Here is a 72089-nt window from a genome sequence, read left to right on the forward strand (position 1 = left end):
CATCCATTTTCCAACCCGCTGAATCCGAACACAGGGTCACGGGGGTCTGCTGGAGCCAATCCCAGCCAACACAGGGCACAAGGCAGGAACCTATCCCGGGCAGGGTGCCAACTCTCCGCAGGACACACACAAACACACCCACACACCAAGCACACACTAGGGCCAATTTAGAATCGCCAATCCACCTAACCTGCATGTCTTTGAACTGTGGGAGGAAACCCATGTAGACACGGGGAGAGCATGCAAACTCCATGCAGGGAGGACCCGGGAAGCGAACCCAGGTGCCCTGATCTCCCAACTGCGAGGCAGTGTTTTCTTTAAATTATATTTTTCTCAAACAATAAAAAAAAAAAAACACGTTATTTTCCTCCCAGGCAATGCCGGGTATTTCAACTATGGTAGTACATAAATATAAAGTAATATTTAAAACAACAATATTCACAAACATTGCATAATAGCAAGTAAACAAAATGAAAAATAATCATTTTAAACAGCAGATAATACAATAAAAAAGGAAAATAAACTTAATTCAGGGAACAAACCCTGGTGAAAACATGCAACAGCCTTTATAGCAAATGCCCGCTCTGTAAAGCCCAAAAAAGACTGAGGGAAGCCCACAAAACACAAGGAATTCAGCAGAAGATACTTTAAAGATAAGATAAAAACTAAATGAACAACAATATTACCATAAAAAATTAGATTTTTGAACTCCAGCCAGGAAGGGAAAACCGGCTGAAACATGCTACATGTTACCCGAAGGAGACTTTACCTGACCAATTAAATTATGCAGGCAGAAATTTACACATATTGAGAAACAATAGGAAGAAGACCACCACATAACAGCCACACCACTTGCTACAACATTTACATCTAAACTAGTCAGTGATGTCTCCAAATGCAGAAAGACACAAAGACAAAATTTAAACAGTCTGTTTTAGGTGGAAGTGTATGGTTAGTTGTCCTCTGTCTGTGGGTTGTATATGTGACTAAGGCAAATTATTTTTATAGTGAGTGTGTAGACAAGGGAAATGACACTGTTCACCGGTCATAGAGCATTTGATTTGTCAGACTTTGTTTGTTTTGAATAAAACTAATATACAGTATGTGATGATTAAACATAATTAAATGATGTTGTGATGCCCATGACACCATGACAATGACTCAGACTCTGGGCATCTGGGGTCATAGACGAAAAACCAGTTGATGAGAATTTGAGAGTCACAGACACAGAGGATAAAGAAACCAAAAACTTTATTCCATTAAGTTCCCAAAAATCATACTGTCATGTCAAGGAATTAATTATCATTAAAACAGTTTCAATGCAATGACAAATATATATATATAGTATATATATATATATATTTATATATATATATATATATATATGAATCCAATCTCATTTTGCTATGATGACCATCTAACTCACAGCATAAGGCGACTGGATTCAAATCCTAAATAATTTATGGTCCTGAGTAGTATTTGAGTAATCTCCCCATGCCCTGGGTGTCACCGTTTCTATATTGTGGCGAGCGGCTTGGGGCGGTACCCAGCCGGGACGTCCGGAAGGACCAGAGGTGGGATTACACCTCTTCCAGACCATGAGGAGGCGACCACCCTGGTGGTTATGGGGACCACGGGAAAGGAGCATGGAAGCTCAACCCTATAGGGGCCCTTGGTCACCGCCAGGGGGCACCCCCATGCCTGAAGAGCCCTGGCCCTCAGTGCTTCCGGGTGCACAGCTCATTGGGAGGCACCTGGAGCACGTCCGGGTGAATATAAAAGGGGCCGTCTCCCTCCATTCGATGGCTGGAGTCGGGTGGAAGAAGGTCAGAGCTCGGAGGAGAGGAGTGGAGACAGACCAGAGGAGGAAGGCATTGGAAAGAGAGGCTTGGACTTAAGGGTGAATAGTACGGGAGTACTGGGTTGTGTGCATCACTGTAAATAATAATGTTCAATAAATGTGTGTGTGGTTTCAAACCTTCGGTGTCTGCCTGTCTGTGTCCGGGCCGGTTTCCACTATATATATATATATATATATATATATATATATATATATATATAATAAATAAAGTGAAAGAAAGACTAAAATGGAAAGAAGAAAAAAAATGAAAGACAGTATGATTCTTTTCCTGCTTTTTTACTAAAAGTTGTTCAAGAAAAAGTGATCTTGAAAAGAGAAAACACACTGAAAAATAAACGTAAGCTGGTAGCTAGCCCACCACACCAGCCCAGATTCTGCTCTCCACTTTATAGACTATAATTAGAGTCTTAACTGCAGACGCTTCTGTCCAACAGAGAAATCAGAAGGTTACTAGAAGACAGAAAGATGAAACAACAACCTCTAGTGACTGCAGCACTGTTTTATATGCATTTTAGACTTAAATCCCAGCCAACATTTGTGTTGTTCCCCACCAATATTTTCATGCATTGCCATGCTTGTGATGCCCCACGCGTCATACAGGAATGGAACTCTTATGTGAGGCAGTTCATACTCAGTGGCATCCATGTACACATGCAAACACACAAGTGAATGATCCACTTGGGTAACTCTCCTAAAATTCCTCAGTTTACTTTCCAGAACTCTCTCACAGCTCTTTCCTTGCTGGTAACTAATCTGACACTCTTTTAACAGAGATGGGGTAACACCATATTTTTAGCACTTACAACTTTGGCCACATGTGTAGCTCAGGAGGCCTCCTGATCATTCATGGTTGTCCGAGCGTTCTTCCACCCAGGCACACAACTGTAAAGCTGCTTGTCCATTTTTTACCGGTGCCTTATTCTGAACCACCTCCTGCTGACAATGTATGTGCCACCAAGAAAAGTAAAGCTAGAAATAATTCTCTTACACAGATGTATCTACCATAGCAAGATGCTGTCTGCATCAATGTGAACTGTGCAACATATGGATAAGTTACTGAAATAAGAACTCAGTTACATCTAAAATCTGGGACAAATCAAGATTTTTTTTTTTTTAATTAAATTGAGAGATAATATGGAAGATATTTGAGACATAGGTGTTGTCTTGTTATCCTATCAAAAAGACAAATCAGTCAGGTTAGTGTTACATCCACATGATCAACCTCAATTTAAAAAAGAAAAAATAATTCTGTGCCAGCTAAATCTGGAATTTTGGATGGTTACCAGCTATCATGTGATATTCTCTCACTAATTCATATCATCAGAAATAAAACCCTGTTGATCAGTGAATTTGTTCTTTTGTAGCACCTTTCACATGCCATTCCAAATCAACATTCTTTGCAAAGCAATCAAGAAACATTTCAAAATATTAAGTGTGAGACTTCTGCACTCTTTTGACACTCTCCCCAGCAGGACGACATGCAGAAGCACGACTGCCATGTTGCTTGTCTGTCACTGAGGCAATCACAGATTCACAGTGCCACAGAAACAGCTACAAGCTGACCGCTGCCACACGCAAAGCACCAATCACCCAATGGGTGATGCAGGGGACATTATAACTTGGTTATCTGATTGCTGTGGCTGTGTAATGGGAATTGCAGATTCCACTACAATAAATAACCGTGTTGTTCCTGTTTCAAATGAAAATGAAGCTGGTTTTGCTAAAGTATTGAGACATCTTTGGAGTGCAAGACAACAACTTACGCATCACATGGTACCAAGAGTGGGGTGCTCCACTAAAGGAACCCCAAGACGCACGTAACATCCCAATACCTGCGGAGAAAAATGAGGCTCCTGTAGGTGCTCCTGTCTTCACCTTCCCCAGGGATGTGCTGGTGAAGATGGCTCCCTTGGATGATCCAGAGTGCTTCCTATTCTGCATTGATGCTCTGGGACAGGGGGGCCTTTGTGCAGCTATTTTGGCTCATTAATATGTACTTTTGAGGGACCTTTCACAGGCCATTTTCAAATCAATATTCTTTGCAAAGCAATCAAAACATTTGAAAATATTAAGGTAATATGAGGGATCATTCTATACACGATCATGTGTAAGAAAAGTACTGTAAATGGGAGATGGCTGTTTCTTTCGGTCTGAGCTCTGTTTCTATTCATTCAGAAATTATGGATCTTGTTTTGCATTGTAGACTGACTTACAGTACAGTCAATTCTGATTTACCAAGTAAAGGCCCAAGCCTTGTCAGTACAGTTTCAAGTTTGCCCTTGCTTTTTCAAGACTGATTAGTGTTGAACACTGCAATAGTTCAATACATGTGTATAAACATCCTGGGGAATCTTAGACCTGAGATCTCAAATCAATGTGCAGATAATTGCCAAAGGCAGAAGATCCATGCTTAGTGGCATTTGGATGACCTGGCTGTTTAAGGCAGTACAGCCATTGCCTGTTAATCTAGAAATTATTGATGGCTTTTGTCCAATACATTTGTGTCCTGGAGACCATTATTAGAATTTTGCTTAAAATGTATTTAAAGTGTTCATGTTAATAGATAATTTCAAGACAATAACACAGAAGCACCATGGACTCACCGGCAAATAAACAAGGTGAATGATCAGCTCTGCAGTTGATCACCTTTATTATTTATGTGTACAGCGTGGGTGATGTTAAAAATGGTATTGCTTGTTAGTTTGTCCATAAGTCAGCAAGACAAAAAGATTAAAGCAAAACTCCACTGAGGCAGACGACCATAGTTCCCAGGTGTGAAGACTTTCTCTCTCAATCAAAGCTTTCAAGCGTCCAAGCAAATCTTTTAATCCCAGTCCTACTGCGCACTTGGTTGTGTGCATTCACCCAGTCAACATTCCCTCCCCCATCCAGCTCCCTAATGAACTAAAAGGTCAAACCGCTAATAAAACTATTAGCAGAAATTAATCTTTTGGATGTGTTAATGCACTTTTAATTCCTGTTAGCAAATTTCATCCCCCAGCAGTTTTCTGCCACTAATGAGAAATAAAACTGTGAGTGTTCAGTTTGGGCACGCCGGGAGGCTATTGAGGCCATTCTCATTCCCAGTCAGTGGCAATGTTATTCGCGGGCGAAATTTAATTTCCAGCCGCGTGGTTCTGATGGGTTAATTAGGAAGTGAACTTCCATCTGTTCTCCAGGGTGGCAGCGGAAACAATATTTCATCTAATTTGTTCTTTTTTTATGTGTGTGTATGCTTGCATTCTCTTATTTAATTCACAACAGTAAAAGGTGGCACAACCTACATGGAAATAAACGACAATGAAATAAGAGAAAGGACTTGAGCTGGAATTACCTGGCCCTCTGGGGTGTGGTTACTGCTAAAGGACTAATCCATTCACTTCCTCTTCTGACCCTAAAGCTTTGGGCCACACAGCACACACTCAGCTAGATGAACTCCACAGACAAGCACGTGTTAGAGTTCAGTGATACGCCACATATTGTAAAAAGTATAAGCCTGAGACAGGATCGACAGTCCTGGCAGGGATTTCAGATTTTTCTTGTGCCCACTTTTCAGCAATAAATTGGACAATGAGGGTGAGGGTTTTTTGTGATGTGGTTTGAAATGTATAAAACACACTCCTCTCCTTTGTGAAAACCAATTAATAGGAATTCCTTACCCTTTAAAATGTATGTAATGATTGAATAGTAGGTTAACCCAGAATCAGATCAGAAGTTTACTTTCTTGAGAATTTAAATCTTGGATGTTTTGGGCTGTCGGTGGAGCACTACCCTAAAGCACAGTGTGTGTTCCAGCAACCTCTCTGAGCATGATGTCAGTCCATTGTAGCTTACTTTTACTCATACCCACACTAACTTCCATTGGACCATCCTGCATGTCTTGTTAATCTCACCTCATTTTTTATGTTGATTTTCCTGGTGAAAATCGGAGTGGTAGGAGGCCAAGCAGGTCAGTTCAAAATTCCCCAGCTCCAGCTACAGATTTCAGCTTTTCATGGGGAATTCCAGGGTGTTCCCAGACAAGCTGAAGGATATAATCCATCCAGCATATCCTGGGTCTGCTTAGTGGGACGTGTCTACAGCAGCTCAGTGGGTGCAGCTTGGGACTATCCTTATGACATGCTCAAACTACCTCAACTGGCTCCACTTGATCAGAGGAGCAGCAACACTACTCTGATGCTTTTCTGAATTGCTAGGCTTCTCACCCTGTCATGGAGTGTCAGCATCATTTCTATACAGTGTAACCACCAAACCACAGACACAGTAATACCTAACACACTTATAAAAGGTATTTATTAAACCTCAGTCTGAAATCAACAATGATCCTTCCAAAAAGCAGTTGCACAACCACAATAAAAAACAATTCTTCCTCCTCTTGTCCTCCCGTTGAGTGTCGTCTGCTGTCTCCCGACTCTAAATCAACTGATGTGAGAAAGCTGGCTCCCTTTTAAACCGAAATTCGGGAATGCTTCCAGGGCTATGCTGTGTCTTCCTGGAAGCACTTCAGGGTGTGGACGAAAAAGGCACACTGAAAACAGGCAGATAATATTTCTCAATTCTCTTTATTTATTTCATTCGGAGTCACAGTAAGTAGAGATTCAAAAGAGCATAACTTATTGCCGCAAAGCTCAATTGAACCCTGATCAAAAGCCAGGAGGGGTTTTTTATACTTCAGCATCTCATGATTAATAAGACAGAAAGAACATCCTTATCAAAACAGTAAAGTTAAACAATATGTCTGTTGAGCTAAGCATTATGTGTTCTCAAAGCTAAGCACAGGAGAGACGCCTTTGCATAAACTACATGTACTTTCTGCAGCCTTGTGACCTTGTCCCTGAAACATTCACTCTGAGAAAGGGAAAACAAGAAACAGCTTAGATTTTATTCATGTAGACACTATTTCTCCTGAACCCTGGAATAACATATTTTTGTTAGTTCATAAGCCAAAGCGTCTCTCACTGGCAAGTTACAAAATAGTTATTATAAAAATTCTAATTTACTAAACACACAAAATACATGGTGCTGAGGAGAACATTCTTCTTCTACAAGGGCCATAAAGAAAATAAGGAGGTCCTAACCTGACAGTGCCCTCTATCAGTACCAAGGGAACCTGACAGGGCTGTGCTTCCAGACTCCAACTGGGTTACCAGACGAGGACCACTACCACCTGTCATATTGGGGATGGAACAGCTCCCCTCACTCAGCTTCTGCTGGTCCATCCATTATGTCATGCTGGCTGAACACAAATTTTTTTCCAATCCCGTCAGCCAATCCATCTGTTGTTCAACTCTGGCCTCTTTTTAGGGTAAGAAGCCATCCTCCTTCCCAGCCAGGATGCCCATTCTACCCCTACAACATATTTGTATAATATGTATTGTGGTATAAAAGTGCTAATGAGAAGCACTTTAACCCCTAACTTTCAAGTTAATACTGGAAATGCCTAATTTACTAGCCATGATTTACATGTACACACTGCTTACCTATGTCACATTCACTCATCACTCATTTTTCAAACACATCGGATAAAGGCCTGTCACTGCCCTTGCCGTGTTACAGATTAAATACAAAAGCAACTTCAAAATACCTTTACAGAAGCCAAGGGCCTATTACTGCCCCTGAATGGGCTACATTTCAGAATTCCATAACAAAGACGGAGTCACTTCACCAGCTGCAATCCTGCTGAGACTTACCACATAAACTACCTTTGCAAGAGTTGCACAAATCAAATAGAGCAATATTACTGAGGCATCTGTTTAAATATACAATTCAAAGAAATACTAGTTTTCCCTTATGAATTCCACAGTATAGCTATAGTCTTGGTCATCACACTCTTTCAGTCACTTAAAGGCTATATCTTATATAAATAAAACACTCTAAATATTATGAGTCTTACATAATAAGCAAAAAAAACTCCAATTTTCAATCCATACTAAATGACATAAGCAATCTTTCACAGCATTTGATTTGTACTGTTTGTTTTTAAAAAGTAAGGTAAGAATATGAAGAAAGTCTGTAAGAGGCAAAGAAAACATAGAGAAAAAGAAAATGAGGTGCTAATGAAAGAATCTATAAAGAGTCATCCTGACCCATACTTTAGAATACTTCTACTTAAACAAGAAACACAGTCAGTCATGGAGGATGCCCAGTCCATTGCTTCAGTGTCCATGCAACCTGAAACTATACACATAAGCCCAGAATTTCAAAGCAAGTTTCCCATCAGACAAAGCCTCGGATACTCCTGCTAAGATAGGAGGCTGTTCATCCAATCACTTAGCACATTCTGGTAATTGCACCTCTGCTGCAAAGGCTAAATGCAAAAAACTGTGATATAACAGGCTATTTTCCAAGAGTTTGCTACTCTGATAAGAAGGTGAACATATGGTGATAGAAATACAGGTGCGTACTTACAGTGTTCTATTTACAAAATCAGATACTGCGAAGATTCTGTGTACTGCACTGATCATCACACCCCGACCTGTTAAACGGATTGTCAACACAGGCTGTTCAGTGTCAATACTGCCAAAACATTTGTACACAAGCTACTTGAGTGTGTCAAGGTATAGACCCCATGAGTGAAGGTGCTCACCTATTTACTGTCTGACTTGCAGGCTCTGTGGTACCTTTCCATGCATGAATAGCGCAGACATGTTATGGCCTTTGGTTCATTTTTCTCATGACAATCACCTTGACATATAGTCTCCAAATGTAGGACATAGCTAGTTAAATGTCAATTTTCGGTCTGGAGCCAGGCCAGGGAGGATAACATTGTTTATCCATCTACATTTCCCAGGGATAGGGGTGAGAAATCTGAGGACAACGGGGAAATTTTATGCAAGTATTACAAAGAAATTAATGATCAAGTAGTGCGGTGGACAGTAGGGTTTTGTGCACCTTCAGAATTTGACTTTTATATTGTGGAGAATCTAAGTGAATAGGACTAGCTAATCACTCTCATTGATTCAGTATTAGGCTAATCTGAAAACTGTTGGCACTCAAGTTATTTCAGTCATTAAAAAATATGTATACTGTATATTATGTATATACTGTATACCCTTTTTGATCATTATTTGCAACCCTGCTTACAAGCTGTGCAGACTGCCCCACAGCTTATCTTACCTTACCTGGTGTTTTCATCCCTCCTCAATGTCTGATTTATGATGACAGCCTTATATAAGGTACCAGCCCCCTTTGATAAAGCAGTGCTCAAATGGTTATTATGTTTGATGTTATAAATTCAAATTTCATATAGCATTGCTCCTTACAAACTCAAGATACTGGAGTTTGCCTTTTCCTTTTCATATGCACCAATGCATCACAGAAAGTTAATAGTGACCATTGTTGGTCTTTGTTAATTACACCCTGCTTTTCCCACAACAGTTTGATCAGAAGATCCTGTTTATGGCATGTCCACTGTAGTAACCCCAGGTATTCCTGATGATGCAGAGCACACTGTGGCCTTTCCATACTCCTCTTATACTGCTGGAAAGCAAAATTTCTTAATAGCTGAAAAGAAGACACTGGTCCTGGTTAATCTAAATCACAAATGTGAGAATGTGGATGTGCAACTCCACTCATCTTTTAAATATAGATTATGGTAGAGACCAGAATTCCAAAAGAACAGAAAGAACCACTGTCCATTAAGTATTGCCCCCCTACTTCTTGTTTCGAGATGATCTCTCCATTGCAGTCCAGCTCATTTACCTGGATCCTCAACAACTATTGGACTGTTGTTTGTTAGGTAGGGTAGTGTTTCTGGCTCAGAAATACCATGAAGGAATAGTTGTAAGTAAACAACACTTACAAGAGTTATATTTGTGGCCTGTCGATTGTAGAGGGACTTACTACCTATTGGCTGTGTAAAAGTAATGTTACAGCAAGAATATATGTGTTGCCTCTACAGCAAGCTCTACTTTGTCACTGGAAAAGAAAAGATTTCATTGTCAGACATTTGAACCTTCATCCATCCATCCATCCATTCTCTTCCGCTTATCCGAGGTCAGGTCGCGGGGGTAGCAGCTTGAGCAGAGATGCCCAGACTTCCTTCTCCCTGGCCACTTCTTCTAGCTCTTCCGGGAGAATCCCGAGGCGTTCCCAGGCCAGCCGGGAGACATAGTCCCTCCAGCGTCTCCTGGGTCTTCCCCGGGGCCTCCTCCCGGTTGGACGTGCCCGGAACACCTCACCAGGGAGGCGTCCAGGAGGCATCCTAATCAGATGCACGAGCCACCTCATCTGACTCCTCTCGATGCGGAGGAGCAGCGGCTCTATTCTGAGCCCCTCCCGGATGACTGAGCTTCTCACCCTATCTTTAAGGGAGAGCCCAGACATCCTGCGGAGGAAACTCATTTCAGCCGCTTGTATTCGCGATCTCGTTCTTTCGGTCACTACCCATAGTTCATGACCATAGGTGAGGGTAGGAACATAGATCGACCGGTAAATTGAGAGCTTTGCCTTATGGCTCAGCTCCTTTTTCAACACGACAGACCGATGCAGAGCCCGCATCACTGCGGACGCCGCACCGATCCGTCTGTCGATCTCACGCTCCATTCTTCCCTCACTCGTGAACAAGACCCCAAGATACTTGAACTCCTCCACTTGAGGCAGGATCTCACTCCCAACCCTGAGAGGGCACTCCACCCTTTCCTGGCTGAGGACCATGGTCTCGGATTTGAAGGTGCTGATTCCCATCCCAGCCGCTTCACACTCAGCTGCGAACCGATCCAGAGAGAGCTGAAGATCACGGCCTGATGAAGCAAACAGGACAACATCATCTGCAAAAAGCAGTGACCCAATCCTGAGTCCACCAAACCGGACCCCCTCAACACCCTGGCTGCGCCTAGAAATTCTGTCCATAAAAGTTATGAACAGAATCGGTGACAAAGGGCAGCCCTGGCAGAGTCCAGCTCTCACTGGAAACGGGTTCAACTTATTGCCGGCAATGCGGACCAAGCTCTGACACTGGTTGTACAGGGACCAAACCGCCCTTGTCAGGGGGTCCGGTACTCCATACTCCCGGAGCACCCCCCCACAGGATTCCCAGAGGAACACGGTCGAACGCCTTTTCCAAGTCCACAAAACACATGTAGACTGGTTGGGCGAACTCCCATGCACCCTCCAGGACTCTGCTAAGGGTGTAGAGCTGGTCCACTGTTCCGCGACCAGGACGAAAACCACACTGTTCCTCCTGAATCCGAGGTTCGACTATGCGACGGACCCTCCTCTCCAGAACCCCCGAATAGACTTTTCCAGGGAGGCTGAGGAGTGTGATCCCTCTGTAGTTGGAACACACCCTCCGGTCCCCCTTCTTAAAGAGGGGGACCACTACCCCGGTCTGCCAATCCAGAGGCACTGTCCCTGATGTCCATGCGATGTTGTAGAGACGTGTCAACCAAGACAGCCCTACAACATCCAGAGCCTTGAGGAACTCCGGCATATCTCATCCACCCCTGGGGCCCTGCCACCAAGGAGTTTTTTGACCACCTCGGTGACCTCAGTCCCAGAGATGGGGGAGCCCACCTCCGAGTCCCCAGGCTGTGCTTCCTCATTGGAAGGCATGTTATTGGGATTGAGGAGGTCTTCGAAGTACTCCTCCCACCGACCCACAACGTCCCGAGTCGAGGTCAGCAGCACACCATCTCCACCATATACAGTGTTGACACTGCACTGCTTCCTCCTCCTGAGACGCCGGACGGTGGACCAGAATCTCCTCGAAGCCGTCCGAAAGTTGTTCTCCATGGCCTCCCCAAACTCCTCCCATGCCCGAGTTTTTGCCTCAGCAACCACCGAAGCCGCATTCCGCTTGGCCTGCCGGTACCTATCAGCTGCCTCCAGATTCCCACAGGACAAAAGGGACCGGTAGGACTCCTTCTTCAGCTTGACGGCATCCCTCACCGCCGGTGTCCACCAACGGGTTCGGGGATTGCCGCCACGACAGGCACCGACCACCTTACGGCCACAGCTCCGGTCAGCCGCCTCAACAATAGAGGCACGGAACATGGCCCATTCAGACTCAATGTCCCCCACCTCCCTCGGGACATGGTCAAAGTTTTGCCGGAGGTGGGAGTTAAAGCTACTTCTGACAGGGGGCTCTGCCAGACGTTCCCAGCAGACCCTCACAACACGTTTGGGCCTACCAGGCCTGACCGGCATCCTCCCCCACCATCAAAGCCAACTCACCACCAGGTGGTGATCAGTTGACAGCTCCGCCCCTCTCTTCACCCGAGTGTCCAAGACATGTGGCCGCAAGTTCGACGACACGACCACAAAGTCGATCATCGAACTGAGGCCTAGGGTGTCCTGGTGCCAAGTGCACATATGAACACCCCTATGCTTGAACATGGTGTTCGTTATGGACAATCCGTGACGAGCACAGAAGTCCAATAACAAAGCACCACTCGGAGTTCAGATCGGGGGGGCCATTCCTCCCAATCACGCCCTTCCAGGTCTCACTGTCATTGCCCACGTGAGCATTGAAGTCTCCCAGCAGTACGAGGGAGTCCCCAGATGGTATGCCCTCTAGCACACCCTCCAGGGACTCCAAAAAGGGTGGGTACTCCGAACTGCTGTTCGGCGCATACGCACAAATAACAGTTAGGACCCGTCCCCCCACCCGAAGGCGGAGGGAGGCTACCCTCTCGTCTACTGGGGTAAACCCCAATGAACAGGCTCCAAGTCGGGGGGCAATAAGTATACCCACACCCGCTCGGCGTCTCTCACCGGAGGCAACTCCAGAGTGGTAGAGAGTCCAGCCCCTCTCAAGGAGATTGGTTCCAGAGTCCAAGCTGTGTGTCGAGGTGAGCCCGACTATATCTAGCCGGAACCTCTCAATCTCACGCACAAGCTCAAGCTCCTTCCCCTTCAGAGAGGTGACATTCCATGTCCCAAGAGCCAGCTTCTGTAGCCGAGGATCGGACCGCCAAGGTCCCCGCCTTCGGCCACCACCCAACTCACACTGCACCCGACCTCCTTGGCCCCTCCCATAGGTGGTGAGCCCCTGGGAAGGGGGACCCACGTTGCCTCTTCGAGCTGTGCCCGGCCGAGCCCCATGGGTGCAAGCCTGGCCACCAGGTGCTCGCCATTGAGCCCCACCTCCAGGCCTGGCTCCAGAGGGGGGCCCCGGTGACCCGCGTCCGGGCGAGGGAAAACGCCGTCCAAATTTTTTATTCGTCATAGGAGGTTTGTATAACCGCTCTTTGTCTCATCCCTCACCTAGGACCAGTTTGCCTTGGGTGGCCCTACCAGGGGCATAAAGCCCCGGACAACAGAGCTCTTAGGATCACTGGGACACGCAAACCCCTCCACCACGGTAAGGTGGCGGTTTGAGGAGGGGACATTTGAACCTGAGTCTGCCATATTGTGATAATACTGGCCAACTACTACAGCTAATTGTCACATGTACAGAATTCCCCGTTACTTTTTTTCAGTCAGATTGGAAATTGTAGGTGACAATGGCCCACAGTTTACTTTCTTGTCAAAATTTAAACAGGAAAGAAACCTAAAACAGCAATATTTTTCCAGTGTCAGACCAGAGTATAATTCTACTGTGACAGCCATGAAAGCAGCAAGTCCAAATCTGCAAACCTCCCCTTTTGATTAATACCACAAGCTAGTGCAGAGGTGGCATCTTGTGTGTTCCTCTGCAACAGAAATTCTGGCCATTCAACCACAAGAACTCTCTGGAGTCTGGAGTATCTTTACACAAGACAGTGTGGAAGAAGCAGAGAAAGTTAAAAATACTGTATGTGTGGTAATGATTTCCTTAAATATTTCATGTTTTCTAGAGGAAGGAAGGGGAGAAATGTAGCAAATTTCATAAAAGATTGTAAAGTGTGAGTCCGATCATACTGTACAGTCTATGTTCTGTAAGACAGATTAACCAGGAAGCCATTTAGCAGTTGAAGTCATCTTAGACTACTCTTGGTATCACAAGAGTGAAAATATCTATAGCACATTTATCAAGCTCATCGTCTGGAGGTCCATGGGTTAAACCACATTCTTAATAAAAAAAAATAAGTCCACCTAATGAAGCTGTTTTTTTATTTAGTTCAATTTTGTTTGAGCACTACTTAACATTTCAAATACATAATTGCTTGTTTTATTATTAAATGGTTGCATTCAGTGTCTTAAACAGGTTTCGTATACAGGTATGATTATTTTCGGTTCTAACAGATCGGTATATGTATTCAACATTAACATTTCAGTCTGTTAATAATAAACTTTAACAGATAATGGAGCTCAGTGTGATTTCATTACCCCTCCGTGGCAGTTTGCACAAAGAGGCACATCGTGAATCACAATTCAAAAAGCTTATTCAAGGCCAGAGCATTGCAGTAGAGCGCATGCGGTGAACCTCAGTTGCAACTGAATAACTTAAAGTCACATGCGATCGCATTCACTTTTTTTCTCCCTCATACTGCTTGATCACCTTCATTTTTGTGTCATGATCAATTACCTTTTTTTCCAATAACTGTAAGACCAATGTAACTGAATTGAGATGAATGAGTTACAGCATACAAAGCTGGCGTGGCAAAACTGTCACTTACCTGTGAGACACGGTAGTCGTCATAAGTCACGTGATCATAAGTTGCATATATAGATCATAAGTCGACAACTACCTGCATAACAAGTTGCCAGTTGACAATGAGAAGTGAATGACAAGTGTACTAAAAGAGACCTTGATTCCTTCTGCACGTATGTGTTCACCATAGAGTATTTATCCATTGGGTCATAACAAGTCTGCTTAATCCAGTTCAGGCTCAGAGACATCATAAAGTGACATTTTCAATAATATATTTGGAAACAAGATATTAAAAAAGGACTGAGAAATACTAATGCCAACTGATCCACAAAACAAATGGATAATGTTTTTATATAAGGAAGATGCACAAGAGTAAAGATGTCTGAAATGGCAGAGCTAGAGCACTAAGACGCATTATTAGATTACAAGCTTCATCAACAGCAACAATTAGTTTTTAAATAAGAAACCGACTGCTGTGACTGCAGCCTTCCAGAAAGTGGGTTAAACACCCCTGATCTAGAGAAAGGGAACGTGCTACTTATTGTGATTAAAAAGCTCAAGTGATTTCATAAAGATCCAGGGAATAGTTGGGGAGCCAACCAGGCAACCTCATTTAAAGTGTGTACTCAATTAAACAAGCACACAATGGCACTGCAAAAAAAATAACACAAATACGCCTTTCCTTGTCTCTCGCAAATTGCTTTCTAGGGCAATCCTCTTTTTCCAAGGCACTAAAGCAAATCAATTTTGGGAGCTCCATCCTGGGAGGTTCAAGTCCCAGAAATGCCTCCTTCCAGGGCTGGATGGCTTTTGAAGGCTGTGACCGGAAGGGATGGGACCTTCTCTGTGTGCTTCATATGCCCTCACTTGACGTCTTCTAGGAGATGCGGGAGGAAGAGACACGATAGTTAGTGACAGCACCCTCCCTCAGTGTTCCAGGTTGGTATTACCTGGTTGGTCTGAACCCTGGAGGTGATCTTCAAGCTTTTTAAAAACGGTTTGTCTTCCAAAACATTAAGACCCAGATGAAGATAAACTCCCTAAAATACTCTTGAAATGAAGTCTGTTTATTCTCTAACTCTGGTAACTTTCTAACCCCTGTATAAAATGGCCCTTCTTAATCATATGTTTCAATTATTTTTGTGTTTTTGTAATTATAAGGTAAGATGTATATCATATCCTGTTTTATGTCCATTAATTCTTCCATCTCCTGAAGCCTATTTTTCTATTGCCATCTAGAAAGAAATTGGAGCCTGTCCCAGCAGTGTGAGTTTTAAGGCCTGGGCCAGACTTCACAGATCTCCAGCCCATAATAAAATGAATATAATTTAGTGCTGAGAATCAGCATAACAGCATGTTTTTGACTGACTTAGGGGGCACAGGAGTACCATGTATACTTAACACAGAGAACAACCCTGTCATTAACTGAACTTTGCTCCTAGCACTGAGATGTTAAAACAGTACCCACTTGGCTATGTTGTATTATATCCTGGGACTTCAATTCTTCTCACTAATGCTGGACGATTCTTTCTTCAGCTCCTTTGCCATCGTGCATTAAGTGTTTTGCAAATAGAAAAAAAAAGGTTACTAAACTGAGTCTTTAAATCAATAAAGACATAAATGATATTTTAATCAAAGACATATTTCCTTGTTTGTGTAATGGTTGTGCGCACATAATCTTTAAACAATGAAAACCATACGTAATGCACTCCCAGAGAGCCGTTCATCCATATAAATAAAAAATAAGGTAGTCAGCGAAAAAGACAACCAGCAAGCAGACACACCGCAGCCGCCAAATTACATTAGGATATTTATATTAAAGAAAATTGCATCCTGTAAACTTGAATTGTATCCCTTTTTCCCAAGCCATTCTCCTGCTTTGGACCCCACAACCCACAACCCCCCAACTACCACGCAGGCCTCACTTGCCTTTGTGAGATCCAACAATAGGCAAACAGCCGCTTGAAACCATGATGGCTTGCAATGAGATTAACAGGAAACCCAATCCCTTTCGGCTCTAGATATCCACGTTTATTCATCTGCTAATAGGCCACATAACAGCAAGGATAATGTTTCTGAGTCTGGGTAAAAGGATCTTGACACCAGGAGTTATGGAGGGAATAAGAAATCAAGCAAGGCAACATGTTTTCAAATTTGTTCAGAAACCAATATTCTTTCAGCCCTTGTGAGTTATGACAATCCAGTTTTGTAAATTTATACAGGTGGCAAATGACTAGAATTACCTTAAGCCTTTCTCAGCAATAACAGGATTAACTAAGATAAAGCAATTTGCTTCATTTTTGTTAGTCAGATGGTTTCCCCTTAAGTCTTATTCCTTCCCTTTTAAAGACCTTGGCCTTCCTTGAAGATTGATTCTTCTTATGTCATCATTACTGCCTTTCACAGCCTTCCATTTGGACAAATGTGTCAACTGGTCTTCCATCCAAACATCTATTCATTTTCTAATCTGTTTATCCAATTCTGGGTCACATTGGCCACAAAATATCTCGGCATAACTGGATGAAAGAAAGAAGGGCACAGTCAGTACATCGTAGGTCACACTTAAAACACGCACACCTATACTCACTCATACCGGGCAAATTTAGAGACTTTGAATTGATCGGTCAAGCATTATTTTGAATGGTTTACCCCTTCAAAAAATGCATTAAGAAGCCATTCATATTACAATATAATATAAAATGGTGCAATACATTCTGTAGTGAAACAACAGATAAAGCTCTAAATGGTTCCATATACGTGAAACCCATTAAATTTGAATTTCCCTTGAGTTTTGTTTCAAGTACCTTTGAAAGGCACTAGTAGGGTACCTGAGTCACTATACTAGTTAAAGTACAACGTATAAGTTTGGTATTTTTCTAGTTAAAGTTATTTCTTCATAATCATGTTATATATTAATTTGCCACCTAAAATTGCGTTCTAAAGTGAAGCATTTTTTTTCATACATTTTCAAAGTGTATATTAAAGTGTGTTTGCAGCTTACAATGGGGCTCTGTGGATCCCAGAATTTGTGCTAGAGAAACCTTAAAATTTACCAGTGTGACAAAGGCGCTATATCAGCGCTTGACCCGGCACAGACAGACACAGGAGGCACACTAATAAAAACAAAAAGTGCTTTTATTTTTCTTCACCTGTGGGTAACGCCTTCCCCGTTCCCACGGGCACAACAGTCCTGCAAGCACAATCACCACAATTATTTTTCTTTTTTCTCCTCCACTCCTCTCCGGCAAGCTTAGTCCCTCTCCTCCCAACTCTGGCTCCCGGAGTGGTGGCTGCTGGCTCCTTTTACCTATTTCTGGCTGCAGTTCTGGGTGTCACGGAACAACCACCCACACAGGTTCAGGAACCACTGCAGCATCCCCTGGCGGCACCCCCGGACCCCAACAGAGTTTTAAAAGACTCCATCTCCCATGGAGCCCTGCGGGAATCCGAGGCACCACTGCCACCCAGTGGGGCTGCCATCTAGCATCCTGGAGGAGGTACTGTTCTGACCAGGCTTGCTCCCTCAGTCCATACAGTGTAGAGGCGTCCCGGCTGGACAACCTAAATCCAATTTTTCAAGCCAAAAATGTTATTGATTGTCTTCACAGCGCATCACTTTTTCCACCTTTTGTTATGTTACAGCCTTATTCCAAAATGGATTAAATTCATTTTTTCCTCAGAATTCTGCACACAACACCCCATAATGACAACATGAAAAAAGTTTACTTGAGGTTTTTGCAAATTTATTAAAAATGAAAAAACTGAGAAATCACATGTACATAAGTATTCACAGCCTTTGGTCAATACTTTGTCGATGCACCTTTGGCAGCAATTACAGCCTCAAGTCTTGTTGAATATGATGCCACAAGCTTGGCACACCTATCCTTGGCCAGCTTCGCCCATTCCTCTTTGCAGCACCTCTCAAGCTCCATCAGGTTGGATGGGAAGCGTCGGTGCACAGCCATTTTAAGATCTCTCCAGAGATGTTCAATTGGATTCAAGTCTGGCTGGGCCACTCAAGGACTTTCACAGAGTTGTCCTGAAGCCACTTATTTGATATCTTGGCTGTGTGCTTAGGGTTGTTGTCCTGCTGAAAGTTGAACCGTCACCCCAGTCTGAGGTCAAGAGCTCTCTGGAGCAGGTTTTCATCCAGGATGTCTCTGTACATTGCTGCAGTCATCTTTCCCTTTATCCTGACTAGTCTCCCAGTTCCTGCTGCTGAAAAACATCCCCACAGCATGATGCTGCCACCACCATGCTTCACTGTAGGGATGGTATTGGCCTGGTGATGAGCAGTGCCAGGTTTCCTCCAAACGTGACACCTGGTATTCACACCAAAGAGTTCAATCTTTGTCTCATCAGACCAGAGAATTTTCTTTCTCATGGTCTGAGAGTCCTTCAGGTGCCTTTTGGCAAACTCCAGGTGGGCTGCCATGTGCCTTTTACTAAGGAGTGGCTTCCGTCTGGCCACTCTACCATACAGGCCTGATTGGTGGATTGCTGCAGAGATGGTTGTCCTTCTGGAAGGTTCTCCTCTCTCCACAGAGAACCTCTGGAGCTCTGACAGAGTGACCATTGGGTTCTTGGTCACCTCCCTGACTAAGGCCCCTCTCCCCCGATCACTCAGTTTAGATGGCTGGCCAGCTCTTGGAAGAGTCCTGGTGGTTTCGAACTTCTTCCACTTTTGGATGATGGAGGCCACTGTGCTCATTGGGACCATCAAAGCAGCAGAAATTTTTCTGTAACCTTCCCCAGATTTGTGCCTCAAGACAATCCTGTCTCGGAGGTCTACAGACAATTCCTTTGACTTCATGCTTGGTTTGTGCTCTGACATGAACTGTCAACTGTGGGACCTTATATAGACAGGTGTGTGCCTTTCCAAATCATGTCCAATAAACTGAATTTACCACAGGTGGACTCCAATTAAGCTGCAGAAACATCTCAAGGATGATCAGGGGAAACAGGATGCACCTGAGCTCAATTTCGAGCTTCACGGCAAAGACTGTGAATACTTATGTACATGTGCTTTCTCAATTTTTTTATTTTTAATAAACTTGCAAAAACCTCAAGTAAACTTTTTTCATGTTGTCATTATGGGGTGTTGTGTGTAGAATTCTGAGGAAAAAAAAAATGAATTTAATCCATTTTGGAATAAGACTGTAACATAACAAAATGTGGAAAAAGTGATGCCCTGTGAATACTTTCCGGATGCACTGTATATCATAAAACGGCCTATCCATGTTGTTTTAGGAAGGGGGAAAATAAAAAGGAAACCATTGTTGCAAAATACAGCCATTTTGAAAGGGAGATCAGCTATAAGTCTCATTTCTTCACCAACTTTCCCATTCCTCTTCCTCTGCAGTACTCTTACTATCTCTGCACTGTAGACAACTAGACAATAATAATAGAAAAATTACACTTTTGATCACATATATTCTTTTACTGCCCGTGTGCTTCAGTGAGAGTGAATGCTAAGCTTGTGTAGCAGGTGATGAACTGACAAGAACTGGGCAGCCATTATAGGCATACATCAGGTGCTAGAGCAGGAGAAAGCCAGTACAGGGTATCAGTGCATACTGCCCCTCTTCAAGCCCTGCATACATCCATACAGTATGTCCATCTGTCTTCTCAAACTGCTTATCCAGGGCTGGGTTGCAGTCCAGTTAGAAACCATCATAGCAAGCAAGGAAAGGACATCAAGGAACAACGCATCTGTCCATCGCAGGGCAAAAACACACACACACACACACAAGATAAATTGGTGTTGCCAATTCACCAAGGTTTCGTCAAGATGAAGTTTAGTTAATTCAATAGAGATGTTTTAACATAATCAGAATGGCCTGTCATTCCTGCCAGGTTCTACATGGAGTTTTGATGGATGTGAAGATTGACTGGCATCAGTGTCATGAACTTTCTCATTCCAAAGCATTGTGATTAATTTTTTTATTACTATATTGTCAGCAAGGGCAACTCATCATTAATTAAAGAATCAGGAATTGCTTTGTAGCACTTCAAGTTGCTTTGTCATACACTCTGCCTTTTTCTGAGTGTTTTTTTTTCTTTTGGTCATGCACATGCAACATAGCAAAAGTGGCCTTGTTCTTTATTCTAAGACTGTTATTAAAAATGTAATGCAGCCTTCTCAGTTCAGTTCAGATGTTGTGTTATGTGTACAAAGTACAATGAAATTCCTCTGTGCTCTTTAGCCCATATATTTCGCTTCCTTACCTAAGTAAAATAACCACACAGATTGTAACGAGGGGTGGAATCGCCATTGAGGTGTCAGAACTCCAGCAAACACACAAACAAACCTGAAACTTTTCCTTACCTTAAGAACACAGAACCAAGAATTTGTAATAAAATGATCACAGACAGACACGCAGACCAACAATGTCCAAAAAGCACATTCAATTTATTATTTTCTTCTGCACACACAGCTCACAATGCACCAACCCACAATAATTGCTCAGTCCTTTACTTTCCTCTTTTTCTCAAGTCTTCTGCCGCCTCTACTCCTCTCCTCGCAAGCTCCGTCCTCTTCCACCTGACTCTGGCTTGTCTACTGGAATGAGGTGGCCTCCTTTATACTGCACCCAGAAGTGCTCCAGGTGCCTCTCGATTAACTTCCAGCAGCACTTCTGGGTGTGACGGAAGTGCTGCAGAACTTACTTCTGGAGCTGTCCAGGCACCCCATGGCGGTGGCCTAGGACCCTAGTCCGTGTTTGACCTTCAAAGCCCCAAGTCCGTGGCCCCGATGCAACCCAGGGGGGCTGCCCTCTCATGTCTCGGAGAATGAATTGCCCTTCTCTTGGTCCCCTGCTCTTCCAGGCCTCCTGGCAGGGCACGATTCCCAGAAATCCATCACAATGACTATTTTGAGTTTCCTTCCGTTATCACAAGGATGCATCATAAGTGTGGAAGGCATGTTTCTTAAATCAAAACATATTTGGTGAATTTTCATGCTTTTTCAATCACATATGAGTGCTGGGTTTCCAATTGTAAGCTGCAAAAACAGACACAGTATTTTTAAAATTAGTAAAAAAAGGTTCACTGTAGAAACAATTTTATGTGACAGATTCATATATATTATGATTGAGAAGAAATAACTTCAGTTTGAAAGATACCAAACTTACCCTTTAAACAAGTAGCTTTCTTGTTGGTAGTGAGAGGCTACCGTGGACGATTGTTGAAATCCTTTCAAAGCGACCCGTGCTTAGAGCAGGGGTAGGTAGCTGGAGCTGAATTTCTTTAACGTTTCCAAAATTCACCTGCTATTGGAAAGGTTTATGTAATGAGTAAGTTGTATACAGAAAAAATTCTGCGGTCCCAGTATCATCACTTTAAAGGTTGGTTGAAACTCAATGCAAAACCAGTTAACACAAAATCAAAATGAAAAAATTGATAATACTCACAAAGAATTACTGCATGCTTATAATATTTCAGTTTTAGACTTACATTTCTTTAAGTTACTGTATTTATTACTATTTATGTTGCTTTGGTTTTTTATACTACTACTAGGGTGCTTACCCCCTGCTCACTTTGCTCGCCAACCCCCCCGGCCTGCACTACGTGCCAGCCACTTCGCGTTTCTGCTGCTCGTGTTGTGAAGAGGGGGGCTGAACGCACCCCAAGGAGACGTGGTCGCTCCTCCCGAAACCCCCTATTAAACGGTGATACAATGGGAAACAAATACAGTTTTTTTTTTACCTCCTCTTTGCCCGATCAGCTGCTGGCTTGCTGCTGCTGCTACCATCTCAAGTGGCACTTCGAACATTTAAAAGTCTGTACAGCAGCTGTCTTTGTCATCTACTCTTTGTCTTTTATTTCCGGCCCTGGGCGTGGTTAAATCTGTTAGCACAAAGTCTCGTCATGCAGGATGTGAGTTCTTGATATTTTTTAGTTTATAATTTAAAAATGGAATAAGAATGTGGAAATCTAACAACATCACATTAAAGTTTGATAAATTCTGAAAAGAATGATACCAAACATATATATGTAGGTTTTAAAATAAGCTTGATTTAAAGCATGACAAAAAATGTGACATAAAAACGTCACATAAAATTGTTACACAAAATCGTTGCATTTTTCAGGCTTAGAATTTTATATATATAGAGTAGATATAAATTAGTATATTCTACTGTTACATCAGAGTAATAGCAGAGTGTTTCATTAACATGTTCACTTCTATGGGATAAAAAACAACCTTCCACTTTCTATGTAGATATGTAAAACTAACATTCTACTGTAGTTAAGCAAATCTTATGTGAATTTAACATTAACATTAACGTACTAGGATTAGCTTTTAGATCAGCCTCTTCAGCACCATAATGCAAGCAGTCAGGCACGTCTCTGAAACTCCCACCTCTGATTGCTTGACTTAGTCCTGGTGGGCTCATTCACATAATTGTGTCCTTGACTATGTAAATAACCAGAGACACAGACAGAACTATAAACTGGCCAGTTACCGCTTAAAGAATGTCAGATTCGAAATGAAGCAGAAAAGAGATGAGTCTCCATCTAGGTTTTAAGTGCTGAAACCAAAGGAGACTCATAAACAGACATAATGTGAGCAAGTGGAAAACGACTCTGCCAATGCCCAAAGGACATAAGTGAGGCTGTGGCAGTGTGAGAAGGCTGGCTTGGAAGGCTCTCCATTTTCTTACAATTATCGCAATATTGGGTATTCTAGGAAAGATAGATTTACAAAATGCAGAAATGAGCAACAGGTCTTTCAAGGTTATTGTGGAACAGGCAAGAAGTTTGTGACAATAAGTCACAGTGGCGTTGGAGTTACAAGTTTATAGTGTTTGATATACACCAATGATATCTGAAGAGCATTATCAACCGATTACATTATGATCCATCCTACTAACCGAAGGTTGTAAACCGGATATGGACGCAGGGCGCTGGGCACATCGAGGCGCACGCGCACTGCTGCACTGCACAGAAAACACAGAAACAAGAAGGTTGAAAACCGGATGTCACACGCACGTGCCTACAACGAGCTTACGAAAGGAGTCACGGCACACACCAACTGTGACAATGTGCGCGCCCACAACGCGCTTGCGAAAAGAGTCACGGCTTAAACCAACTATGACAACGTGCCGTGGCTCACACCAAAGAAAACACAGAAACGAGACTACGACCTGTGAACTACACCTCAGGTAAAGCGTACACGCTTCCTCCTGTCTCTTCCTCCTGTCGGAGGAAGAGAAAGCCCAGAAGCACATAGTGATTCACACACAGAGCACATAGAAGAACACATACAAAACAAAGCATTTAACGTGCTACTTTAATTACAATGTGATTTGAGAAACTGGTTAATTAAACGACTTTAAGATGAAGTTTATGATGTTCTACTTTAAAGACAAAATAAACTACGTAATTGAAGTGGAAATTTCGAGATTGAAGTTGACATTTCGTGCTTCTTCCCCACTGTGTGCCTTTTTTTTCTCTGTACCCTAATAAGCTTTCATATGACACTCAGATGGTGGGCTGCGACTCGCCTTTTCGACTTTTATATGTGACTTCTTTTTTATTTCGGGCACTGTGTGACTTTGTGAACTTGAGCTTTCGAATTTCTCCGACACTATATGTCACTCGATCAACTTCCTTTTGTTGATTATATCACTGTTTAAACCAACGAATAGTAAGTTTTTCCTTGCCTCCACTTGGTATTCGCTGAAATTCTTCCATTTTCCCTCTTGCTTTTCCCATTGTCTTTTCACAGAACACTGAGCTTAAGGGCTATTTATATTGCTTTGCATATTCAAAGAGGCGTAATTCTGGGAGGAGTTGGGGCGGGACAGCAGGCACAAGCCTTAATTTTCATGCTGATCGAGATTTATGTAGCGGAAGAATGTGGAAGCTTGCGTACGCACAGATTCCTGCATCTGGATTTTTCTGTGCGTAAGCACATTTCAGCTTTTGTGCTTACGTCATGTTATAGTGCAAATTCTATGCACGGCGTTATGCATGAGGCCCCAGGCCATTCAGCTCAACAAAGCTCGCCAGTCCTATCCACTCAATTCTTCTAAAAAAACATCAAGTCTAGTTTTGAAAGTCTTAACATCTTTGACATGCTTTGCTTTTTATTCCAAAGGATGTCCGGCAAGTCAGTAGAAGAGTTTATATTCTTACTGCAGATGACAATGTCTGGATATTTCAGCTGCACATGTTGATTTTAAGACATAAAAATATTAAAGAAAAAATATTAGTCCAAGAGAAAAGGTTAAACATAATCAGGGAATTACATTTTTAACAGAACAAAGACACAAACTGCTTATCCATCTATTAAATCTACTTAGAAGGCTAGGGGTGTAAGTTGCAGTCTTACCAGGCCAACTTAATGTCTCCTATATGCAGAGGATTATTAGTCCTCAACTCCCACCAACTAAAATGCTTCAACAAAATCCAACAGCTAATTCCCAAAAATAAAAAGTAAACATTGTTTAGGGTCACTCCCATATTATTTTATCACTAGCCAAACAAAAGTTAGTTTGCCGCATCAACACCTCAAAACTAGAATAAATATTTTTTGAACTGCAAACACCTCTTGCCCATATGATGACATAAAACAAACATTCTTAACTTTACCTCCCACATCATTCTGCTCATAACTAAGTAAAGTTATACAAGAGTCCCACTTCCATCCACCCCATAAAACAAGCAAAGTTGCTGCCGGAAATTCTATATCTTCATTCTTCACTTACGTAGCAAAAAGTCTTGACAGTGACTGTACTATACATACACGGTCCAGAAATCAAACATCCCAGAATAGTGCTGTGCTACAACATATCCGTTTTTACTCTGCATTAAATAGACAAAACAATAATGTGAATTGCATCAAATAATCATCCATGAATGGGTAACCAAAACATAATCAGGTGAACACAGCTTGAGGGACACAATTATGCCAAAACGCTACAGTTTCCTGCTTTAATCACCAATACAGAAATTAAAGTGACTTCTGATAAAGCAAAACTGAGCCTCTACTTTAGGCAAACATTGATTGTTATGTATGAACATGAAATCAGGTAGAGGGCTTTAAAATTAGAAATGTAACTTTGTTTACAACCATGATGTTGCATATTGTAAAATGGGTAATTCAGCTTGGAATTTTTTAAGAAGACATGCAGTTATGTTTTGCATAGTCAACATGGGTTTTCCAGTGCCAGTCATAAAGAACAATATGTCAGTTGTCTTGGCGCTAGACATGTACTGTGTGATAGATAGATAGATAGATAGATAGATAGATAGATAGATAGATAGATAGATAGATAGATAGATAGATAGATAGATAGATAGATAGATAGATAGATAGATAGATAGATAGATAGATAGATAGATAGATAGATTTTTATTTTTAAAAACAGACTTTATTGAGAAAAACATCAGTCAACTATACAACTTACACATTATAATGTTATATCATTACACATTATATTATTATAAATACATTTTCATGTTAAATATTTTTGGAAACAAAATGAACCCACAAACTCCCCTAAAAAACAAACCACAGGTCTTCAATTATACAGTCACATAATATACTATTCACACAACATATGGTTTTAAACTTGTCAAGTTTCTTTGTGGATTTGTAAAAATTGAAATCTATCAAAATGCGACTAATGCACAGTATTTTAAAAACTACAATTGGATCTTGCAGACCACCCCCTACAATTCTATATTTTCTGGTTTTCCAGATGGCTAATTTACTTTGCCCCATAATAAAGTTTGCCAAATTTACATTGTCTACATTTCTTTTAGTTAGTTTAAAACTGAACAGAAAGTCCACCCTAGTGTACACCATTCCCAATCCCCCAACAAGCATCTTTATTAAATTAAACAAAGGCTCCAGCTTTGTACAAAACATAAAGCAGTGAAACATGGTCTCTCTTTCCCCACAGAAACAACAACTGTCAGACACCCCTGGCATAACAATTGACATGAAGGAGTTCACAGCTAAGATCCCATGTAAAACCCCCACTGTAAATCATCCACCCTACTGGTCAAAGGTGGCTTGTATAGTGACATCCAGGCTGGCTCTAAGAATTCTGTGCATCCATTCCTTCTCATCCATGGAGTGTCTGGTATCATCCTCAGGAAATCTCGGTGTCTTACTGTTACGCACATCCAGTACATTTGTTTCTCTGAAGCCGTTGGTAAAGGCAGGTCCATCAGCCTCTCCACTGAAAGAAATTTGCTCTGCTCCGCCATTGTTCAGTCACCCACAGGAGATACCAAAAGTGTTGGAAACTCAGGATGTTTGGGTGGATGAGTCCGTTAATTGAACATGTCGAGCTCTCAGGTGACAGTGAAGCCTTTACTTGTGTTAAAAAAGTCTGCCCCACACGCACTGATAGATAGATAGATAGATAGATAGATAGATAGATAGATAGATAGATAGATAGATAGATAGATAGATAGATAGATAGATAGATAGATAGATAGATAGATAGATAGATAGATAGATAGATAGATAGATTCACTATATAACAGATAGATAGATAGATAGATAGATAGATAGATAGATAGATAGATAGATAGATAGATAGATAGATAGATAGATAGATAGATAGATAGATAGATAGATAGATAGATAGATAGATAGATAGATAGATAGATAGATAGATAGATAGATAGATAGATAGATTCACTATATAACAGATAGATAGATAGATAGATAGATAGATAGATAGATAGATAGATAGATAGATAGATAGATAGATAGATAGATAGATAGATAGATAGATAGATAGATAGATAGATAATTTGTTCCAAGGGGGATATTTAACTTTTTACAGAGCTGAAGAATTATTATAATAAACAACAACAGTAAGTCCCTGAAATACACACCACAAATACTAAAAAGAAGTAAATTTCTGTGTTTCTTGACACATTTTTGCTGAATAATTTGTTGATTGAAAGTCTTCAGTGCTAGTGTGTCAGAGAGAGGATGTGCAGCATTGTTCATAATGGCCAGCAGTTTTGCTATCATTCTCTCTTTTACTACAAACTCCAGCCGGTCAAGAATGCCTCCCATAGTTGAGCCTACACCACACCACAACACAGAATGCCACACTGGCTAACACAAAGTTATAGAAGTTGTGAAGTGTGTCAGTACCCCCATTAAAGAAACACAGTCTCCTAAGAAAAAAAAGCCTGCTCTGCCCTTTCTTTTCTATTTCTAGTTATGAGACCAGTCCAACCTGTCATTGATGTGGACCCCCAAATACTTACAGCAGAGCACCACCTTCACATCTACTAACAGAATACTGGAGAGAGTAGCAGTATTGTGTGGCCAGCAAGCTGAAATGACCTGCATGAATTTGCGGGTTTGAATATTTTGCATAGGTACCCATAACCATCACACTAAGGGGCCTTTTTTGATGTATACGATAAGGTATGTACTAATTGATCTTCACCTTTTACAAAACATTTTTATATGCCAAAGATTCAAATGAATTTGCACAAAAGTTTGGTGGAGAAAAAAGAGAAACTATAATTTGTCAGTTTTGTTTTGTTTTTTCCTGAGGCGCCCTCTGCTATGTTTTGAAGGCAGTTGTTCCATACGTTTGTATTTGCAGCTGTAAGACCTTGAGTGGTGGGGAGATATTGTCAACTCTGGTTAACTCAGGAGTAGGATCAGGCTTACCTTCCAATAATACCTTCTCTATCACCTGCCCATTAACATCCTAGGGAAGTTCTGCATGCTTCTGCTCAGATCACCACCATGTTGTCTTCTTTGTGTAGGTACCCTAGTCAGTTTCTCTTCAGGGACACCTAGCACCGACTGGACATACCTGTCCATTGTCATCACTGCATATCGACAGTAGCATATACAAGATATCACCTGTTGTTAGTCTAGTTCTTTCTGGATGCTCTCCTTGAAATTTCTTCTTGTGCTGTGTCATTTCAGTGGGGTATTTTCTACTGGCAATCATTCAATGCAGATTGTCTTAGTACACTAAGTATTAATGAGATCTGTAAGATAGACTCTAAGTCATTTTTTCTCAACCTTTTTGTTGTCCTGATCTGCTTTTTCCCATCATGGTGTTTCCGTGGCCCACTGGCACAATCATAAGTACAGGGGGTGGGTAACCCTTGGTGAATCCAGTGTAATCGTCAGAGCTGGGGTGGGGGGGTCCTCCTTGATAAATGTAGGAAGATTGCCGGGGTGCCATTGATGAATGTGGCATGATTATCAGATGAAGAGAAATCGAGTGCGACTCAAGGTAACTCACTACCACTATAGTAACTTGTGATCCACTGGTGGCAGCCCACAACCCAAAACTGGTGGAGAAACACTGTTTTAAACTACTTGTATATATTCACTTAAGAGTATAACAAATTTTTAAAAACTGCATAAACTACAAGGGACGCACATGCTGCTTAACTGTTGGGATTTCTTATGTATTTGTCACTAATTGATATTTATCTCTATTACATGCGTTTATATGCAGAAACATTAATAAATGTAATTATTTATTGAAAACGTTATCAGATTTAATTAAATTCACAAGAATTCTGGGAACATCTGCGATGTTAAAATTACTGTTTCAGTGCCTGAAAGGCATTCTGGTACAGATGGATTCATTCATAAAGCGTTGTGAACATGAGTAAATCAGTAGCTGTTTTGCTTGTCAGTGGATACTGAGATAATTACTGACTTTTGGAAAAAATTAGTAGTTATTCTGTTGCCCAAATATAAAAAACAAAAAAAACAAATGATCAAGTTTAGGTGTATATTTAACAAATAGATCACTTTAAATAAGCTCCTCTGTCAGGCCCTCCTTTATATCTACATCAGTATGCCTACTCAACAGTTAGGACGTTGAGAAGGCCCTGTTAGTCTGGACAAACAACGTCTTTAATGTTCTGTTGAAAAAAATGATAATAGATTTTTACTAATATACTCTGCACTATTCCAGCACATCTGCCAGATGGCAGACTAATAAAGGTTTATTTATTTCTAAACTTATTTTGTAGTTACACAGATTTTTTTAAATTGAATAGAGTAAGTGAATTCTATTGCTGTTGCTTCTTTCTTAAAAACTATAAATACAGAATCCACCAAAAACAGCATTTTGCCCTCAATACTGTTTGTAAGTATTTTACAGACACTTAAGTGTGAGGCTTCATGTCTGAACTAGATCTATTTCAAAGTCAAAGTCAAAGTGAACTTTATTGTCATCTCAGCCATATATAAGTACAGTATACAGATAGACGAAATTACGAAGCTCAGGGTCCACAGTGTAACAACATGATGTGCAAATAATAAATTAAAAATAGAATTAAAATTAAAATTAAAACACAAACAAGACAATACATTGTGCAAAGACAAGACAAAGAAGTAGCAGCAATATTGATGTGTAAGATATGTAATATAATAAATAAATAATAAATAAATAATAGATAATACAGAAATTATCAGTGTATGGTAATAGTTGTTTAAGACATGTGTAAACAATGACAGGTCAGAATGTTTCACAGCAGAAGGATATCAAGAGTGTCAAAATACTTAAAGGTCAGTATGAGATTTTCAGTTCTCTACATGCACACTAGTCTTTGCAGGAAAGTGGCTCGCATGTATAAAAGTTCTGTTTTTAGAGGTGGTTGAGGTCCCAGGGGGCAGCCTGGTGTTAAGGAGTCTAACAGCTTGGGGGTAAAAACTCTCCTGCAGCCTGGCAGATCTGGCTTTGATGCTGCAGTATCTTCTCTTGGATGGCAGAAGTGTGAAAAGTCCATGTGAGGGGTGTGAGGGGTCCTGCACAATGCTGCTGGCCTTGCAGATACTGCATTTGTAAAATATGTCCTGTAGTGAAGGGAGATGCACCCCAATAATGTTCTCTGCTGTCTTCACTATCCTTTGCAGGCGCTTGCAGTCGGATATGTTGCAGTTGCCATACCAGACAGTGATGCAGCTGGTCAGAACACTTTATAAATATACAGTATTATTGATGGTTTTAAAATCTGACATTACCTTTTAAGGCCAGTTAGGACTCAGATTTCTTTAATGCTACTCTTAAAGCTTTTACAAAGTAATTATAATGAAAACTAAAGAGATGATCTTAGGTCTTAGAAAGGAAATGATGATGGACCTTCCAACTTAAAAAAAGGAGCAGACTCTTCTTTTATGATCAATTTTTTATTAATAAAATGAAAAAAAGAGTGCAATAAAAGGAAGCCATCAATAACTGATTTTTGGGATATGTAAGAAGTAAAACTAAATAGATGAAATAGGGGATCTAGTTCTAGTCTTATTAGATGACGTTGTCAGGGAGAAAAGTAGCACATCCTATGGTAATTCAGGTTAACATTTTACAATTGTGCACTAATTGTGGTTAAAACATATTTACTAAGGCTGTCTTTCCATAATAAAATCAAATTATTTTAGTGTCAAATTCCATATTTAGCACTGGTTCTTTGGTATATGTGTATACCATTATCCAGCAGCCATACCACATGCACTTCAGAACAGGGTATCCAACTGAAGCTAAGCATGTTCTTGGATGAGAGACCAACCAGGAAAGCCTTGGGTTAGTGGGGGCGAGGCCAGCAGGGGGCATTTACCCTGTGGTCTGAATGTGGATCCCAATGCCTCAGTGCAGTGATGGGAACACTGTGCTGCAAAAATGGCACCATCCTTCGGGTGAGATATAAAAACCAAGGTCCTGACTCTCTGTGGTCATAAAAGATTCCTTGGCATCCTCCATAAAGAGTAGGATGTATCCTAATGTCATTGCTAAATTACCCACCATAGCCAAGTCATTCTATCCCCCAGACATCCCCTGCCTCTGATTGGCTACCTATCTCTCACCCCTTCAAAACCTAACAGCTAATGTGTGGTGAGTGCACTGGTGCAAAATGGCTGCCGTCGCATCATCCAGGTGGATGTTGCACATTAGTGGTGGTTGAAGTGACTTACATTCACTATGAAAAGCACTTTGAGTAGTGAGAAAGGTGCTATATAAAAGTAAAGAATTATTATTATTACTTATTATTAAAAAAAACGGGAACAGCAAAATAGGAAAAATCCCTTGGTTTTGGGGTTATTACAAATTAACTCAAATATCTTTAAGCAGTGTTATTTCTGCCATGTTTTATCTTTATTCAATATTTCTCCTTTAACTTTAATCTTATTTAAGTAAAACTTGAAGTCACTCACAAAATCAACTAACATTTTGATGTACGTCCATAAATCTTTACACTTACATTTTGTTGAGGGCGCTCTTGTGTGACACATTTACCTGAAACACGGAGCCCCAAAAACATAATTAGTGGTTTTATTATATAACAATACACAAGGGAAGGAAGATAAAAGTGAGAAGAGGAAAACGCAACAAATACGTGACCACCAAACAACATCTCATCTGCCCAACTGACCCTCCCTATCCGGGCTCAATTATTTGTCTGTGAGTTGGAATTTATTGCCCATTTTCCCAACATCCAAATTTCACAGAATTCCAGAATTTAAAAAACATGAAGTTCTTTGTGTGAACTCATGTTGAGTATTTTCTAATATTCTTCTTCTAGGCGTGTGCTGCTTCCATTAATTTACCTGCAACACATGTTAAGATTACTGGCCCAGAGTTACTCGTCTTCAGTCTTTAGGAAAAATCCTCAGTGTACAGAGATTTTCAAAAACTGTGTGCTAAGGGTTTATATATGTACTCACTTATTAATCAGATTACTAGGACAGCTTTTTTTCACTTAAGAAATATAGCAAAAGTTAGACCTCTTATAACATTGCAAGATGCTGAGAAATGAGTTCATGCTTTTGTTTTCAGTTGACTAGATTACTGTAATGCACTACTCTCAGGACTACCCAAAAAAGACATCAATCGATTGCAACGAGTGCAGAATGCAGCTGCTAGGATCTTAACTAGGAAAAGAAAATCCGAGCACACCTCTTCAGTGGTGATGTCACTACATTGGTTACCTGTGTCATTTAGAATTGACTTTAAAATACTGCTTATAGTTTACAAAGCCTTAAATAATCTCACTCCATCCTATATTTTAGAATGTCTTTCATCTTACACTCCAAATCATAACCTTAGATCTTCAAATGAGTGTCTGCTTATTATTCCAAGAGCTAAACTTGAAAGAAGTGGTGAGGCGGCCTTCTGTTGTTATGCACCTAAAATCTGGAATAGCTTACCAATAGAAATTCACCAGGCTAATACAGTGGAGCACTTTAAAAAACTGCTAAAAACCCATTATTTTAGCAAGGCTTTCTCATAGCTTCATTTTAGTGTAACCCTGTTATTCTGTATATGCATTAAATTATCAATATCATTCCTGGTGGCTCCATAATCCCTACTAACCCCTACTTTCTCTTCTGTTCTTTTCCTGGTTTTCTGTGGTGGTGATCTGCACCAACACCACCTAACCAAAGCACCGTGATGTCCCTGCATTGATGGATTAAAGGCCAGAAGTCCACATGACCATCGTCATCAAGTTCTTCCATGAGAGCCCTGCATACAATGAGGACTGATTGAGGTCATTTATATTAGATAGAATGCCTAGAGGGGGCTGGGTGGTCTCTTGGTATCAGAACCCCTGCAGATTTTATTTTTTTCTCCAGCCGTCTGGAGTTTTTTTGTTTTTTCTCTCCTCCCTGGCCATTGGACCTTACTTTTACTCTATGTTAATTAGTGTTCCCTAATTCTATTTTCTTATTTATTTTGTCTTTTTTTCTCTTTCTTCATTATGTAAAGCACTTTGAGCTACATTGTTTGTATGAAAATGTGTTATATAAATAAATTTTGTTGTTGTTGTACTCTCTAACTTCCATAAACACTTAAGGATAAACATTATCTTGTCTTAGTGACTTGTTAGATTTCAGCCTACTTAATCCAAGCAACACTTCTAAATCTAAAATTTCCAAGTCACTAATTACCTCCTTAGTAGTCCCTGTTACTTTTTGCAAGGTTATTGACTTCTTCACACATGTAAAGTTCAGTTAAGTACAACTTCAAAGCATTTGTAGTTTCACTGTCCCCTCCTTGATTGTTCTTTTGCTAATAAAATACTGACAGAATCTCTTTGGGTCATCTTTCGTATTTTCTGCCATATTTGTCTCTAAGTGCCTTTTAGCTTTTCTAATGTGTTTTTTAACCATTGTTCTCATACAGCTATTTTTTGCTTTTGTAACTTTCTTTTTTAGCTCCTTGTTTATCGAGCTTGGAGATTTCTTTAATTTCTTACTGCTTCTAAATTTTGGGATGAACTTGTCCCGTAGTATATGTAAAATTGTTCTTCTGCATAAGCTTCATATTTTGCATTTTCAGTTTTTTACATTTATTATGATATTGTGATCCGGTTCCCAATACAGAGTGATTCTTCGATAAGACAGAGAAAAAAACTCTTCTGCTCTGTCTAGATACACAAAGGTTAGGCTCTGCACCTTACTATTCTTAATTTAATTGAGGCCACTGCTACTATCTGATGATTTGGAGCATCTCTCTCCTATCATCTGCTTATCTCCTAATATTTTCCTCTTTTCTTTATATTCACATGATTATGTCCATGTCAGAAGCAGCCACTATGCTGAATAACGTGGTACAGGCTAGTCTCCAACCCTGCATTATATCCTGTTGGTAGCATATGCTTGAGAAAAAACACACATTCGAGTGTCCTCTCAACCATTGTTCTCGCTCCTTATTCTTTTTCTATAATACACACATGCACAATCTTGCACAAATACTATATGGACTAAAAATCAAACCTACTCTAGTAAAAATCTATTCTGACCGTATTACAGTGGCGTAGTATGTGGGATGGTTTTGTGGATTCACTATTGTAGGTTTGATGGTTTTGTGGGGTTTTCATAGTTTTATGGGTTCGTAACTATCAATTCCTGTATGATATACCTTAATGAGTGATCAAATATCAAATGCCTAAGCCCAAAAACACACCAAATCACCTCCCAAAATATCAAGGCACTTTCCACTTTCTTAAGCACCAAAGACAAAATTTGATGGCATTGAATCAAAGCCATGAGAGTGATAAGTCAAAGCCCATTTTTGATAGATGTCCACCAAATCAACAGCTTAAATGATGTTTGCAGTTTGAAATTCGTCCTTCCCTCACATTAGGATCAAGATGTATAAAGGCTACGCAGAAACTGCCTTTTTCTGCATGGCTGTAATTTCAGAAAAATATGTAAAAGATAGATAGCCAAGTAGCTCTAAGTTTACTATGTTTGTCATTGTAAAGACTTTAAGTGCCCGTATATTCTTTTATTAAGATTTATCCTTTCCTAGTTTCATTTTATCATGCCATTTGTTTAAAATAAACTAGTGTTGTCTCTGCCTACCAGTTCCTTCCGAAATGATTAAATTGATTTTGAGACTGATGATTTCACTATCTAGAGTTACTGTCAGGGTGGGCACCAGATTTTTGACCCTGACCTGAAATGATAATATGATAATGGATGAATAGAGAATCCTGTGATTATTAATCTAATATCTGATAGATCTTAAATATTTTGTTTATATTGTCCTTAAACTAACAAATATACATTAAGTCATGTCCCATAAACAGCACATTCTGTAAGGCTAAGTGACCTGAATTATGCTATGAAGCATCATTTTGCCCTGAATAAAAGCCTATATTAGAGCACCAAGAGATGTGAGGACCATGACACAGCTGCAAAAAGTTGCTGCCATCAAGATGGTCACATCCACAATTTTGATGCAGTTTGGGAAAACTGAGTCCTTTGTCTTGGCTTAATTGGTTTGTGCCTTGTTTCTGATCCTTAAACAGCTACTGGATCCTCTGCAATTTACCTATCAGACACATATGTAGGTGTGGAGGATGGTCTGATCTACACGGTCCAAAGAGCCTACTCCCACTTGGACAAAGCCAGCACTACAGTCACGATAATGTTCTTTTAACTTTCCATTGCTTTTAGCATTATTCTGTCTCACTGACTGGGGAAAAAACACAAGGCTTTGAATCTTGATGCCCCCCCCCCCACAGTCTCCTGGATTATGGTCTACCTGACTAACAGGCAGCATTTTGCGAGGCTGAGGGACTGGTGGTGGTGTGACCTAGTCAAGCACTTCAGGGAACTGTCCCATCTCCCTTCCTTTTTACCTTCTACACAACAGACTTCCAGCACGATGCCAGTGCTTGCAATGTACAGAAATTTTTAGACGACTCATCCATCATAGGCTGCATTAATAACAGAGACAAGTCAGAGTGCAGGAAGGTTGTGGAGGACTTTGTCTTGTGGTGCAGGGACAACAACTTACAACTTCACAGCAGCAAGACAAAAGAACTGTTTGTGGACCAGTCACCATTCAAGATGAGGACATGGAAGTGGTGCAGAGCTAGAAGTGTGTGGGGTTTCACATAAACAACAAACTGGACTGGTTTGACAACACAGTGATGCTGTACAAGAAGGGTCAGAGCAAACTGGACTTGCTAGGGAGACTCAGGTCTTTTGATGTGTTCAGCAATTTGCTGGACATGTGCTACTACTCCATAGTAGCCAGTGTGTTGTTCAACGCTGCAGTCCCCTGAGGAAACAACTTGAGCTCAAAAGAAGCACAATGCCTGAACAAACTTATCAGGAAAGACTGCTCCAACACAGGGCAATCAATGAAAGCTCTTGTGGAAAAGAGGATGATGGCAAAATTGGATGCCATCATGAAAACTCCCGTCCTTCCCCTACAGGGGGCACTTTCTTAAAGAACTTTAAGCCACAGGCCCATTCCACCAAGAAACTAAGAAGAGCCTCTGGGGGTCTTCTTTGTCCACTGCTACCAGGCAATTCAATGCTTCCACCCGATATACTCTAAGTTTATTTCTATCTATTTGTTTACTTATCAATCGATTGATTATCTTGCTGTATGTCCTCTGAGTCTGTATTCTTGTATTTTATATTTCTGCTGCTCTATGCATCTGAATTTCCCCATGGGATTAATAAATTTTACCTAATCTAATCTAATCTAATTTCCACCGTCATCATCCTTATGCATAGTAACATTTTTACAAATCAGTATCAATTCTGTTTATACAAAAAGCCCTTTCACAATTATAGATCATTTAGTGATTTGTATTCCATTTTCTGATGTTTACACATTAATAATTTATTATAGCTGCTCCATGATGTTGTGCAGGACACCATGGGGATAAAATAAGTAGTGTGGTAGTAATATGGCAAATCTACCAGACAGTTTATAGCAGCAGCACTGAATACACAGCATCTAACAAGGCCATTTTTTATCCTATGCCCTGTGGATTTCTTGTTCTCAGACTAAAAATCCATTCATGTTCCAATAATTTGCAAACCCCATTATTTTAGACTTTGTCATGTGTACAAGTAAAGTGCTTAGAGGCAGGGGCATAATCCTAGTAAAAGTGAATTTTATTATACATAGACTGCTTCAGGTGCATCTTTTATCTTTGTCTTCATATTACCCAGTGTGAGGGATGGCTGGCAGCCTTACCCTCAGAATGGAAAAACATGGGAAGAGAGAGTATGCACAGGGCACTATCTCCCCCGAGTGCTAGATGGCAGCCCCCTGGATTGCAGGGTTGCCTCAGGTTCCCACAGGGCAACATGGGACATGGAGTTCCTCAGCTCAGCCTTGATGGGTTCCGTGGGTGCCACCAGGGGGTGCTACAGGGACCGGGGAGCCCTACATCATGAGGTTTCTGTCTCACCTGGAAGTGCTTTCGGATCACATGTACAGAAGACCGGAAGTACTCCAGGGTGTAAGATAAGGGGAGCTGCCTGCTTCACAAAGATGAGCCAGAGTTGGGTGGATGGTGGACGAAGTTTGCAAGGAGGAGTGGAGGAGGCAGTGAAAGAACAAGTGAAGGAAGACAAAGAGTGTTAACTGTGCAATATATTGCTTATTAAATATACTGGTGTCTGTGGTGGTGGAAAACACTGGTTGAGATGAGTTTTCCCCAATAAAAGACTCTTTGGGCTTTTACCTTGTGTCTGTGCCTATTTGTGTTGGATGTTTGGGCAGCTAGAGCCCCCCCAGGTTTCCATACCAGAAAGAGAATGTCCACCCAAAGTGAGAATGTAGTTTTTCCTACTCTTCCATTTTCTAGTGCTTATCTTCACTGTTAATTTTGATAGTATCCGACCCAGTGGTTCAAATGTGAGAGAGAAACTGCCAGTTAAGAAAGAAACTAAAAGGACACAAATCTGCAATATCACAACATCCACTCATCCATGTTTTTTGAACCTGTGCATTCCAGTGCAGTGCCAAAGCCTAACTTAACAGCATCAGACTCAAGGCAAGAACCAACCTTGTGGAGGTCGCCAGTCCATCACAGACACACTCACTGACACATCCACATTTGTATTAACTAAGACTGCATATCTTTGGGATGTAGGAGGACAGTAAAATATCTGCACACAGGGAGATAGGACTTGCAGTCAAACTCTGGAACACTATGACAGCAGAAGTAACCACTAGAAAAAAATTAACAAAGACCATACAGTTATTTTATAAGACTCTTACAATTTCTAATAGTAATACAAATAAATGGTAGTGTAAAATACATTGAACTAAGGCTTGTTGGAGATGGAGGAGAGAAAAACCAAAACTCCATTTTAAGCAGATCCCACAGACTGATGATAATTAGGAAAAGGAAAGTCACAGTGTGTCTGAGCTAGGCCCTTGAGACTATAACTTTGACCTCTTTATATGTGCTTATCTGTTAATTTCAACTTTTTAACTTTTCATACCTTTTTTATGAATATAAACTTATTTCATCCTCCTGAACAAGTTGAGCTTAAACATTGTGGATTCAGGGCATTCATTATGCATGAAGATAAACGTTATAAATTATTGGAAATGCTCAAACTAAATAATGCAATTTACCGCTACACATAAGGATTACGAATATACAGTATATCGGCATGGTAGATGGGACATTAAATCTTAGTGTGATCTCTCACAGTGGATCCTTCCTTGCACAAACGCATATCTCTTCTGGCAGAGTTCTTTCTTCCTCACTCTCCTGAAGTGATTTGAATCCTTCCAGTCTCCCATTTTATCTGCACCCTCTGGGTCATGTGACCAGATATACGTGGTCTGCCCTCACTAGTCAGTCCTTATGCTTTGTCTCTCTTGGGAGTGCTCTCCTGATGTTGCTGTGCTCTGGTTTTTACCTGGGAAAAAGAAAGAACATTCTCGGAGGAAACAAGAAAGAAAGAAAGAAAGAAAGAAAGAAAGAAAGAAAGAAAGAAAGAAAGAAAGAAAGAAAGAAAGAAAGAAAGAAAGAAAGAAAGAAAGAAAATGGCATTAGGTGATGTTGTCCTGTGGCAAGTGTCCAGTACTACTACATTCCACATATTCTTGTTCTCTTCTGAGTGATGAAGGCCCTTACCAGTTTGCCAATGACTGGATTATGGAAAAAAATCATTATTGCTTTCTGCTTATTTAGTAGAATTAGGAGTCAGGGGATTTACAATCTGATGACACTGGGAAAGCCAGTGGTGCTGTATACAGAGTCCCAAAAATACCCCCTTTATATGAGCAGGATGGCTAATTGGCAGAGCCAAGCAGAAGGTCAATCCTGTTCTTCAAAGGTCGGTGATTTTAAGACTGTGAAAGGAATAAACAAAGAAGTTACTGATGCTCTACTGGTCCCCTTTCAGTTTGGCTTAGCCACATCGTTACATTGACAATACAATCTTTAACCTGTTCCTTCTTTATCATATTTTTTTCTGTCATCATGTCTTAAATTTTCTTATAAGCTTACTTTCATGTTACTCTCAAACCACTTTTACAGCCAGGCATTTATTTTCCACTTTTCTAGTACAGGATTTTGGGGAGCAAGGACTACCTGACATTAGCAGGCTTTTTGTATATATATATATATATGTATATATATATATATATATATACAGTAATCCCTCACTTATCGCGGGAGATAGGTTCCAAGGCCGACCGCGATAACTGAATTTCCACGAAGTAGGGACACCATATTTATTTAATTATTTAATGTGTATTTGGACGTTTTTAAACCCTCCTTGTATTGTTTACAACCCACCCTTTACTCTATTAATAACAGGGACAACTGCTAAGCAATATGAAATCAGTAGATAAGTTTACACTTACTGTATAGCGAAGTACACATAGCAGCTTGTAGGCGGTCATGACGTCGTCAACCTTGTTGCAAAGATTCCTAAAGCAGATTCCATCCAGACTACTGCCTTATCACGTCCACTTGCAACTCGTTTTGCGCCCTGGTTAAAGGACACTGCGGCCGTAGATCTTATATGCTTTTCCTCCTTTTTAAATAAAAAGAATCGTAGACTCATTGATGCTGTGATGGTGTCCTGCAGCGGTGTAGCTGTTCCCTTCCTTCAACATATCCAAAACTTTTACCTTTTCTGCAATCATTTGCATCTTCTGTTGGTGCTTGGACACGGCCCCTGCAGCAGTAGCACGTTAATGCTGAATGAGTGAGATGAGACTTCCTGGTTAATGCAGCACTCCGTTGCTGAGCCAATCAGCAGCACACAGGAACTTAACTGCGTGCTCTGATTGGGTAGCTTCTCAGCCATCCGCCAATAGCATCTCTTGTATGAAATCAACTGGGCAAACCAACTTAGGAAGCAAGTACCAGAAGTAAAAAGACCCATTGTCCGCAGAAACCCGCGAAGCAGTGAAAAATCCGCGTTATATATTTAGATATGCTTACATATAAAATCCGCGAAGTCGTGAATCCGCGAAAAGTGAACTGCGAAGTAGGGAGGGATTACTGTATATATATATATTGTGGCGAGTGGCTGGGGGTGGTACCCAACCGGGAATACCGAAAGGACCGTAAGAGGGATCACGCCTCCTCCCGACCAGTAGGGGGCAGCCACCCTGGTTGGTATGGGGACCATGGGAACAGAGCATGGAAGCTCAACCCTATAGGGGCCCGTGGTCACTGCCAGGGGGCGCCCGGATGCCAGAAGAGCCCTGGACGTCAGCACTTCCACCACACCCATAGGTGCTGGCGGAAGGAAAACCAGGGACACCCGGAGTGCCGGCAGAAGTTCATCGGGAGGCACCTGGAGCACGTCCGGGTGAACATAAAAGGGGCCGCCTGCCTCCATTCGATAGCTGGAGTTGGGTGGAAGAGGACAGAGCTTGGAGGAGAGGAGTGGAGGCGGTCAGAGAGAGAGGCATTATTGAAGAAAGGCCTGGACTGAGGGTGATTGGTGCAGGGGCACTGGGTTGTGCATACACTTGTAGATAAATAATGTATAATAAACGTGTATTTGGGTGTAAACCATCGGTGTCTGCCTGTCTGTGTCCAGGCTGCTTTCCACTATATATATATATATATAGTGGGATCTATGGGATTTGAGGCATGAATATATATATACAGTATAATTTGATAAATATTTTGTATGTCTTTATTTGTAAATCAGACAAAGCAAATATACTATTAGTGTTTTATTCACGAGAACACAAATGCTTTGATATTTAAAGTACCCCAAGTCTTTAGGACTGACTTAGGAATTTATTACAAGGTTGCGGGAAGTGCCTACAACCAGTTTGGCAAATGATTCTCTGCTGGACATTTTCTGTCAATCAGCTGCCACAGGAAAGCCAAACTATCTAGCTGGCAAGCTTCACTCAAAAAATGTTTTTGGGGGGCAGGTGTAAAAATAAGCTAGTAACTGGGGGATTTGGAATTCTATTGGTCTACAGTTGGCTGTTTGGTTTGGAATCAGAGGCCATTCTGTACCATGACACCCTATTGGCTGTACGATTTGAATATAGAATGTATAAATTCAGTTGTTTTACCCCTCCCATTTTCTCTCTCACACCATTTCCATGAAAAGGACTACACAATGAAGAGCACAGCTTAGCAGCCATATTGAGACAGGCATGCAGCGCCTGTCCTGAAAAAAGCTAGAAATGGATGACTTAACTAAAGACATCTAAGTAACTAACAAGTCTGTGTGCCACCTGAAACTACACATTTTATTTATGAATATTATCTATAATACATTATTTAAACTTATAACTTAACTCCTGCTTGTCCTTTACTCTATGCAATTGCCAGAAGTTGTAGATGTAGAAGGGAAGGCAAGTGAGAATGTATTAAGTATGATACCTTATAAACAGAGCTAAGTCTATGGGATTTGAGGCATTCTGACAAAGGTTACACATTAAAGAATCTGAAAGGAGAAAGTAGAATAATATAGGACTCTACCAAGGTAAAACATGCCTCAAACAAGGACTTTTGTTACAAGCTTACATTCGTTTTACTCTCAAACCACTCTTACAGCCATGCATTTATTTTCCACTTTTCTATTACAGGATTTCGGGGAGCAAGGACTACCTGACATTAGCAGGCTTCTCAACACTGGATGGGCCTGTGCACAACAATTTATTTCTTGTGCAGCCCAAAATCACTCAAGGAATGACTTAATGGGCTTTAACGGGCCCCGTTTTTTTGACAGCCCTCCAGCCTTAACTCTCTGAGAAGAAAAAACTCCCAAAAAACCTTGTAGGGAGAAAAAAGGATGTATTCATGGGAAATGTAGTTCAGGAAGAGAGAGAGAGCCCCCCTTCCAGGTAGGTTGGCCATGCAATGGGAGTCAAAAAATGGGAAAATACAACACATAAAAACTGAATACAGGCAATACTCTTCACAGAGCTAGGTGGCCACTCTCTCATGGCCACCTCAGAAATTCAATAGTACAGACTACTTTGTGCCCTGCGGTGGGCTGGCGCCCTGCCTAGGGATTGTTCTTGCCTTTCACCATGTGCTGGCTGGGATTGGCTCTGTTAGGATATAGCGGGTTGGACAATGACTGACTGCCTACTTTGTTCTTGTACAGAGCTCCACAGTGCTCCTCACATCATAGAGCTTGTTCATGTGCTAACATACGCAATACGTCCAGGCCAATTCTGACTAGCCAACTGAACCTTAATCTAATGATCACCATACCATACCATTTTCGAAGGCCACTTAATCCTGAGCATGATCTCAGGCGCCTGGAGCTTATCCCAGCAATGATAGGGCATAAGGCAAGAACATTCCCAGAACAGGGAAAATGGAAAATGGAAAAAAGGAATGAAATTCATGTAGACACATGTGGAAATAAAAAACAAATTAGCTTAAAAATGACTTTAAATCTAACAGCTTTTATTTAAGATGTAACCGTCACAAAGATTGTGATAAGAAAGCTTAGTGGAGTAAAGGTGGTGCCACTACCCATTAGGCCACCTTCTTGCAATACAAATATTTTACATTTTATTTGCAGTAATCATTATTTGTTGTAGCTAATATTATAGAAAGAGACCCCAAATAGCACTACAATGTAATTGGCAAATTGCAGATTAACAAGATTCAAATTCAGAATTTACTAAAATAGAATGTATTTAAAGAGTATCATAAAGATAATTTATTAACTAAGGTGAAGGCAGAGTGCAATGAAAATGAGAGGTCACTGATCAATGAAGGATTTTCAGTGAGTAAGAGAAAGGATCCTTCTTTTCTTCTACCCATTGATCTTTCTAGAGCCGTAGTTTATTGTGATAGCACTGTGGGCAAGGACTGACACAAGCCTGATTATCATAGCAGGGCACACTCATTCAGGTGACAACACAACTGTAGTTTTTGTTTTACTGTACTCACTAGTGTACCCATTCGCTGATGGTTTTCAGCATCTGCTTACCAAGATAGAATAATGTCCAGAAATTTCCACTTTCCTTATTAGTGAAATGTCTACATTTATCAAAATAGGACATTACTTAAATGCTAATTCAGACTATTCATTCAACAGGGAACTGTGAAATTTCCTAATCATCATTTATTTGAAGTAATTTTAATTCACTGAAATAAATCTAATAAATAACCAGTGGGGAGTGATAAAACTATAAAGAGAGTAAATGGTCTTGCCAAACTGGCAATAGAAGGTTACCCTGTCATACCCACATTCACTAACTCATATAGGGTGGATGTAGAGTTTCCAGTCAACATAACCTTTGCTGAGTTCCACATTGCCAACATAAAATTAATTCTTTGAGAAGTGATATATTTGAATGTTGCCACAGAAAGTAGATTACAAGCAGACCTGTGTTAGGTTCTTGGTCAGCCCTGTCCCACTTGCTACTTCTTTTTCCTGTTATGGCCTTCTTCTTATCCTTCCTGCTCTATTAAAACCTGACATTTCACTTTCTCTATTTCCCTTTCAAATATCTTGTATCTTCAATTTATAGGTGCCATCCTTGGGTAGACATTGAGTCAATTGGCCCCCATAATCCTAAAGATGGTGGGGTAATGTATAAGCATATCTCTAAGCTGGTATCCAGACTAGATGACTTTGAGTTTATATGCTGTTACAGGCTACTTAAAGGAAAACCTGTACTTGATGGGTGAGCATAACACATAACTTGAAGTGACAGGAAAATCAGAAATCTTACAAAAACAGACTAATAAAATGTAGACAATTTTATTACAAAATTCAATAAAACTAAAGAATAACAATCATATTTAAACAGTGACCTATGATTCCTGTTTTTGTGTCCACGCCAATGTGTGCAGAGAAGGCAATATCACCATCCTCTCAATCCATGATGGCAGAGTTTGACAGACAAGAAGCTTTAAAAAAACAAGAAGTTTTGAAAGTTTTGTATAACCACTTCTATATTTTAACTTTGAAATAAACCTTTAGCACAACACTGAAAGCCTAGAGTTAGCCATGTTGTCTCGTTTTATTTTGCTGCGTCTGTATCTCCTATGAGATACTCCAATTGGATGATTGTTATTATTATTATTGTAGCTGTTTCGGTCGTTGTGTGTCTTGTTTTATGAATAACGAAACACTACAAATGCAAGTTTCAGTGGAAAGAAATTTACACTTACCTTGTTACTCAAAATAGCACCTTATATATTGAAAATAAAAAAATATTAAAACTAACCTACATCAGGTATCCAAACCCCTGCTCCACTGTGTATTGAAGACTAGGCTCTTCAAATGTGTCCGAGTTTTTCACACTTCATTTAAATAAAGGCTTACTGTGGTCCTCCGCTGCTCAGTCTTTCAGTAATAATGACCAATCTTTAAACTGTGAATAGTAGGCTATTGAATGTGGCCAAACTGTAATGTTATTATTTATGCTGCAGCCTCGATAAAGTTTGACAAGTAAGCGCCCATACCTCTATTGCAGGGGTCACCAAGTCCTGTCCTGGACTACTTTCCTGAGATCTTCATCTTCCTTTATTTTCAGATATTGTATGATGGACACCAGTTGTTTTGGCTCATTTTGTATCTCATTATTGTTTGGCTGCTAATTAATGAAAAATTAACAATTAAGGGGTCTGAGTCTTCAAGAACAAGTGAATTAAAATGAATGTAAAAGGAGTTAATTAGCAGCAAAAGCCGGTCACTCATTAAGAAAAGGGTTAGAATGAAAACCTGCAGCCACGGTGGTCCTCCAGGACCGGAGCTGGCGACCCCTGGTCTATTGGGCTCTCTGTTTTGCTCATCTGTATCTTACACTTTCTGATCAACTGATTTCCCATCCACATAACTATTTTTTACAAGCCCCAATCTGAAACTTTAACTTCACTTGAACCTATTAAGTCCAAATATCCACTGGATTACTTGTTTCCGTATTCCAGACCAGATTTGTACTTTGATCATGATGGTCAATAGCCTTCTCTCTACTTATTATTCAGATACAAACTAATTTAAGATGGAGATTTTAAAAACAAAATACAAAACAATTGGGACTGCCCAAATAAGATGAAACAGTAACTGGTTATTCAGTGTGCTCTTGGATGCTTGCGGTTATCAGGCCAACCTTTCATTAATGCAGAGGAAAAGAGAGTGAGCAAGCATTATACCTCAGAAAGGAAACAGCCGCTCTCTAATAATGATTCATGCTTTCCGTCAGCCTCTGTGACAGGCCCGCTTCGATCTCTGCTCACAGCGCTGTAACGCGATCCCCGCGAACATCATCATAACTGCATGTTGGTGGTGTTTTGGGTGCTGACGTATTGATCGCTCTCAGTTAAGAGATTTGATAGATTACGCTGCGTTCCAAACTGGAAAAAAAAAAAAAAGCAAAAACTAATGGGGAGAAGCCAGCAGAAAGTGTGCAAAGTGAGCAGACAGGCTTACTTAGAATAAAGAACTGAAATTCTTCAAGATGATGGAGTGCAGCGCCCCAGATGGCAGCCTGGAAATCTGAAAGTGCTTCACGGGTATCATAGCATCAAGGAGACTGAGAAGATTAGCACTGTGAAGGCAATGCAGATGTGAGAGCTGTATGGAGAGTATCAGGTGGCCTGTGTGGACATCATACAGTGGAGGTGACACCCAGTAAGGATCCATTTGTCTCCGAAGTGTGTTGTGCCTTGGTTATCTGTTTCTCATTTACTGCCTGTATGCATTGCCAAGGTCTAGTGAGATTGTGAATTTGGGAGTGTGGGTGAAAGACAGACACATCATGAGTTTGAGGAAAGCTCACCTCTTTTTTATTTGTAGACAGCAAGAAAATATAGCCAGACTGTATTTGGAGTATTCCTCTCTATTCTTTAGAAGGCCCATTCAGCTGCTAAATTCTACATGCCATCTTGAGCATACATCCTGGCTTCCCAGTGGTCTTGAAGCCTTTACCATCTGTAGTGTTCAGTCAGGGCTGACTCCTTCCTTCTTTCAGATTTGTGCCCTTTACCATTTGTTGTTTTGCCTCATTGTGTTTAGCTAGGCAGGTGATAGATAATCTCTAAAATCTATGCATTTGCATGTACAGTAGATGGCATGATGATACAGTAGTCAGCATCAATGCCACATAGCCTCAGGGATCTCAGTTCTGTCTGGATGAAGTCTGCACACTAACTCATGCTGAGTCACAATACCGCTGTTTCCTGTTACATCCCAAAAATGAATGTGTTCAGTTAAATGGTGATTTGAAGACTGCTCCCCATGGATGAGTGGGACGTATGTGAAATTGGCATTTCGGTAAGTGCTGATTCCTCCTGCCTTATGCTACCATGGCAGTTCCCAACTGCAATTATTCTCAACCTTGAAGCATACAAAGCAGGTGCATAAAATGGGTGGATATAAATAGCTACCAGGATAAGACAAAAATAAAAATAATCTGTTTGAACAAATTACGTAATTCATTCAAATGAGTTACTAATTTGATTAAATGGATTAATAATATGTTCAAGCAGATTTTTTTTTTGCCAGACACCTATAGGGCTCCATAGAAAATAAAGGTCTCCTCCTAACCAGTGTGGAAAGCCAGCCCCTGGACACAGACAGACAGACACCAGAATGTCCAAAAGCACACTCCTTTATTTTCTTCACAGAACCACAATGCCTTATCCCAACACTCTTCTTTCTTTCTTTCTCGCTCTCTCTCTCTTTTTCTTTCTCTTCTCTTTCTTGGACCTCCACTCCCCTTCTCACAAGCTCCGTCTCCTTCCTCCCAACTCCGGCTCGTCTACTGGAGGGAGGCGGCCCTTTTTATAATGACCCGGATGAGCTCCAGGTGCTCCGTCTGACGACACTTCCTGGTGCGGTGGAAGTGTCAGTAGAGCACCCGGAAGCACTCCGGGTGCCCTTGGGATTTCTTCCGGCAGCACTTCCTGGTGTGGCGAAAGTGCTGCCATCCAGGGTTCCATAACCGTCCAAGCACCCCCTGGCATCCCTCCCATAGGGATGAGCTTCCCAGCTCCGTTCCAGTGGTCCCCTAGCAGACCCAGGCGGGAGGTATCATCTCTCTCGTGAACAGTCCAGGCATCCCGGCTGGGTAGGGTCCCCAGCCGTCTGGCACACCAGCACAATTCTTCCATATCTTTTTAACTCTTTCGTTAGGTTAACGTTTGATGTTTAGGATAAGAAATATGAAGCTAAAGTACAGAATGACAGAAGAAGAATTTGTTATTTAGATATACCCATACTGGAAGTGGCACTTGTATTTATCATTGCTTTCTAGAATCCAAAATGTAAAAAAATACAAAACAAAATGTTAAGGTCATAGGAAAGGATCAGGTGCGCTAATTATGTATCTTAGGTGAGTTTAGAGGTTCAATGTGTTTCTATAGGGGTAACTTAAGCTTTAGGTTGCATTTCATTTGGTAAAGACCATGGACATAATGACAATATGGGATATCAACACAGACTCTGGTCCTCTAATGACCTCTACACTGGTGTCTGATGGCTGTACTTTGCAGGCAGCATATGCTCATTGAAAGAGAAGTTCTTTCATATTGAACCCAATTGCAAAACTCACAAACACACACACCTTCATTTTAAAACAGGCATCGCAGGACAGAGCTGTACCTAACCTGACTTTTAATTCTGGTTTGACTTTGCATGTAATAGCAGTCATCAAGACAAGGAGTAGTGGTAGATGTGGCAGTATTGTCAAGTGTACAGGGTACAATGAAATTCTTACTTAGATTTCCAGCCATGAAACACCACGTTCCGGCACCATGATAAACAATGGACACTTATGTGAGAATGACGTTTGTTGTTTAGCCTGGTATACAATTGCAAATTGCATACAATTTACTACTTGTAAGGAATTGTTATAACAAGTAAATTACAAATCAGTAAGACATCCATCACTACATCTTAGTCAAATGAGAATACTTCCTGACGTAGATGGGTTTTTTTTTTTTTTAATTTTGATATACTTTATTTATTCCCAAGAGGGTCAGCCATTGTACAGTGTCCCTTGAGCAATTTTCAGGTTAAGGGCCCAGCAGAGCAGGATCCCTTCTGGCAGTTATGGGATTTGAACTGGCAACCTTCTGGACACCAGCACAGATCTTTAGCCTCACAGCCACCACCGCAAAGAGCACAGAAGGGAAAAGACTATTTGTACAAAGGAACCTCTTAGAATATGTTTTGTTTCACAATTTAGTTGGTGTCCCTACCATGAGCAGCACCAGTCTGTAGCCCTGCAAGTAAATTTATAAGATAAAGTGAATTTAAATGATTGACTGCAGTGAGTTAGTAGATAGTCATTATTTCACACAGCTGAAGTCTCTAGTACAATGGAATGATAGACAACTGTCTTTTCTGTTGCTGAGTCTTTAGCTGTTCATCTGTGCCTAGGTGACTTGCTTTGGCAAAAAAAGTCTAAAGGACGGATGAAATGTCCGTGATAAGAGTCCAATACTAAAACACAGAGAGAGAGAGACAGACAAACACACAGGCATTAGCAGGTTTAGTTTGCTACTCATTTTATCATCTTAACCAATGTCACCTAAAAGAAGAAGTCCAATCAGCATAATGAAATCTTCTAAACACTCCTCCTCCCTGTTTCCAGAACATTTCGACATGTTCTTGGTTATATAAAAGATCTGGTGGCTGAAGTTCACCTGTGTCTTGCTTTGTAGTTTATCTCCGGAATGTTATTTGTATAGAGGCTTTCTTATACCAGTTAAATTATCCTTATATGTGTCATCACATGCATGAAAAAAGTGTAAGAAACACACCGGTTGCTCACCCCAGTGTTAAATAAGAAATTACAAACAAATTAAGATCATTGTCACTAAACAGGGTGGCCTGCGGTTCCCCAAACCTTTTTGCCATTTTGTATTTTTTGGTATAGGTTGCAAAGTGTAGAAAACAGCAAGCTTAACGTATTTATGAATATGTAATACAATACAATACAAGTTATTTTTGTATAGCCAAAAATCACACAAGGAATGTCGCAATGAGCTTTAACAGGCCATGCCTCTTGACAGCCCCCACTCCCCACCTTGATTCTCTAAGAAGACAAGGAAAAACTTCCAAAAAAACCCTTTTAGGCAAAAAATGGAAGAAACCTTGGGAAAGGCAGTTCAAAGAGAGACCCCATTCCAGGTAGGTTGGGCGTGCAGTGAGTGTTAAAAAACGAGGGTAAATACAATACAATACACAGAACAGAACACAAGCAATCCTCAATACAATACAATAGTCAAGTCAAGTCAAGTTGGGGAGCACACACTGGTACAGCGTTTCGCCGCACCCACCACACAACAAAAAAGCTCGGGAACCCGGTTGGCAACACCCCAGGCAGACACGCGGTCTAGTCCCACCCTCCGGAAATGACCCTCTATCTGCCACAGCCAGGTGTTTATGTGGGCAACCCCTTGGCCTGGTTCAGCCACTCGGGTCCCCAACAATGAGGATCCTATGAGCTGAATCACCCTCGCGGAATTGCACCAAATGGCCATAGTGCCGTAAGTGATGCTCCCTCACAATGCAGGTAATGTGCCTCATTTGGGACTTCATGAGCAGCCTCTCATTTAACACAACGGCAAACCAGTGGTACGCAAAGATTCTCCGAAGAGACACAGTACCAAAGGAGTCCAGTCTTCGTCTCAGTTCATTGGATAGCATCCATGTCTTGCAACCATATAGTACAATACAATACAATAGTGCAATAGAAATATTACAAGTACAGAGCAGAACTCAACAATATGCAAATATATGTAAACCAGTAACGGCACACTGCACAATAACGTGCAGTGAATACACTTGACTTGAACATTCCTAGTTTTCATCCTCTTTCTTTCTCTGTACGTTTAGCATTCATTTGCTCAGAGGTTGATGCGCTCACTGCTTCATGAGCAGCTCTTCTTTTCTCCACCCTAGCGGCCCGCTTCTTCTCTTCTTTCGTCAGCATCTTTTCGCGTTAAAGCTGATTAAGTCAGTGTTTGAATTGCAATTACTTAGTACATTTTCTTTAATTTTTCACTTAAGCTGGCACTTAAGTCTTCAATCTGTCTCAAGAATGATTTAAGATATGAAGAGGTAGGGGAAGTGACGGCAAAGGTAGTAGGGATTAGAACAGCTGCTGCAGAGAGTTGAGTCTGCAATAAAATAAAATAAAAATAAAAAGAGGAATAACCTTGGATGTCAATCATCACCCTGAAAGCGGATAGTAGACGTCACGTAGTGTATGTGTACCAAATTTCAGGTCAATAGGTCAAATGGTCTGCAAGCTACAGGTGATTTAAAATCCTGGACAGACAAACGAACAGCCACAGTAGCGTATTATATATAAAGATATTGCAAAAAATGTCATACATGTCTGCATAAGCTTTTAAAGAATAAATCAGAGTGAGATCACATATTGATTATTTGTTATATTTGCTGCACAGTACAGCTCCCTTGGTAATGCTAAAAGTGAAGTGATTGTAGTGGGATTTTTTTCCAAACCAAACAAACTCAATAATGTTCTGTTCTGATCTGTAAGCATGTGACTTACAAAGAAAAAATGATCGGCCTTACTCAATGGCCATTCTAGAGATGGTTAGGATCCAAGTATCAGCTTCCAAATCAATGGAGTGTATAAACAGTGAATGTCTCTAGCATTCATGGTCTGAAGCTTCTACACGCCTTTAAGCACATCTGGAATGATTTTTCTTAGATTCTTCTCTATGGATATAATCGGCACCCTTGTCTGGTGTGAAGTCATCACATTCTAACAGCCTTCACTAAGTTTTCTTTGTAAGCACCATCATTTTGCTAAAAAGTATAGTCCCCTCGATTGAAAATTTTGTATAGATCTGCCACCATTGTGTACTCCACTATTGCTCAATTTTGCATGCAAGAACAATTCTTTTACAACTGACATAGACGAGCTTGTTAAAGATTTTTGAGAAGTGAGCTTCCCCCAGTGGGAGGAGTCCAGGAGTGAGCGAAATAATCACCCTAACTATGAATGAAATGGCAATGATCAGAACTTAGCTGCTCTTCCAGCGAGCTCCTGACAGGCCTTGATTTAGTAGCAGTGGGCCGCAGCGCCAAATCTGCGGCCCTGCTGTGAGCACTTAAGTACCTATCTGCTTGAATAAAGAATGAATCATAACTCGGACACGCACCAGCCCCCATTCAAATATGACAAATCAGGTGTTTATTTCTTCACATTTAAAAGCTGCAGGAGACGTGGTTGTTTTTAGAAAAAGTCAACAAAATCAATAGGAAGAACAATAGCTGGTACTATTTTTTTTTTCTTTATATGGTATTATTTTTCTCAATCACTGTACAGTTCTACTGAAAACTAAAAAACACTTGCCATTTTTCCAACAGGGTTGCTGTAGTCATCGAGGTATTTTGTAAATTATGGTACAGTTATACACCAGCATATGAAGTGCCTTTGTTTGTTAGCTATTGATACATCAGATTGAGGCTACTAGGGTAGCCAAGCAATCACTATAATAGCAAAGACACTCTGTGTGACAAGTCACTTAGATAGACAGATACTTTATTTGTCCCCCTAAAAATTAAAAAATCCATATATACACACACATACACATATATACATATATATATATATATATATATACACAGTATATATATATATATATATATATATATATATATATATTTATATTATTAGTGTATTAGTGAAAAAGGACAGTGAGGAGGGCCCCATCCAGCTCTCTACTTCTGACGTCACTCTTCCCCCTACACTCGTCCCGCAGCCTCTGTCTTGGATTAGTGCAAATATACTGTATCACTCCTGCAAGCGAACTATGATTATTAGCACAATGAGAGAAGTCGCAAAATCAACCGGAATGTTCAAGCAAATTATAGTAAAAAAAAGATCTAAATCCGTTAAGTAGTTCTCTCATAAAAATACAAACGGGTCTAAAAAACCATGAAATTTTTAAAACCGTTTCTTAGCGAGCACCTATGGGCCAAGGGTAACCTACTGTACATTCCAAATTTCAGGTCCCAAGTCCTCATGGTTCGGGAGATTTCGTGATGAGTGAGTCAGTGGTATTTGGCTTTTATATATTGTCAGAAACTCGACACAGAGCCATGAAAAGGTTTGGGACAGCCATCCGTATAATTGGTTTCCTGGCTGCAAAGTTGCATACATTAAATACAGCACTGCTATGCACAAAACCGAGTCCAAAACAGAACTGAGGGAATAGGGAAAAGGTGCAGGCTATTAAAGGGGAAGACAGGAAGTGAGATCATAGGGGCCGGGCTCATGAAGGTCTTCAGCCATTGGTTCGAGCCCAGATGTGACATCACAGGGCCTGGAGCCGGCAAGATCTTCTTCCATAGGCTCGGTCCCGGAAGTGACGTCCAGAGAGCCAGGTGGAATCTCCTGTGAATGGTCTACAGGAAAGGGAGAAAAAGAGTCAGTGCACTCTGCCACATCTCTGTATGTCTCGGAACTGCCATTACTCAAGCCTTTTAGCTGCCTCCCATGAGCAGTGTGTGACAATATATATAGATTAAAATAAAACAAACAATCAAACCTCAAAAGCTTGTGGGTTGGATAATAGAGAGCTGCTGCTGAAAACAACTGGTTTGTACGTGTGGGTTAGACAAGGTCAGACCTGCTTGGATTGCACCAGAGGTTTATGTTTGAAGTCTTCGACATTTGAATAGAGCAGGTCCAGCTTGTAGTATTCTCAAATGGAATGTGCTAATAGACGTTTGTTTCCTTGTTTGAAGTCTCCACCATTTAGAATAATTCATCAGTAAGATTTTGGTAACAGAGTGATGATTTCTGCTGCTGACGTAACTTATCTCCCTAAGCTTTAAATGTGGACAAACCCTAAACCTTTTTCACCTGTCCAGCATTAAAATACCATCTAAAATAAGAGGTTTAGTCTAGTTATCTGCAGTAGTCAAAGTGTCACAGTCCCTGTACTCACCATAACTTGATATGAGATGTAATGCGTGTAGCGGGTGAATGATGAGTCAAGGAGAATTCAAATGTTTGGGATGCCAACCAGGAAAAACCCCATTTAATTCTAATAAAAAAAGCCATACACACACTCGATGGCACAATATAGGTGGAACACTGCCCTTTTAAAAAACTGGTCAGTCTAGCAAGACACACTCTCTCTCTGTCTCTAGTGACATCACCTTCTGGAAGCACCTCCCATTTATACTGAGTGGACCGGTAGGGGTCATTACAGACCCAAGCTTCAGTCAAGCTTAACTGCTTTTTCGGACAAGCTGAAAACTTGAGAGATGTCACAGAGAGAAGATAGTGGCTCTAAGGTTACCTTACGTGTAAGGGTACCTTGCGGATGTAAGGGACTCTGAGGAATATAAACTGGGATATATTAAAATATTTCCATACTGAGCTGGTAGTTCTGTGATCTCTACTGCTAAAGGAAGTAGCGTACAAGCTATCAGAGGAACAGCTCATCCAAGAATGGCAAGGATGAAGATCTGGAGTGATGGTAAAAGTGTGGTGGAAAGGATTTAAATCTGGCCATTCTACATATAATGAAGAAAGTTTGATCACTTTTTATCTTGAAAGAACTGTGATATCTCATGGCAAATTATAGCAACTTCAGGTACTGTGGCTTTTTTGTTACTGAAGGGAACTGGCTTAAACCTATTTTAGAAGCTATTTAAAACTGGATGGGTTTCATTCGATATGATCAGACAGAGTGGAAAACACTGGAGAGGGTCTGGAGACTTACACTATATGAATGAGGAATTTAAGATGCAAACATATTACAATTAAAGTCAATATTGTTTGATCTAGACCAGGGGTCACCAATTCCAGTCCTGGAGGACCACTGTGGCTACAGGTTTTCATTCTAGCCCTTTTTTAATAAGTGCCCTATTTGTGCTGCTAATTAACTTTCAGTTTACTTGAATTGCTTTTCTAAGATTTGTTCCCCTGAATTTCTTCATCATTCCACTGAACTGCTTCGTGTGTTTTCCTTTAAATGGCACCCACACAGAAATGAAATGTGAAGTGAGTGAGCCAACAGAAGACCAATTAAGTCAGGGCCTCAAACTCCAACCAGTTTCACTCCAACCATTTGCTTAATGAGGTGCCGATTCTTGTCGTTAATTAAACCTGTTCTTTAATTCCATGGCTTGTTGCTACTCAAGTGGTGCATTAACAGACATTTCTGAAATTGTTGATTTTCTCTTTTCTAAGAGCACTGGTAAAATGTTTTGGGGACCTGAACAGATCAACATTCCTGAGACCTTCATCTTCCTTTATTTTCAAATATTGTATGATGGACACCAGTTGTTTTGGCTCATTTTGTGTCTCATTGTTTGGCTGCTAATTAAGGAAAAAGAAACAATTAAGGGGTCTGAGTCTTCTACAGTAAGTCATTTAAAATTAATTCAAAAGAAGTTAATTAGCAGCAAAAACAGGTCACTCATTAGGAAAAGGGTTAGAATGAAAACCTGCAGCCACGTTGGTCCTCCAGGACCAGAGTTGGCGACCCCTGATCTAGACTATGAAATGCTGACTGAATCTGTCCATGCTACTTTCTTGCAGGGAGTTGACTCATCCTGTTAATGTTTATTTTTAAACTTAGCAAATGAAATGATTCACTCTGATATCAAGACTGTAACAATGAGTCATTCTGAACAAACTTTGAACAGCAGCAGCTCGCCAGTATCCAAGCCAGAAGTTCTTATGCATGTCTAGGGGCTTGCTGTTTGTTATATTATTTTCTCTCTCTCTCTTTGGCTTCAGTTAAGTTTTAGGTTCTCCTGGCAGATGGCCAGGACCCATGCTAGGCTGGGACGCCTGGAAGGACTGGGAGTAACAATACCTCCCCTGGACCACGGGAGGGCCACCGCTAGGGGGGCCCGGGCAGTTGTGGAGCCCCGGAGGCCAGCAGTTCCTCCACACCTGCAGGAGCTGGGGGGAAGGAATTCCAGGGACACCTGGAGTGCTTCGGGTGTCCATGCGGCACTTTCGCCACACTAGGAAGTGCCGTCAGAAGTTCATCAGAGAGCACCTGGAGCTCGTCCAGGTGATTATAAAACAGACCGCCTCCCTCTAGTGAGAGAGTCGAGTGATGAAGAATAAAGCTAAGCTCAGGAGGTGAGGTGGAAAGACGGAAGGAGAAGTCTTGAGAGGAGAGAAAGGACTGAACAAAAGGTGTTTGGTGCAAGAGCACTATGTTGTGTGCCGGACTGAATTAATTAAAAAGTGTGTGTTGGAACATTGTGTCTGTGTCTGTCTGTGCCAAGGCTGAACTACCACACTATCTATCTATCTATCTATCTATCTATCTATCTATCTATCTATCTATCTATCTATCTATCTATCTATCTATCTATCTATCTATCTATCTATCTAATTCTTAAACGCTCCCATACACCATATTTTATCTAATCACCCATAGCTATAGTATATTGGTAACAAAAGCTGCTAGATTAGAAATATTTACTACTGGGATTGGATGCACCAGTCCTTCACAGTTCTTTCTCAAATGCAGCTAAGCCTACACCCACATTGGAGTGTTTCAAGTTCATATCACATTCTAATCTGATATCTCTGATATTTGGGAGAAAAATGTTTTTACCCAAGAAAACACACAAGAACATGGATAAATGTTCACAATAGCACCTTTGTCGCCTTGTCTACAAAATAATTTCCAATATTTTTCACTTAGATAATGAACTTAGCTTCAACCCTAACACAGAACAATACATTACACAGTATATTGTCACACATTTGATCCTGGGGAATGATTTATGGTGATGGATTTAAGGATACACAGGGGGAAGAAGAGGAGTAGTGCACTATCTTTATCTGGGTTTCCACTTCTGTCCCTAGAATGGGGAGAACACATCAGAGAAGAACCAGTGATGGCAGCTTTACTCCTCCTCATGTGGCATGACAATATAAAAAGAACACTGAAACAAAAAGTGGCCATCCTTCTGGAGGATACATCATTGTTTGACAGTGTGCATTAAGAAACTTATCTTTTATGTATTTTCAACTTTGTCAATGGCAACTAAACAGAGGTTTTCCATACTAGGGATCCCAACACGGTGATATCTCTTGTTTTGTACTATTTACAACAGCATGATGAAAATATTTTATGACCTGTCATATTTGATCTTCACTTGGTTCTCAACTATTCCAAACTGTAGATTTAATAGCTGAAGACCACAACAGTCTTATGCACCTAAGGCAGGAGCAATGACACAGTTACAATAACATAAGTGGATCCTAGGGATGACAGCAAGAGCATTGGCAAGCAATTTAAATCCAACCACAGAAAAATAAGGCCTTGAACCTGGGAAACAAAAAAATAACATAGCTCCAGGGGTGTTGTACAATAGCTGAACTTGCACTCTGGCCTCCAAAAGTCACATGAAAGGACAAAATGCTTCTGCCTCTAATTAATTCCTGCACCTCTCTGATCAAATGATTGTGTCATGTTACAAGCTACTTAGCAATAAGATAGTAAATGTGAGGAGCAAAGGGAGGCATCAAAAGTACCACTATCATCCAATTTCAGGTCCTTGGCTCCCAATGGTTTCATATTAGACTAATCTGCATCTGTATACTAATCCAGTGTGAGTGAATGTAGGAGTGCCCTGTCATAGGCTGATGTCCTACCCCAACCCCACCAAGATTAGCTCTCCTTACCTCTGTAGTATGTTCAGAAGATATATTTGTGGGTAAAAAAGTGAATGAATAACCAGATGGATGGAATTCAAATAATCCAGAAGTGGAGAAACTTCAAGTCTGCTGCATTTCTGTTTGAAGTTCTTTCTAAGGTTTAGTGATGTGGTGCATCTGGAAATTTTCAAAAAGCTACCATTATATCCAGAAATCTTGAGTCTCTCATGCTATGGTAATTCTCAAAACTCACAAGTCTACCATCATGGAACAACTGAAGAATAGTGACCTTCATTGCAGAAAAGCTAGGAGGACGCCTCTCGTCTCCTTTACTCCATACCTTAAGCTTTCTATAACGTATTTGACTGAAACACACAATTTCTACAACACTGTGGTCTAGCAAACAATGTCAAAATGTTCTGAAAAAACTCATTCCAGATTAGAATGAGAGGGGGAAATTAACCTATCAGACATCACTAGAAACATTTATCCATGTGATTTTGATTTTATACTTGCATTGTGTGCAAATGTACTGGTTACTGTAATGGCCAAAGTGGTGTCCATGTTTAAACAACTTCTCCCCACTGGTCCACAACACTGTATTGTAACTAATTATTCCTTCTGCTCTCATTTCTTACTCTGATTCTTCTCCTCATGTACTATATACTATATCACAAAGCGAATACCTTTAGTTTCATCAGGCCATGCTGGCCAACACTTTGCAGAAGAGAATCATCACCTGACACCTTTTTCCACAAAATTATTTGTTTACGGCAGTACAACTTTCTTTCTTTCTTTCTTTCTTTCTTTCTTTCTTTCTTTCTTTCTTTCTTTCTTTCTTTCTTTCTTTCTGAAAAACTGTGATCCTCTATGTCAAAGTTTTAGTTACTTCCCCTGTCTGTCTATCTTAACCCAAAAAAAAAAAAGCAGAGGATAAAAATGCTGGAAAATTGAAGTAATTCTAAACCATTTTCTGCCCAAGAGCCCCCAGCATCAGGAAGACAAATGGAGCCCTGGTGATGACTGAGTGCCTAGCCCACAAATCACTGCCCGCTGCCCCATCCAGTCCTCCCCCGATCGCCCTCTTCCATTAGTCATCAGCGAGGAGAGAGCTGCAGCCGGGATTAGTAATTAGACAAGGACAAATAGCCGGCCGCAGATACGGATGGCTCTCTCCGCTAAATAAAGGGCTGTTACCATACCGACCAGTGGGCAGTCTGCAAGACTGAAAGAGAGATGCTCATTTGTTATCCAGCCCTTTTGCTGGCCCACTTGGTCATGCTGACCCTGTGCCACAAGAGGTTTAGCAACAAGTGTACATACTGTCTCATCCAGAGATTGCACTTAGGGAGGACATGGACTGCCAGTCATTTGAAAGTTTGTTTGTTTTTTTGTCTAATCCGAATCACACATTTTAAGAGAAATTGGTTTGCCTTCTCTTTTCTTTGGCATGGCATATGAGACTTAAGCTGCAGCTAAAGGCCTTAACCACAACCTTTGACTAGAACCATTCAGCCACCTCCACCTCAGCTAGAGTCAAATTCCTTAATAAACCAAAGAATCAGATCTTTGCTGGGCCTGAATTAGCAGGTTTTCTGCAACTACATCAGTATCAATCACAATCAAATAACATTCCTGCAAGCATATTTCAGACAGTAAGGCATTAGTGGTCAATAAGAATGACCATAACTCACTTTAACCAACTTTGACTGTCAGACCTATGTACTAATTATCAACCAGATGATTGGGCCTATGTGCACACAGTAAGCCAAAATGTCCACTCCTTCCTTTATGCGCCAGTGTTAGCATTGACAGTTGCCCCTTTTGAATCAGCTCAGCCTGGGCTCAGCTTCTGCTACGTTCAACATACTTTCTATCAATGTAATCTTGACAATAAGCAGTTTGTTTTGTGTCCAATATGTTTACTACCTGATGACTCTCTCTCTCTCTCTCTCTTAGTATTTTGATTTGGTCTCTAGTCTGGCATGGTTTCTTCTCCAGCATGACCTCTGGCAGAGACAGCATCATGGCATCTGGACAGATGGAGCAACAGAGACAGAGAGAGAGAAAACATGCCCCTTTAAGCTTCAATTTAAGTCTGTCCTAATGGTCCTTGACACACCACTTGTACCAGTGTATTCCATCAGCGCCCTCTCAAACAGAATTAGCCTACTCACCAGTCCAGCTGCCAGTCAGCACTATGTCCTTTTCATCTTGGCCACCTTTATTCCCTCAGACAAGACAAATAATAAATCTGCTTGTGTTTCGCCTGTTCTGGTGAGTCATAATTGTATAACGGGTGAAAACTGACTTATGTAGCTCCCCTTACTGCAAGAATTTTTTTACAATTAGATATTTTGAGACATAAAAAAAGAATTATCATCATAGTTGCTTGATGTTACTCTCTTTTACAGACCCTATAGAAGCAAAACATAGTTGTCACAATGTTGACATATAATTCCTAAGTTTGTACCCTCTTTTTAAGAGAAAGTGAGAGAGAAATTAAGTCATCTTAGATTTATGTTTTGCACTGTTCCTATGGTATATTGTCTTTTGTCTATATATGTATATAGCCAATGTCTACAATCCTCGTGTTATGAATAAACTATAAAAATTAGTTTATTAAAGCAAGCACGTTTGGATTATTTGTTGAAAACAGTTTATCAGTATGCCCATACTGAAAAACGAAAGAAGAATCTCTGTGTAGATTTGTTCATTTCTTTGTTCATCTCTCTCCTCTTCCACTGTCTCTGATATTCCTGGCTAGACAAGAATCCATCCATCCATTATCCAACCTGCTGTATCCTAACTACAGGGTCACAGGGGTCTGCTGGAGCCAATCCCAGCCAACACAGGGTGCAAGGCAGAAAACAAACCCCGGGCAGGGCACACACACGCACACACCCCAAGCACACACTCGGGACAATTTAGGATCACCAATGCACCTAACCTGCATGTCTTTGGACTGTAGGAGGAACCGGAGTACCCGGAGGAAACCTACGCAGACACGGGGAGAGCATGCAAACTCCACGCAGGGAGGACCCAGGAAGCGAACCTGGGTCTCCTAACTGTGAGGCAGCAGCGCTACCCACTGCACCACCGTGCCGCCCACTAGAGAAGAATGTGACACATTTATTTGAAATGTGGGATTATGAACACTGTGTTTGTTGGTGTTCATTAAATTATTTAGATCCTGATTAAACTAAAAAAACATGAGATATAACAGTCAATGGAGTGAGACTGAAGTTGATTGTATTGCTTGTGCAAAGCAACAGCAGTTTTGAGAGAGAATGGAATCCGAAGATGGCCTGGAAAAGTCAGAATTCACACTGGAGTTGTAATCAGGAAGACAATAATTCAACTACAAATCTCAGGACATGTAGTCAAAATTACAGTCAAAGAACAGAGCGGTAGGTCATAAGCCAAAAAGGGAACAGATAAACAGAGCCAAAAAACATGAGACAGAAAGCGTAATCAGAGGACAGAAAAAATTGTCAACAGTAAATTCAAAACTAACTACATGAAACAACACAAAAACTTTAGCTTTCATGAATCCAGTCTTGGACAATTAGCAATGCATGGTCCCAGCTTTTAAAACATCAGACTAGTAATGTCATGGTGCAAGACTTCTGGGAACAATATCCCCAAAACAGGATGCCACATCTTGGCAACCAGTCTCCAACATGGTGATGTCCATAAAGAAAATAAGATTGGAAAATGGGAAACCTTCTTTTTAACAAAGTTAAAAACATAAGGAAGCTTGTGAGAATATAACAACTAGATTCAATTGTTAGAGGCCAAGGAACAGTTAAAAAAATATACATTTCTAAGCCACTGCAAGGCATTGTTGACTTGTGCACCTAAACCAGAACACTATCCAAAAGTCAAATATCAAGTTCTTGGGTATCCACATCACATCGGATCTGACCAGGTCTTTGAACACATCTCACCTGGTAAAGAAGGCCCAATAAAAACTCTTCTTTCTCAGGAAGATGAGATGTGCTGGATTCTCCTCTCGGCCTCTCACAAACTTCTACAGATCCACTATAGAAAGCATTCTCTGTCACAGTATGACAGTGTGGTGCGGCAGCTGCACAGCACAAGACAGGAAGGACTTGGAACGGGTGGTGAGAACAGCACAGGGGATCATGGGTAGTCCTCTCCTAGACTTGGACTCTGTATATGATGGAAGGGTGCAGAAGAGGGACAAATGTATAGCTGGATCTCACCCATCTGGGAAATGGACTGTTTGTACCACTGCCTTCGGGAATCTGTACAGAAACATAAAAACACGCACCAGAAGACACAGACTGAAAGACAGTCTGCCCCTGCTGATACACACACATACACCCACCCTAACTGGCCCCCCTTGAGAGATACACACGCACTTTCCCTCGTCATCAAACACACACACTTGTATTCCTCCCCTGCAGACCCACGCACACAGATCACTGGTCCTCGCAGGTGTACTAGCTCAGGAAAAGTTTGGACTTGATAATGTTTTATTGCTGCTGTCTTTTATACTTATTATGTTTATTTTATTATTTATAGTGTATTGTGTATTTTAAGTATTCTGCCTTGAAGTCGAGTCCAACCAAAAAAAAATTTCGTTATGTGTATGCATAATGACAATAAAGAATTCTATCTATCTAAAAAAAATAAAACATTACAAAATGTAAATTATAACTTGTTTTATTAGCCCCTAACTAGCTCTGATAAAAATCACGATCACTTTTACTTAATAAGATTTGATCCACACCAGTGGCATAGCTAGGGGCAGGTGGAGGGGGCGGTCCATCCAGGGCGGTACATTTTTGGGGGTGGTATTATTGGCCAAAAGGCTCAGTACAATTCGTGTGTAAGCAGCAGGGTTCAGAAAAATATCACTCATGAATGAAAAAAGTCAAATTCTGTGATTTGTATCCACAAATGCTTCAAAAATAATTTTCAGACTGTCCTTCTGTGATGGTATCAGACACAGCAGTTGAAATTTATGAGGCAATAACAAAAATAAACGTAAACATTACACCGATAATCAATTTTAGGAAGATAAACAACTAATTTACAATTTATAATTTTGTTTCGTTATCAATCTCAATGCATTCTTGCTCTGCGCAGAAAATATCCCCACCTCTCACTTGTACACTACACTGGTTCTGGTTTTCTCAGCGTAATTATATTAAACTAATAACTAGAACATGGTTTATCAGTGCACCTATAAAATATTCTTGTCTAGTTGATGCTTATAAATAATAATATGTGAAAAATTATTGGTGTTTCTCTATATATGAACAAATCTATGCAAACTATATCTTATTTTTTCTCTATACGTTATTTTAATTTTCTATTTAAGTAGGTTAACATATTCAGATATGTTGGAGGGCAGCAAATTGAAGCACCGCCCCGAGTGGCACGAACTCCAGCTACGCCACTGATCCACACTTGGATAACTAAGGAACGCATGCCATCATCTTAAATAGGTGGAGGGCGATGACACGATGTGTTGTAGCGGGTCCCACATGTACTATTGGCTTTTTGTTAGTTTGCCTCTCCTTAATGAATTACTGCAGAAAATGGGTTGCTGTGGGTTTGCACCATAAGGGGGATCTGCACTTTAAGGAGGACAAAAGGTACAGACAGAACCGTTGGCCTAATGGCGATTTAACCCAGAAAGAGAGGAGAAGACAGAGAGAGAGACATTAGGCGATGTAGCGAGGAGCAACAGCATTACCAGATTTATCATCACTAATAGAGGCCCTTAATTCACGTGCTCTGACATGTACAAATTTATGGCAGATTTGGGTGTTCACCACAAGAAGACCACTGCATATCATACCAGGCTAACCTCTCACCTATGGAACTATCATTAAAGGTGAGGCATATGCACATCAGACTAATCATCCAGGTAATATCCTTTCCACTTTACTAAGTATTAGACTCTTAGCCCCCATAATTAAGGATCAACAATCACCTATACCCCATATTCATCATCACCATCAACAGGAACTGGGGAAGGCTTAGAGGGATGAGACAAGTTTGATAAGTAGCCCGGACACAGACAGACGGACACCATATTAAAGTCCACCATACGTTTATTTACAGTATATACAGTTCAATAAAGTGCACAACCCAGTGCCTCAAGCACCAAACTCCCCCAAAGTCTAGGCCTTTCTCAGTCTCTCTACCTCCTCTCTCCTGCCTCGAAACCTTGTCCACTCCTCACCCGACTCCAGTCCTCCTTTGCAGGGAGGCGGCCCCTTTTATAAGACCCCGGATGAGCTCCAGGTGATCCCCGACACTCCCTAGACACTCCCCTGTGTGGCGGAAGTGCCGGCTGTATTCCCGGAAGCCCTCCGGGTGCTCCCAATCTTCTTCCCCCCAGCACTTCCTGGTGTGGCGGAAGTGTTGGGGTTCCGGGTACTTCAGGCATAGGGGCGCCTCCTGGTGGAGACCACGGACCCCTACAGGGTTGGGCTTCCAAGCCCTGCACTCGTGGCCCCTAAAGGAACCAGGGCGGTCGCCCTCTCGTGGTCTGGAGGAGGCATGAGCCCTCCTCCTGTCCTCCTGGGCGTCCCGGCTGGGCACCACCCCCAGCCGCGTGCCACACAAGGGAAGTAGTAATACTGTCTTTAGTCAGGTGACATGACAGTTCAGGTGAATCTTGAAATGACAGAGCAGCGCCAGCTTAATCATATCTTCAAGGCATCAGTCAGTTAGTGATTCTTGCAATTTTAACGACTGCCAAATAGCTAAAATTAAGTTTTGGGGCTGATATACAAGAGTAAACACCCACTATAGCTTTTGGTCACTCATTTCAATCTAAGTGTTCTGTTATGAATACCATAGCTGTTTTCTGTGTTCATTCATTCTTTTATTTGGAATCTGATTAAAGGAAAGATCAGGAGTATAAGTGCTCAAAGGAACAAGACTGAATCATAGCAAAAGTAAGAAAAAAAAAGAAAGATTGCTTAAATTAATGCACCTGAACTAAAACATAATCCTAAAGTTGAAGCTGACCAAAAATTCCAGAATGATGCTAAGGTTACCAAAATATGAATTCATCTCACTGAGCGCCATTGACTTCAAATACTTCCGGAGGCAAAAACTGTCATTGTCCAAATAAACAAACTGTATTACTTGTTAGAATGGAAAACATTCAACTCCCTGTGTCTTCTCTATGAAGTTTGCATCTTTCAGTCAATGACATGTTGACCCCTAACTGGCCCTGCATGGGTTTGAGGCTTTTCATTTAAAAACGCAGACATTAGTCTCTGTTTTCACCTTTACTCCACATTATCTCAGCACTTTCAACCCCTGAAAATGAAGACTCTTGAAAATACTCTACAGAGCCTGTCACAGACAGCTGGGGTCCTTGCCAGGACGCCTCCTTGCTGAGAGGACCAGGGGAGCAAGCATGGGCAGAACAGTACATCCCCCAGGACGCTAGATGGCAGCTCCCATGGGTTGCAGTGGTGCCTCAGACTCCCACAGGGCTTCATGGGAGTTGTCTATAGCCCTGCTGGGATTGTATGGGCGATCCTTTCACCACACCTGGAAGTGCTGCCGGAAGTAGATCATCAAGCACCAGGTAACATATAAAAGGAGCCAACAGACAGTACTCGGTGAGCCAGAGTTGGAAGGAGGGAGACGAAGCTTGCCGAAGAGGAGTGGAGGAGAACGAAAAGAGAAGGAAAAGAATAGAGAAAAAGAGAATTGTGTTAAGGTGTGCTGTTTGTGCTTGGACTGTGTTGTGGGCTCGTGGGAATGGGGAAGACGTTCTCCATGAGTGAAGAAACAAAAAAATAAAAGCACTCGTGTTTTATAAGTGTGCCTCCCGTGTCTGTCTGTGTCGGATTGGGTGGCTGGCACGCGTCCTCGTGGTTCTGTCACAAGCCTTTTTAAGAGATGGCCGGCAGTTTAGCTGCTGACCAGGAGGAAAAGCCCGACATTCTGCGCCTCCCAGCGTCCACTTTGTTCTTACGACCCCTCCCCACTGAAGGCGGTCTCATCTTCACATTGTTTACAGCTCGGCGCAGTTTAAAAAGTAGAAAGACGCAAAGCTGTTTTCTTCATCTCTTTTACTATCAAGGTGTAGCATGTTCCTTTTAAGTTGAATGAGGAGCCCAGCACACACAAAAATCTCCTACTCTTAGGAAAATTAATTCTATTAAGTACGGAACCCAACCCAATTTGATATCCTCATCTGGAGTTGTCTTTTATGAATTTATACAAAGGAAATAATCACCCCAACAATTCTTTAAACAATCAAAAAAGGATATATTATAAATCAAACAAAACAATAAACACCCTTTAAATCCTTGTCAAATCTATAATAACTACACAAACCCTAATTAATATGCCACCCCCTTAAACACTCTATAATATACTCCCCAGAAAACGGCAAAGAAAGAAAGCAAGCAAGGAAAAGAAACGGAAAATTACCCTATTTACAAACAGCACAAATATATTCACAGTACTTAAACCTATATTACATCTATATACAAATATAAATTAGACACATACACAATCCCCACACGTTCCCCGGTCTCTTTTATATCAACTTTGTTTTAAAGTGTAAATTCACACGGCCTGGGAAATCTGCAATGAATCCAGTGAGATCAAGTCAGATACGCTCCGCTGACTCCTATACTGAATTTAAATGTAAAAGAAGCGATCTCACCTGCCAGGTGACAATTCTTTTGTTGAAGGAAGAAGTCCGTCTCACCCGGGTGTCTCGGCTTTAGCGTCCGTCCATGGCCGACGCCCACACCAAAAAAGCAAAGTAAAGCCGTGTGCTCCGAAGATCCTTCGAGGTTAGCCGCCACTCCTTCTCCGTGCACCCAACCGTCCTTATTACGGAGTCTCACTTGCTTTACCGATAGCTTCTTCTTTCCATTCACCTTCCCAGCTCCTTATTTAAACAGTCTTTTTTCTTCTTTTCAATATCAGTAAAATAACTCTCACACAAAGTTCCTATATTATAATATGTTCTGTGGTCATACGTAATTTCCGTTACCCATAGTCATACGTCATTTCCGTTTCAAACACGAAAAGAATTTTATATATATAGATTGTGGGAGTGGAGGTGCTTTGTGCACATTATTGTAATTATGAAAATTATTACCGGGACTTTTTATCTGGTGTTTGGACGTGCTTTCTGTGGTTTTTATGGGACAACAGCGACCCCTAGTGTCACACCTTATACTTTTGAAAGTATAGCCTTAGTGTTGTGACATAGATGGGCGATAATGCAGATGTTTGAAAACGCAGGCTCTAATTGCACTCTGACTTGTCTTCTCCAATTTAATTCTGCTCATTACTGTGTTTTATTCCCTGATTGGTCACCCTTCACAGAAGTGAAACCTTTTCCAGCATAGCAGACACAGAAGAGTTGCTTTACATGGCACTTATTGTGTTGCTTACCTGTATGCAACTAAATTGCAGTTAGTATAGCTTGAATGCTGCATGTATGCACAAAAGAGAAATAAATTACCATTCGCTACATTTACCTATCAGTTTATTTTGTGGCTGGTGGCATTACCATACCTTCAAGGATTTTTGTGGCAATCCACGCATGTCCAATGTAGGTGAACGCCTGCATCATGTGCATGTTTGGTCATTTTAGTGTGACCGAGATACTTTTGTAAACAATGTGAAAATGCTAATGTGGAAGGAAATCATTCTACTTTAAAAACACTGTTTGGAAATGAAAGCGGAGTATTATGGCCATAGCCTGAGTGTCAGTCAATGCACTTTCCAATGGACCAATTTTAGAATGAGCATTTCTGAGCATTGTACACCCTCTCTGGATGCTGCATGGAATATTTATTTGATTATGATTGTTTTGTTTTTATTAATGTCTATCATTGATGTCACCACAGTGTGATTTTGTCTATGGACATTTTAATGGATGTCACTATTTTGGTCTGTGTTCTGATGATTCCACTCAATTATTTATAGTAATATTCTATACCTAAGAGTGCAATCATGTCTTAATATCATGGTTGGAAGCTGATGTGATGTGTGACATCATCATACAGAGTCTTTTTAAGAGGGTGGCACATAGCACATGGCATTCACATTTTTGACTAATTGAAACAAACGGTTAATAATCATGCAACTATTGTAGTTGAGAAAAGGCTATTTAGTTATAGTTTGGACATCTTGCTCTTCTTTTTGACTGAGTTTTCATTTTGGATTTGGTTTTGTCACGTTTGTTCAGATCTCCCTGTGTCAGTTTTCATCCATCCATCCATTTTCCAACCCGCTGAATCCAAACACAGGGTCACGGGGGTCTGCTGGAGCCAATCCCAGCCAACACAGGGCACAAGGCAGAAACCAATCCCGGGCAGGGTGCCAACCCACCGCAGTGTCAGTTTTCGGCTTAGTTTAATAATTATCTGTTCCTATCAGCTCCCTTAATAAACCTTTCCTCTCCTGTTCCTTGCTTTTTAATAAAATCTTGCTTGTTGGACACACCAAATGCAATCTTGACCACAATTGTGAGAGTGTGCATCAGTGGGCCCTACAATGCTTTGATGTCTCATCCACTGTGCCTGGGATAGGCCATAATTCTTTCCCGTGTAGAAAAAAGCAAGCCAACACAATCGCCACCACTGCAGCAATAAACTGGTGAAAATGAAGGCAATGAAGCTGTCTTAAGTTTTACTTCATATAAGAAGCCATAATCAGCAATATTATACCTCCATAAATATGATGCACTGTATCGACCACTATACCATTCAGCAAAAATTGTGGAACAGGGCCATACAAGACTGAGATTGATACAACCTGATCTCCACACGAAGAACTGGAATGATCTTATTACACAAACAAAGTGGAAGAAGACTGGGATAATTTGGACCACACAATGCATCCACAGATTATTGGGAGTCTTGCTTCCCAGAAGGCCTCTCTCATTTATAAAAGGTTTTTTCCTTCATTCCTGTCCCAGATGGTGGCATCTCAAGCCATTCAATCAAACTGGGAGCATTTCTTTAATAAGGGATGGAGTGTTTCATGCTGTTTGTAGCATAACATGCATCATAATGTGCCTTTAAAATTCTTCAGTAGGTTTCAAACTTTTAAAGTCAGCTTCTTTCTATAGCACAAGATTTCCCACCTTACCTTCAACTAATATTCCATCCATCCATTATCCAACCAGCTATATAATAACTACAGGGTCACAGGGGTCTGCTGGAGCCAATCCCAGCCAACACAGGGTGCAAGGCAGGAAACAAACCCCGGGCAGGGCACCAGCCCACCGCAGACACACACACCAAGCACACACACTGAGGACAATTTAGGATTGGCAATGCACCTAACCTGCATGTCTTTGGACTGTGGGAGGAAACCGGAGTACCCGGAGGAAACCCACGCAGACACGGGGAGAACATGCAAATTCCACGCAGGGAGGACCCGGGAAGCGAACCCGGGTCTCCTAACTGCGAGGCAGCAGAGCTACCCACTGTGCCCCGTACCACTCAACTAATATTTATTGACTTTTTGATTTGTTTTTCTCCCATGGCTTCATCATTTTAAAGTGTTGTTTACCCACAATGTGCTACAGTTAAGCTTACTGTAGTATGAGCACATTTTTCACAAATGACATTTATAGGCTAACTGATAATGAAGCTGGAATAAAAGACATGAAGACACTGTGCCACCAAGCCCCAATTCCCCAACACAATCAAACTTCTTACAACCTTGTGTTCAACTAATGTCTGCTGTATTACTTACAAACTGAAATGGATATGTAGGTACAGTCACAGAATCAAAGACATCGTTAATAAATAATTTGTTCTCTGATGCTAAGAATACTTTCACTTTGTTCCAGAAAGACACCCAAAGAATAACCCCACCCCAACAGCCAGAGAAGGCTCCGCCCCAATGTCCAGATAAGGCTCCGCCCCTTCCAGCTCAAGACCTGTAAATTCAGCCCGCTCCCGGAACAACAACAACATTTATTTCTATAGCACATTTTCATACAAATAATGTAGCTCAAAGTGCTTTACATGATGAAGAAAAGAGAAAAAAAAAAGACAAAATAAGAATAAGACAACACTAATTGACATAGAATAAGAGTAAGGTCCAATGGCCAGGGAGGACAGAAAAAAAAAAAATTCCAGACGGCTGGAGAAAAAAAATAAAATCTGCAGGGGTTCCAGACCATGAGACCTCCCAGCCCCCTCTGGGCATTCTACCTAACATAAATGAACAGTCCTCTTTGTATTTAGGGTTCCCACTGGAAGGACTTGATGATGATGGTCATGCAGACTTCTGGCTTTTAATTCATCAATATAGGAACATCATGGGGCTTTGATTAGGTGGTGGTGGCACAGGCCGCCACTACAAAAAACCGGGAAAAGAAACAGAAGAGAGAGTTGGGGTTAGTACCGATTCTAGAGCCACCATGAATAGTTATGATAATTAATTGAATATACACAACATCAGGATTTAACTAAAATGAAGTTATGAGAAAGCCATGTTAAAGTAATGTGTTTTCAGCAGTGTTTTAAAGTGCTCCACTGTATTACCCTGGCGAATTCCTATTGGCAGGATATTCCAGATTTTAGGTGCATAACAGCAGAAGGCCGCCTCACCACTTCTTTTAAGTTTAGCTCTTGGAACTCTAAGCAGACACTCATTTGAGGATCTAAGGTTACGATTTGGAATATAAGGTGTCAGACATTCCGATATATAAGATTATTTAAAGCTTTGTAAACAATATGCACTATTTTAAAATCAATTGTGAAAGACACAGGTAACCAGTGTAGTGACATCAAAACTGGAGAGATGTGCTCGGATTTTCTTTCCTAGTTAGGATTCTAGCAGCTGCATTCTGCACTCGTTGCAAACAATTTATGTCTTTTTTGTGTAGTCCTGAGAGGAGTGTGTTACAGTAATCTAGTCGGCTGAAAACAAACACGTGAACTAATTTCTCAGCATCTTTCAATGATATAAGAGGTCTAACTTTTGCTATGTTTCTTAAGTGAAAAAATGCTGTCCTAGTGGTCTGATGAATATGCAATTTTAAAATTCAGGTTACAGTCAACAGTTACCTCTAAATTCTTTACCTCCGTCTTGACTTTTAATCCTAATGCATCAAGTTTATTTCTAATAACCTCATTATATCCATTATTGCCAATCATTAAAATTTCTGTTTTCTCTTGATTTAGCTTGAGAAAATTACTATTCATCCATTCAGAAATACAAGTAAGACATTGTGTTAGTGAATCAAGAGAATCGGGGTCATCAGGAAGGTGGCATCAGATGTCACACTGACACCCAATTCAGACAACCCTGCTGACCTTTTGTTGTCTCATGGCTAATCAAATGCTTTTGTTATTTTGCTTTTGTCGGCTGTTGTTTCTTTTTGCTTTATTAAAAGAGGTTGCCAAGCTAGTACACCAATCATTTTTTGGCTGTCATTCCTGGTGTACTTTGCTGGATTTGTTACATACTATACTACATATTGTGTTATGCCTGTTTTATATTACTGCACTTATTATTAGTATTCTATATTAGTATTACTGTGAAATTATTGAAATATATAGAAAAACTATATCATACAATGTAGCAGACATGTGTGTGATATATACAGTCCATACTGCTCATATATCTTCTGATTCATGTAATTCTCAGCAGTATTATCAGAGAAGGGTGAACTAGCCCAGATAATGAATTTAAAATAAATTGAGTTCACCAAGATGAAATCAAGAAAAGACTATTACATCAATTTGAATTTTTATAAATGTAAAGAACTTTAATTACACATACCATTATTATTATTATTATTATTATTATTATTATTATTATTATTATTATTATTATTATTATTATTATATTCTATTTGAAACTGTCATTTTGTTTGTAAAATGAAACTATCCATCCATCCATTTTCCAACCTGCTGAATCTGAACACAGGGTCACGGGGGTCTGCTGGAGCCAATCCCAGCCAACACAGGGCAGGAACCAATCCCGGGCAGGGTGCCAACCCACCGCAGGACACACACAAACACCAAGCACACACTAGGGCCAATTTAGAATCGCCAATCCACCTAACCAGCATGTCTTTGGATTGTGGGAGGAAACCGGAGCGCCTGGAGGAAACCCACGCAGACACGGGGAGAACATGCAAACTCCGCGCAGGGAGGACCCGGGAAGCAAACCAGGTCCCCAGGTCTCCCAACTGCGAGGTAGCAGCACTACCCACTGCGCCACCCAAATGAAACTACCATCAATCAATTAATCAATTTACTATGCTATATTGTTATATTGATATATTATTATATTTGTGTTAACACATATTGTAAACTAGCTGTGTAAGCCCAGGCTCTTAGAAACTATTGAAATCGTCAGAAAAAAATTGAAATGCAGAGTTGGCATATTTCATTTTGTGGACGTGCTCACCCACTTTGTCTATCTATCAGCGACTAATCGAGTTTGTCTCCGACTCGTTAACTTGGGACCGCCTTGCCGGCTCTTTGAGCTTTATGCTGTAGCCTCGCACTTCCAGGCCGGACAGACAGACATAAACACTTCCACGTGAAGACGTTTATATATAAGATAATATATACTGAGTTCTGAAATGCTAAGTCAAATTTATACTCATTTACCAAATATCTGCTAGATTTCTTTGGCACCATTTACCAAGTACTGTGAAATTTATTAAAACAAATATATAGTTATAGTCCAGATAAAATGCATACATCAATGTGAATATATAAATCAAACTACCAAATTAGAAACAAAATGTCATATAGGAAACTCTACATCTAATAGCCATAAGCCTACATTCTAGACCCACCAAATCATGACAGTTTCTGTTGTAAATTATTGAGCTCAAACCCTTTTGATCAGTGAATAAAAAAAATAAAACCAAAGATATGCTGTTTTCTTTAAAGATGGCCTTTACCATTTAAACCTCTTGGAGCCATTGATTCCTAAAAAAAGAAGAGGGACTGACATCTTGGTGTACCAGATGCTGGTCATTCCCATCATAGATGGCTTAATTAATCTTCTCTTATTATTTTAGGGTTTATATCATAGAATATGGCTCTAGAGCAGTGCCCTCTCCTTATGTCATTCAAAGGTAACTGATGTCATTCCACCTGAGGTCTGTAGCCCTGTGAAACACAATTATCAATGGCGTCTTCTCCTGATGGCTAGGCTTTATTAAGTTCTGTGTCTTTGGTTAAATGTACAGGTTTTTACTGTAGGGTGTGTCTTCAGTATTTGTAAACCAAGTCTGATAAGGCTCAAAGGTCAGGAGAACAGATGCAGGTACAAAATATACTTTAAAGAGTAGATGATTCCAGGTGATATCAGCAAGGTGTTACTCTTAAGACACACTTAATTTGCAATTATACTTTATATGTTAATAATAAGACAT

This window comes from Erpetoichthys calabaricus, chromosome 10, assembly GCF_900747795.2.
Source record: "Erpetoichthys calabaricus chromosome 10, fErpCal1.3, whole genome shotgun sequence".
NCBI lineage: Eukaryota > Metazoa > Chordata > Cladistia > Polypteriformes > Polypteridae > Erpetoichthys > Erpetoichthys calabaricus.